The 72,089-nt window shown below is 38.5% G+C and overlaps 5 protein-coding genes across 5 annotated transcripts; 1 reads left to right on the top strand and 4 right to left on the bottom strand.

The window, feature by feature from the left end:
• Positions 1–2,614: 2,614 nt before the first annotated feature.
• Positions 2,615–6,537, bottom strand: LOC150090055 (peptidoglycan-recognition protein SC2-like). Its single transcript, XM_090390162.1, has 4 exons — positions 6,459–6,537; positions 6,132–6,317; positions 3,511–3,716; positions 2,615–2,752 (listed from the first exon to the last, which is right to left on the bottom strand). The coding sequence occupies exons 1-4, from the start codon at positions 6,535–6,537 to the stop codon at positions 2,615–2,617; spliced, it is 609 nt and encodes a 202-aa protein (XP_090246288.1).
• Positions 6,538–18,394: 11,857 nt separating this feature from the next.
• Positions 18,395–21,043, bottom strand: LOC150090054 (peptidoglycan-recognition protein SC2-like). Its single transcript, XM_090389731.1, has 4 exons — positions 20,819–21,043; positions 20,461–20,647; positions 18,888–19,093; positions 18,395–18,694 (listed from the first exon to the last, which is right to left on the bottom strand). Exons 1-4 carry the CDS (start codon positions 20,819–20,821, stop codon positions 18,551–18,553), a joined length of 540 nt encoding a protein of 179 aa, XP_090245857.1. The 5' UTR covers positions 20,822–21,043; the 3' UTR covers positions 18,395–18,550.
• A 13,391-nt stretch (positions 21,044–34,434) lies between these two features.
• On the top strand, positions 34,435–41,397 carry LOC150090053 (uncharacterized). Its single transcript, XM_090389730.1, has 2 exons — positions 34,435–35,341; positions 40,964–41,397. Exon 1 carries the CDS (start codon positions 34,658–34,660, stop codon positions 35,333–35,335), a length of 678 nt encoding a protein of 225 aa, XP_090245856.1. The 5' UTR covers positions 34,435–34,657; the 3' UTR covers positions 35,336–35,341; positions 40,964–41,397.
• A 14,743-nt stretch (positions 41,398–56,140) lies between these two features.
• LOC150090052 (peptidoglycan-recognition protein SC1a-like) lies at positions 56,141–57,501 on the bottom strand. Its single transcript, XM_090390161.1, has 4 exons — positions 57,447–57,501; positions 57,177–57,359; positions 56,787–56,992; positions 56,141–56,383 (listed from the first exon to the last, which is right to left on the bottom strand). The coding sequence occupies exons 1-4, from the start codon at positions 57,499–57,501 to the stop codon at positions 56,246–56,248; spliced, it is 582 nt and encodes a 193-aa protein (XP_090246287.1). The 3' UTR covers positions 56,141–56,245.
• A 9,753-nt stretch (positions 57,502–67,254) lies between these two features.
• On the bottom strand, positions 67,255–70,316 carry LOC150090051 (peptidoglycan-recognition protein LB-like). The gene is made up of 4 exons (XM_090390160.1): positions 70,262–70,316; positions 69,985–70,167; positions 67,659–67,864; positions 67,255–67,392 (listed from the first exon to the last, which is right to left on the bottom strand). The coding sequence occupies exons 1-4, from the start codon at positions 70,314–70,316 to the stop codon at positions 67,255–67,257; spliced, it is 582 nt and encodes a 193-aa protein (XP_090246286.1).
• Positions 70,317–72,089: the final 1,773 nt, after the last annotated feature.

The raw sequence follows: 72,089 nt of genomic DNA, 5'->3' as shown, positions 1-72,089 counted from the left end.
TATACCACCGTTTACTCATCTTTCTCTGTGGGGAACAAGTTTCAGACATTGTGGGCAATTTGTGGGTATGGCTAGTTAGCAGTTATCTTATTTAAAAATGTTCTATAAAATAAAAAATAAAGCACTAATCCATTAACATAAAATAGAAATAGTCACTACAATTTAAATTTATTATATCATTGTATGTAGTACACGCATAAATTTAAAAATCACACCAAATAATGCAATAATACCACGAACGATCATGAAAGACCATCTTCCACCTGCCCAATAGGCTGCGCATACATGTTAGTAACACAAACGAAAACCATAGTGTAGAACCCTGTGAAAATTTGAAATCCTTTTAAATTTGTAGTATTTTGTACAAGCACTTGAGATATTACAAATTATGATCAGTATTGTTAGAATATACAATTAAGAAAATTGTAAACTGTTATTAAATGTATTAAATTTTATTGTGTTTACAAGAAATAAAAATAAATTTTGACTTAAAATTAAAAATTACCGAAAAAACCCAGATAATGAGATATTTTTGTGAAAAAAACCTATCAACCCAGATGACAATCAAAAAACCCAGATCTGGGTGGAAAAACCCAGGCGTGGGAGCCCTGCCAGCAGCCATGTTGTTTAAGCTTTGCATTACGAGTATCATTTCGCTTTTGTTTTTACAACTAACCATATTTCATCAACAAAACATACTAATAAAAGAGCAGAAAAAATTGAGTTCAACTATGAAATAAGTGATTAAATATTTCGGCTGAGAATGTATTTGTACATCTTTTCTTAGTATCGTTCATAAACTGAGCCTAGTAAAGTTCCATAGTTAACAAATTAACTGTGGACATGGTGGTTCCTGTTTGTTCATTCGTATAGCTAATCCTCTTATGGTAGGAGAGAAGACGCACTGTACAAAATCGAAATCCCTTCAATGATTTTTTGGAGCCAGAAGGCAAAATTTCACTGGAAGAGCTCTTCTTATCCTCTTATTGCTATTACTCATTTCCGTTATAGTTGAAAGCCGACGTTGAACTGCTTAGCACATTCCCTTGACGGCTTGTTCATCGTTTACAATTACTGGCCTCTAGCTGCCTAAAAGCTTGGAAAGAGAGAGAGAGAATCTACACATCATTATCACAAGGGGAGGAGGTTCCCCTCGGTCTATGATTACATCGGGGTCAATGTTCTTTAGTTACGCCACTGTCCTACACTACCACATTTCCGGCAGCAGTGTCTTGAATGAGTTTGTTAGGTCTACTTCAGTTGCTTTATAAATACCCGAAGAACGATATATCGACTGGAGGCAGTCAATATATGGTATTCAGATGATGAAACTCGCCATCAGGCAACTGTCTGCACATAAAAACTACAAGTTCAATAGCTCTCTTTAGAGTGTAAATTTACCCTCTTATACTTTAAAAATTTACCAATAATGAACTGAAGGCAGAAAATTAAAAATATCAGTCCACCAGGTGAGGAAATCTTTAATTTTCTTAAACAAAATGCTATTCAAGGTCACAGAAATATGAATCATTTGAAGCACTGACCCATATTTCTGTGACATTGAATAAATTCAACAATAATCAATCCAAAATAATCTAAGATGGCCTATCCATTTTGAAATTATTCAATGTCACAGAAATATGGGTCAGTGCTTCAAATGATTCAACACAAATAAGATAAAACTTACCATGCATAAATATCTTTTATTCAATTGTAATCAGAATTTTCATCCCATTCAGTTCCCTCCACATTTATTTTTTGAAGTTCTTTCATTTTTTTCAAACATTCTTCTTATCTTTTATATCAAGTTCCTTGTATGACTTCTTTTACCAATTCTGATTTAGGTTTCCATATATCTATTAAGGATCAATATTCTCAACATTCTTACTCAAAAATATGACATAAAAATTCAGGGTTTTGGACGTAGTAAATTATATGTTGTTAGATCCATCTCTTGAGTAAGAATGTTGAGAAAAAAATGAAAATAACGTCCTCTGGTGGATGCAATATTATTTTAATTTTTGATGATACCGTTATTAATGATATTGAAAACAATCTTCGGTTTTCCTAAGATAAACAAAAATAACTTTGTTTATCTTTGTTTAAGAGTATGTTTAGATCCATGTTTGTGCATAGACAGCATGGTTACAATTTAGGGGGAAATAATAATAATAATAACCATGACATCCTACGTCAACACCAGGGATATCCAGTTATATTTTAATTAAATATGGTTGATTGAATAATCTTATGATATTTATTCGAGGGAATGCTTATTTCAGAACATTTGCAGTCCCATACATTGAATGAGTTAATGAAATTTGTTATCAAACCCCTTATACGATATCTTTATAAATGGAACCAATAAAAAGCAATAAATACATTTTATACACAACAGATTTCGTAGCCCATATTTCTAAACGTGATACAGTTCAAATGAGACTATTATGGCATCGTTGCCACCAATGTTATAATAGTTTCATTACAAAGCTGAAAATGTGTTTGGCCTTGTAATCAAAGTATATGTAAATCTCCTGAAGTCCTTTGTCTGCAGTGAAAGGAAAAATTGTATGTCATCTATACTCTTATTTAGTATACAACACAGTAAAAGTTTCTAACACTTGTATTTTGACAGTCTTCCTCCTTTGAATCGGGGCCATTTCTTGATGATATTGTAGAGCCTGGTACCTGGACAGGAAGTACAGTTTGCATCTCGATGTCCGTGTAGTTGATAGTTCTTAGATATGGCGCCCTATAGGAGAAAAATACGCTTTCATTTTAATATAAATGAATAAGCAACCAAACAAATTTCATTTTCTGAAAAATTAGGGATCTTCTTATAATAAATCCTGTCACTATAAGACTAGGGACTTAAAAGAAAGGGTGAGAATTGGATATGATAAATTAGTTAACAATTGACCATAATTAACTTTGGGTTTGAATTGATGTGAATTTAGAATTTCGGTGCAGAATGCTCTGGTTCCTTAGGATTCACGTAAGAAGAACCATGAATAACAAGAATAAAACCAGAGTATGTTTTCCATGCTTTGGAAAAAAAAGAAAGCTTTGGAGAAGAATTTCTCCAAAACTTTCATCATATTGTGGATTGACTTGCAGGACTCTGCAATGCATATAGGGGAAAATCTTCCCATCATGGCCGGTCCTACTTAAAAGAAGGAATTTGTTTTCTAAATCAAGAATTTATTCAAACAGAGGAGGTGAGGATTTTGCTAATATTGTTGGGGATGCTTAAGGGATTTAGGAACTGATAATTGGGCAGGTTATGGAAGCTATCTGTTAGGAATAATACAGGTTACTGGCATTGGATACATCTACACTGATATCCTCCTTCAGAATATATATATGCGACATCTGATTGCCTCATTCACAGAAATACTCTGAAAGGCCGTTGCCACTATTGCAATGTTGCGTTGCACTGTGCTTCACGTTTGATTTCAGAAGATATTGAAAGGTTTTTAAAACTATGGAAAAGAAACTGAATTTGCTTACCCTTTGAACACCACACTGGATTAATTTCTTTGCAGCATTCATCATAACCTGACTCGGAGCTTTTCTCTCGAAGTTTCCCATGAATGAGATAGCAAGACCATCTGTGTTATAGTTACGGGTATGAGCTCCCACTTTCTTCCAGCCCCTTCCCTCATATACCCTTCCGTCTCCTCCAATGAGAAAGCTGTAGCCAATATCTGACCAACCTAAAAGTATTGAAATAAAATCCGTTATTACTCTGTTGACGTATTTCTAAATAAAATAACTAGACGTTTTGGTTTTTGAATAAAAAATAACTGATATTGATTGATTCTGATATCAATTTTTATCAATATTTCTGTCCTATTATTGAAGAGGTGGAAATAAAGATCTGAAATTTCCTTCACCATCGTGAAATTGGTCTTCAGTTTTGCAGAGATTACTTAAAAATATTTAAAAACATTATTAACTTACAAGCACGTGTTTTCGTTAAATTAATTGGTTAGGTCGGTGCAAATATACGTGATGGCAACTAATGCCACGAGACATCAATATATCGTAAATGTAAATATTGTGCATCATTTGATCACTTCGATTCGTTTAATTGAAAAGTGCAAAAGAAAATATCGCGCAACTTTCTTTCGGGTCGACTACTCTGCCATGGTTTTCCAAAAGTTCTTCAGTCCTTGCTATCCACAGCGCTACAGCGACAGAACTGAACTGAACCAACAACAACAACTAGTATCAGTTCCTCCAGGTAATTTCGTGTAGGGATGTTGTTGTTTTCAAATACGTACTGTAATTCGCACATATAGAATACGACATATTCAGTTTGAAAGAGTTCACCTGGCATCCTCCCTAAATACGTCCATCAGACTGGAACAGTGTGTAGCGCGACTCTTCAGTCGACAGAGCAGATTTCCATTGATCTACAATCCGGGTTCAGTCTGTCCTACACCACTGAATCAAGAATATTTTTGCTTTTAAAGTCTTGTGACAGCCCTTCAATGAAAATTCGTGGTATGTGGCTCTGTACGTGTCGTGAAAGAACTTACAGGTTTTCCTGTGGCTGCTCGCAACTATCAACACAGATTCTCTACGGTCTGCCAGCGAGATGATCTTGTTGTTGTTGTAGGGTTTTAGGTGAATCGGAAACTTAGGCCATATTGCGCTACATATATTAGGTGTGTAAATTGCGCGTGTTCTGAGTTGATTTGCTGTTTTCTGGACGAAACCCGAATTTCCGGAAGAAAAATCAATGCCATCCTCGCCTGGGACCGACTAACTTTCATGACGGCACAGACATCCATCCTTCAGGCCTTCGAAATTAAATCCGAATTAGCTATTATGTACGCTGATATTGAAGCTGCCTTTGACAGCCTAGACGTCACAGCACTTCTCAGTTTTCTGCAAACCTTCTTCAGGATTATTGGCGATATACAAGCTTTCTTCACCACGGTACTGAGGACTAGAAGTGTTCACCTCACAATGAAGACGTTTCACTTTAACTGGAAGATCACTGCAGGAGTCCCACAAAGTGCGGGACTTTTGTAGACCTTTTTTGTGGACCTTTGTGGCCTCCTTTTCTCAGCTATTCTTATTCCTTTTATGTGTCTCCGTGATGATGCTTTACTTCATTATATGCTGTTGATATAAAGTTTCTTACCTTAATCTCACCGTCTGCAAACCCAAAGGCAATTGCATCTCTAATCATAGAGATCTTGACCGCTTTTTCAACTTAATCGCAGATTTTTGGGTTAAACCTTAACCCTTCAAAATCTGCAATAATGATTTTTTCACTCAAACAGCGACCAGCAGTAATTCAACCATCAGTTTATGGCACTCTAATCCCAGTGGTTACCAGCAATAAAGACCTCGGTATCTATTTTGATCAGAAGCTTAGATTTGATGGGCACACAGAATACCTCCAGATGCGATTTATCACCTTACTCTGGAAAGCGAAACAACACTTACTTCATGCCAATGATGCCGTAACCATTAACACATACTCACAAACCACTGCTTATCCAATTATTTTATATGCTGCTGAAATTTGGACATCTGCTTTGGCCTAACTTCAAAAACCGGTGTTCGCATGTAAATACAGAACCTTGAAATGGGCATGGAATAAGCATCACCGATCCCGTCAGTTGAGAACCATTTAAATGGCTTAGCAGCTAAATATATCCAGGCTTCCAAAGCTAATTGACCTCAGACGTCTAATGGACGGTAAAAATGTTCACAGGAGTGATAAATGCCGCGAACGTCTGGAATTTCTGTCAGTGGTAAAACCTACCTCCATCCTTGAGAACTCAACCCAAACTAATCCTGAAATACAACCGTCTGAAACTTTGTAATCTTTTCCTATCTGCCTAGTCCTAAAATACAGGCACTCCCGTGTCTTGGAATTAACCTGAAGAAAATCGCTATCCATTACAAATATTGTAGCATTCTTCTAGAGTGGATCGCATCTGTTCAACTGGAAAAGCTCCTACCAAAACTCCTACCTCTTTTCCATCTGGTTGTACGAACTGTGATACTAACGAGGGCAGACCATGAAGTGTGTATTTTATGGTTAGTTTGCCTTTTTTTTTTTGGATGAAAAACCTGATTGTCAGGAAGAAAAGATAGAAATGTCTTACCTCGAGTGTTTTGGTGAAATGCTTGAGTGTTCTTCATTACTCTTATGCAGCTAGCTTTAGTGGAACAAGCTGTGCCTTCTGTGTGGTGGATAAATACGTGCTTGGCAGCTCCGGTATTCTTAAGTGATCCTTTTGTAGGCCTTGCGCCCCACCCTCCACGGCTGACAATTTCAATGTCACGGCATCCTAGAAGTATACATCAATAAATTCAATTGATTGTACCAAAATCTACAAAATAAGTTAAATTAAACGATATGATGTAAATCTCTCTCTCTCTCTCTCTGTCTGTTTATCCACCTATATAAACTGTCTAAATAGTTATCTTACCATTGGATTCAGGTACTAAAGAGACAAGTAGAACTGCAGTACATAAAATAGGAATACTAAAAATGATATTATAAAACATTATTTATAGGTAAAATCGCGGTTTAACTTTAAAAAGCAAATAAGTTAAGAAAATAAATCATAAAATTTCACTTAAGTAGTCAGAAGAGCTTCTTATGTGTTCTTCCTCTTCTTCCAGTATTCCATGACGGTGAAAGATATGAATGATCACTTTATATAGAGACAATGAACAAGAATAAAATCAAATAAAAAGAAGGAAAAAAAAACGCGACTCGTGGGTGACTCTTCTATTCATAACAAATTTATGCTTCTTGCCACAAGAGAATCAATATTGCCTTCATTAGGTGAAATTGTTTCGCAACACTGGGAATTCCAATGCTGAGGAGGAAGTCAGACATACTTGTTCGAAACCAAAATACCAAAGGAATACGTGATCAGAAAAACCTAACTCCCCCCTGTAAAAATCACATAACGACAGATAAGTGCCACGACTCATTTCTAAGAAGTGTGGTGAGGAAGTTAATGTTTTTTTTGTCGTGGTTCAATTGTTCTGCGTACTTCTGCTGTTGGGGTTATCTACTTGAAGGACTGCATTAAGCACGTTAGGTGCGAAGGGCGAGCTGTAAAATAAAATATGCAACAACAGTTGGGCTATAGCAAATTATTTTTATGATTTATAATATACACTGTGCTGCCACTTTATTAGGTACACCTACCTAGTAGCGTGTTGAGCCTTCAAAACAGCCTGAATTCGTCTAGGCATGGATTGAACAAGATGCTGAAAACGATTGTGCAGGAATGGAGTACCATGGAGTACTTCCTTAAGATTCGACGAGGTGTAGTCCTACAGCGAACAGCCCTTTCCAGCTCATCCCAAAAACGTTCAATAGGATTGAGCTCCGTGGACTGAGCGGGCCACTGCAGCAAAGAAAAGTCATTGTCATGTTCCTGGAACCATTCCATAGTGATTCGGGCTTTGTGCACCGGCGCATTATCCTGATGGAAGTAACCATCTGACTGAGGATAAACTATCAATATGAACGGATGCACTTGGTCAGCAACGATGTTTAGGTACGATGTGGCATTCAGACGGGAATCTATAGGTATCAATGGACCCAACGTGTGCCGAGAAAAAATTCCCCACACCATAACATAACACTGCCCCACCACCTTGAACAGTAATCGTCAGACATGACGGGTCCATGGATTCATGTTTTTTCGCCAAATTCTGAGCATTCCATCAACATGATGCACCCGGAACTTCGACTCGTCAGACCAAACAACTGTTTTCTAATCCTCGATAGTCCAGTGCTGGTGTTGCTGTGCCCACAGGAGGCGCACTCTCTTGTTCTTCATTGATAACAGAGGTACGCGATGTGGCCGTCGGCTGTTGTAGCCCATTCGCGACAAAGTGCGACTAGTTGTCCGTTGTGATATTTTGTTCTGCGCACCAAGGTTGTATTCTGATGTGATGTGATGTGCGACATTGTGCTCCGTCTGTTTGCTTGCACAATTCTAGCCATCCTCCTCTGACCTCTCTCATCAACAAGCGATTTTCTTCCACAGGAATGCCGTTGGGAGGATGTTTTCTGTTCGTTGCACCATTCTCGATACACCCTTGAAACTTTGGTGCGTGAAAAGTTCAGGAGAACTGTCGTTTCAGAGATGCTTTGTCCAGCACCTACTTCCATGCCACATTCGAAGTTCGTTAGATCACTCCTTTTCCCCATTCGTGCTACGGTTTGTACGCTTAACTGATACTAGAAAGGTTATTCTGCTGCATTTATATACACAACTGTGGTCATGTGACTTGCAACGTTGTGGGAGAAACCATTTGTGTGCACAGCAGGGGTGTACCTAATAAAGTGGCAGCACAGTGTATGTATATATATAGCATAACCTTGTAAATATACAAAGTAGTTGGAAATAGTAATTTAAACCTCTATTATCTTTACGAAAGTTGTGCATATGAGAGAGAGAGATGAATTTTATGTACACGTACACTCATGGTTCATCATAAGCTGAGAGAAAGAGACAGACAAACAGTGGGTAGTATTGTAATTTGTATAAATTTATGTGCATTACAATTTTTCTATTGATCCTTAATAAAAACTTGAATTTCTATAAATGTTCTATTTCTGAAGCTATAAAATATATCCAGTGCTAAGCATATACAACGCAATACTGTCTAACAGACTTCCCTGAACAATGGAACAAATACCTGGTAAGGCCAATATTAAAGAAGAAACACCATCTCCGATAAAGAATTTCAGACCGGTTGCAATCTCGTTCTTCGTTCACTCTCCTTAAAATTCTGGAAAAGATGGCTACTACCAATCCTAACTAAGATTCTTATCCACAAAACCTCGGAGTAGTTTCATTCTGCAATGCCCATAGGTTCACGGTATCCAACCTTCTAGCAGCACGAGACGCCCTACTTGGCGCCTTTGAAACCAAATCCTAAATGGCAATAATAAATGCAGAATCGAAGCCACCATTGATAGCCTAAACACCTCAGCTCTATTACTGAAGATCTACTGACTTTCCTTAGGGCACTACTGTTGAATAGGAGTATGTACTTAACCATTCAAAACAGAACCTTCACCCGGAAGATTACTACTGGTGTCTCACAAGGAGGGGTCCTTTCCGGCCTCCAATTCACTGCGATTCTCATCCCCTTCATATGCTCTCGAATTGATTATTTAGTGTATGCAGATGATACTTAATAAAATACCAACGCCTGAGGACATATCTCTTATTACTTCTGGCATAAACGGGAGCCTTAGCACTTGCCAGTTTTCTGAAAAACTTCGGCCTACACCTCAACCCAGACAAATCAACAGTTATGGTATTTTCTATGAAAATCCAACCTACTGTCACTCAACCGAAAACTGGAGGGTCGCCAATACCCACTACCACCAGTCATAAACACCTCGGGCTATATTTTGTTCCGAAGCTCAGATTTGCAGTCCACATGGAGCATCTACTGAAACGTTCCGACTACTTTCGATGAAGAGCGAAGCGGCAACTACTCTTCATACACAATATAGCTAGCAGATATACATACAGACTTCATTATATCCCACAATTCTGTATACCACAGAAATCTGGGAAGGAGATGCAGAAGCCAGTATTCAGTTCTGAATACAGGACCTTTAAGTCTGCACTGCTCAAAGAACTTCATATCGTACTGCACAATTACCCCCAGATCTTTTTCGTTTTCCAGTACCCTGAATGCGACACTACATAGTCGATACGTTAATCTGGGATTACTACTCCTCATATGCAGTACCTTGCATTTGTGAATGTTAAACTTCAATTGTTACTTCTCTGCCCATTTGCCTAATTTGTCTAGATTTTGTTATTATTGCTGTTATTACCAGTAATATTATCCAGGTTTGAATATTATTATTCTAGTTTGACTAGAATATTATTCTAGTTTGACTAGAATATTATTCTAGTTTGACTAGAATATTATTCTAGTTTGACTAGAATATTATCCAGGACTGGAGCATCCACTCTGCCTGTGAGCATTTGTGCAAGAGTGTGTATGTTCCTGTTAATTGTCCGCTGCATCCAGGGTGTGATGTTAAGGTTTGAGTAGAGAATGGCCCTTGAGATAGTAAAAGGGTGGCCAGCAACTCTTTTAAGCCATCGCAAGAACCAGTACTCGATCCCAAGGACGGACTTATAATGTGAATCTGGAGCTGAAGACCAGATTTGCGAGGCATACATTGCAATTGGCAGGACACACATTAAAATGTACTTGGTCGCTAGCTGAGGATCCCTAATTCCTACCAGTTCCTGTCTAGTAGTCCATAAAGCAGCGAATATTTTTGTCTTCATATGGGCGAAGTGTTGAGCAAAGGTGAGTCTCTCATCCCACTTAAGACCCAGGTCCAGGTGAGAGTGCACTTTTTCCACATTAGACCCGTTCACAGAGATCGAGATGTCATTTTTATTCTGCTTGTAAGTTATGGTCATTTGGGCAGACTTCTGTGCATTAATACGGAGCCCGATGTAATCCAGGTAGCTCTCAAATTCTCGGATTGTGCTATTTGCCATCTGGCAAAAACCTTCTGCTGATTCGTGGTCTTTGGAAGTGATGAAGAATTTTACATCGTCAGCATATGTTATAAAATTGTAGTACCGTGCAAGAAACGGCTCCAGGGCGGCCGCGAAGAGGGTAGCCGAAAGAACTCTCCCCTGTGACACTCCTCGCGAGATAGTAAAGGAAAATTGTAGCTTTTGGTGCTTAACAGTAAGTTTTCTTTGTTCTAGCAGGCTGCTTATTATAGTTAACAAATTTCCTCTTACATTAAAATCGCAATGAGCGCTGGAATTGAGACGTTGTCATAGGCTGCGGAGATATCCAAAAAAATAATATCAATTTGTTTCTTCTCATTTAGTGCTCTCTGCACGCGAAAAAGGGTTTCCAGTAAGTTTGTTATTGTTGATCTCCCCGAAATGACTGAGTGTAAATGTGGTGGTCTATGGCTGAAGCAGTGTTGATTGATGGTGGGAAGCAGTACTTTTTCGAATACCTTCTGTAGGGTGCAACTAACAGAAATTGGTCTGTAATCCTTAGCCAATTTTGGGTTTTTAATTTTTGATATTGGGGTTACAATGTAATTTTTCCAAGCTTGCGGGAAAGCTCCTGACCTGATAATTTCCTGATAGATGTGCAGTAAGGAAAAGAATCTTCACCAACAAGAACCAACAGTCCCCCATGACCACTGACATCTTCCACGCATGGGCTAACTCGCTCGCAACTAAGCCCCTATCTGCTCCAAACCCCTTTATTCGAGTTAATCCACCAGCTAACCAGACATCACTGGATAAAATTGCCATCGCAAAGGAACGCCTTACTGAGGTCATCAACAGTCTTCCCAACAAGTCTACCACTGGCCCGGATGGATTCCCTATTTTCATGATTAAAATATGTAGTGTATATATCATTGACCTCTTGCTTGATGCATTCAATTCCGTCCTCGTAACAGGAGTGTACCTTGCTATCTGGAACACATATTATGTTTCTCCCGTTCCAAAAAAGTCTAACCCAAAATCGCCTAATGACTACAGACCAATTTCCGTAGGATGCACTTTCCTCAAAATCTTGGAAAAAGCCATACTTCCTGCTCTCACCCATCACATGTTCAGCCACAAACCTCCATACCTCCATAGTGTTCTACCTGGACGTTCCACGATCACCAACCTCTTGGACACACTGTTCAGAATTGAAAGTACCTTAAGCAACAAAGAGCAACTGGATATTGTGTTCCTCGACATTAAGGCGGCCTTTGACAATCTGTCCACCCATGAATTATGTACCATACTGTGCAACTACTTCAAAATCTCTGGTAACATCCTAGTTCTCCTTAGGAAACTCCTTCAGTCCAGGACCCTATGGATCAGAAATCAAAACCATTATCACCATATTCTCTGCTCCAGAGGGCTCCCACAAGGGGGCGTTCTCTCTGCCGCCCTCTTCGCCGCATCTTTAGAACCCTTCCTATCAAACCGTACTAATTTTACCACCTACGCAGATGATATTAAGTTCTTCATCATCATCACAAAATGCCCCAAGTCTCTCCAGTCTATTACCGTGAGCTCCAACCGACAGCTTCATGAACTGGAAAACTACCTTCATGCGATTGGACTATCCATTAATAAAGAGAAAACTGCAGAACTCTCTATCACCAAGAAGAAAAATACCAACGATGTGAACATCATTATAGCGAACTCTCCAGTTAAAAAAGTCACCCGACATAAAGATTTGGGTATCATCTGGGACAAAGACCTCACCTTCTTGCCTCACTTTAATGCCACTCGAACGAAAACATATTCGGCTTTATGGGCAGTAAAACAAGAGATCTCCAACTTCCATAACCCGGACCTTATCATCAAATACATTCTTCGTTGCATTTTCCCAATTCCATTATATGCCTCGACTATATGGTCCTCAGCACCCTCATCATACCAAGCCAGGTTCCTCTCCTTGGAATTCTGGATCTTGAAATGGCTAAATAGGGTTGCCGGGCTAACACCTACAATCTCAAAATCTGTTCTGGTCACCAATCTTAATACGCTTCCTTGGAGGTATCTCATCATCTCTAGGAACCTTCTTACCCTCTCTCAGCTTCTATCCGGAAAACTGAAGTCACCCGATATTTGGGATATCATCGCCAGACCGTCCGACAGGAGAAGATGCCAGTCCAACAGCTCCCCATACAGATCAAAGCTGCGTAGCATGTCCTCCCTGGACAACATGTTTCCACACAACTCCTTCCAGATATTTAATAGATTAGCCATAGACGTTGAGAAACTTTTCAAGGACAGAACATACAGAGCTTCCATTCTTGCAGACATGTATTCCTTAGTCATGTTCTAGGTGGACTCTCTGTGATGCCGCACTATCCACGCTCCGATGTATCCGTATGCACTTTTATCTGTTATAACTTTATGTTTTTGTATTTGTTGTAACTTTATGTTTTTGTATCTTCACCAGTGGCTGTTTAAGGCCGTGTATTTTATCTGGCTCTGTATACAATGTATTTGTCTGTATTTTGTTTTATCTCTGTATGTAACTCATGTCCTCTAGCTGCATAGCTGTAAAGGGACATTTCTTCGGAAAATAAATTGATATTAATAATAATAATAATAATTATTATTAAATGGGCTACTTATTTTAAGGATGAACATTGGAAATTTTTCTGATCCAACAGTAGCCTTATTGGGCAGATCGTTGATTGCTTTCATTACGCTCTCTTTGGTGATTTGTATTTCACTCAATGGAGGTCTTCTTGGTTCCTCTCTTGTCGAATAGATTCGCTTGTTTAAATCTTTCAGGAGGTCCAAAATTTTGTTCCTATTATCAGTAGTGTCAGTTTGATTCAGTCCAGGAGGGTTACCAAAACTGTTATTAGCCCATTCCTTGAAAATGCATTCAGTAATGTGCGCTGTGCTATTTCTGTTGCTCGTAATTTTTTTGTTTGTTTTAATTTGTTATGAACAACATCAGTGTACCTGTCGTTTTCCTTTGATGAAATGTGCTCTTTCCTTCTTATAACGAATGTGATCAGCGGGATGACCCGTTCTTTGCCATTTTCTATACAGTTTTTGCTTCTTGAGGAAACTTGCTTTCAGTTGTGGGTTGAACCATTCTTTTGTTCTCTCAGATATTTTGATTTCTTTTGCTGCTTCTTCCAATGCTGTTTGGTATAGCTTTTTAGAGATTATTTCTAAAGCTTCGTCTACTGGCTTTTCTTGCAGGTCATTCCAGTTGTAACTAGTTAGATGACTGAGCATTAATATACTTCACGGAGAAAAGATACTTACTTTGCTTTTCCCAGATCTAGCCGGAGTACAGACCTTAGCCTACGCGGATGACCTTTCCCTATCTTTGCTGCTGACTCCCGAGCAGAGCTGGAGCGATTAGGCAACAGGCACTACCCTGCAGAGCTGGGTACAGAAACATCATCTCAAAATCTCAGGCACAAAGACACAGTCCATCCAGATCAGGGGACACCTGGATCCCCGGAGGCCACCACAAATCAAAATTAATGGCACAACAATCAAACTGGTATCTGAACTGAAGCTCCCTAGGGTTGCCATAGACCCAAAGCTCTCCTTCATCCCACTTCTAAATTATCTCCAGAAAAAGATAAAAAACTACACGGCTATGGTTGCTACGGTAACTCGTCGAGAGTGGGGATTAAAGAAGCATACCCTGGCTTTATACTATAAAGCAGTGTTTGTACCTGCGATCAAGTATGGCTCCAGTCTCTGGTTTCACAGAGCTGCCACAGTGGTGGGAAGCAGGAAACTGAACATCATTCAGCGGCAGTTCCTTCTAATGGTCTCCAGGGCGTGCTGCACCACCAGTACCGATGCCCTGCAGGTACCTACTGGCTTCCTGCCCCTGTACCTCGAGGTCGCTCGAGCTGGAATTCTATATCTGCTTGGAAAAGGACGTTCCACCACCTTCCGTGCTTTCACCTCAAACCCAGCCAACGCACGATCCCTGGAAAAAGACAGGCTCAATAACTATCACCAACAAATATGGCAGACAAGGTGGTCTGAATCCACAAAGGGAGCCATCACCCGGAAATTTCTCCCAAACATTGCTAAGACATACCCCACATCGCCCCCTTGGTTCTCCCCAGGGCTTCTAATAACCTACCTCCTCACGGGCCATGGCCCTTTCCGCAGCAAGCTGAATCTGCTTGGCATCTCCGACAACCCACTATGTGCCTGTGGTGCCCAGGAGACCTGGGACCACCTGATACATGACTGCCTGATATACGAGGATCTAAGATCTAGACTTATAACTCTGCTGCATTTCACCCCAAAGGGGCAATACCTACTTGAGGACAGTAACACCTACACCCTGCTCTCAAGCTTCGCCCAAAATTTATTCACAAGGATGAAAACCCTGCCGCCGCCACCACCAGCACCTCCACAGGTTCAAGATGGACCCGACAATGATAACCCTGAAACCCAACCAGGCAACAACTGAACGAAGCAGCTGGGAACGTGGGCTGGAACTGACAAGACCTTGGGACCCTCATCTACACTTGAATCGTTGAAGAAAACCCAAACTGCTAAGGCTAAGCCACTGTATTCCATCTGTCCCAGTGATGGTATTACCACAACTGCAAGACACTGGCCTGGACTCTGTCCGAATTCCTGAAGGCCCTCTTCCTAGACGTGACTTAATCTGGAGCGACCATCAAGATATTTATGAATGGGGCAGTCACATGGCCCCTTTCTCCATGCTTCCTTGCATAGAGCTTTACATCCAAATCCCGGGGGGGAGGGGGGGCTTTGCCTGCCTCCTCTCCTCTCCCCTCTTTTCTTTCTAGTGAGGCATGGGCATGTCCCACTGATTACAAAGGGCCATCTCTCTATTGACCCCTTATTTCTATTTCTTCCCCCCAGTCTTCAGTCTCCCCTCCCCCTTATTTTATCTTTCACAGTGCACAGTCCCACACGTCAAAATTTATCAACATCAAAATTTAGCCCGACTTTTCAGACACTAATATTATCCTTTCAGCGTACAAACCCAACTTAGGCAAAACTGAACCGCGATATACCGTATACATTTTTTTTTTTTTTAGGTCCTTGCCACCGAAATCTCTGGAAAGTAGTTGGAAGGATCTGCCAGAGAAACAAATGAATAAATGGATACATCTGGCTGGCCTCCCGTGGCAGAGTATGGCAACGTCGGTCCCATTAGAGGCCTGGCGGCCAACAAGCCAGAAGAACAATGGGCAATGGGCAATGAACAACGTATTACACAACACATGATCCACACACTTTAAATCTCTGACTTTGACAGAGTACTGTCCTCGATACAAAGAAAATACGCGGAGATGGGGTAAATCCCTGGTGCCGTTAGACCCGAAAATACTCTATACTCTATTGCCCTGGCCTCCAAATTCCCCAGACGTCAATCCCATCGAGCATCTGTGGTTTGTGTTGGAACAGCAACTCCGATCTGCGGTGTCTCAACCACGGACCTTACAGGAGTTAAAGGATCTGCTGGTTACGTGTTGGTACCAGATACCACAAGACATATTTCGAAATCTTGTAGCGTCCATGCCTCGCCGGGTACAAGCTGTTTTGAGTGCACGTGGAGGATCAACGTCATATTAGATAGGTGGTTATAATGTTTTGGCTCATCGGTGTATTATCTGTAAACGTATATATTAAACCTGATAGGCCTTCGTCAGCATCATTAAAACAAAAAATCGCAGAAAACACAAACAGGCCCTGCACCGAAGCCTAAAAGACTCCACTATTAATATTAATCCAAAAAGAAGAGAAGTACCCATTGCTGATCATTCTCCTTCTTCTCCCACTCAGCCGTAACTTTATCCACACCAGTAACTTTACTAATGTGTACTGTTGCCACATTGCTCCAATTTGTACAGCAGTCTTTCATATGCAACAGTATCAAAAGCTCGTTCGAAGGAATTTTGGACAGGTATAAGGGACATTATAGGGGTTGTATAAGAATTACCGAAAGGTCACATTACACAAGTCGATACACAATGGCGTTGTCGTGCATGAAAAGAAAATCTCGGCAACCGCACCCCTAAAAAGTAGCAAACAGAGTTCGAGGACCTGTTCTCGGTACCTTTTGAGCAGTTACGGCACCCCTCTCAAAAATATGAAGAGAGGTGCGGCTATTGATCACTATTCCGCCCCATACGAGAACACCGCCCCCACCGTAAATGTCCCTTTGTCCTATTTTAGAGGAATTCTACCGCATTTCTCGTTGTCCCCAGACGAAATAACGTCTGGGATCTGTTTGTAGGCTAAAATGGGACTAATCAGAAAGCAGAAGTGTACTCCATTTGTTAGGGCTCCAAGTCACACGTTCATGGCACCAATATCGATGAGCTCTGCGGTGGTTTGTGTATCGTATACGAACACCGGGCTTCCTTGCGTACACTTGAATTGAGTCTTCTCAATTAGCGCAGTACAGTTGGAAATGTTTTCACCTGTGGCCGCAGCAACCTCAAGAGACAGTTGATGATAGGACATCGCAGGGTTCCGTTTTGCTGTTCGGCCAGACAAGGGTCTGTTCTGATTGACGTAGCCCTTGTGCAATCATGGCCAGCTCTTCTTTTAATGGTTCCTGTCTTCTGAATCGGCTTCCATGGTGCCGCGAAGACACCGCTCGACACGTTAGGCCAACTTGCGACCTTCGCCTGCAACTGCCCGGTTTCAAGTCGTCCAATGGCCCTTCATCTCAAAGAATCATTTAAACTACGATGACTTGCCATCATGAGTACTGGAGATGTGGCTATCCCACTGAGCAAGCCAAAAAACGAGAATGAAGTGTTGTTGTCGCAACCCATGCTTTTATAAGCATGAATAATTTGCGTGATGTGCTTTTCTATAAGATGATAGATCGATTTCTATTGGATACTCGAAATTTGCATGCCAGGATACCTTAAATATCAAATATTCGCCTTCGGCGATAGTGTTTACAATAAAATATTAATGAAAAAGATTTTGTTCTGATAATTTTGTCGAACAGTATATTTGTTAATGACCGTCTTCGTGAGATTTATTGATTTGGGTTAGTGGTTTTCAACGATGGGACGCGATCGTCGACTATGAGGGAAGATTTTCTGGTTACTCTGGAGATCGTGGTATACTTAAGAGATTAACAAACGATGGAGTTTCAAACAAAAAAAGGGAAGTTGTTTTTTTAAAGTTTTTTCAGTTTTTACTAATGATTATTGAGTTTGGTTAGAGATCAAAATCTCAGCATATCTTCCAGTGGGTTTTCAACCAATCCTCCCTATAACGGGGAAATAGATTGAAATTTATAATAATAATAATAAAATATAGATTTTATATATTTTGGGACATAAAGATGAGAGTTTTCAGTGGAAGGTTAATAAATGAAGGTTTCCCTTCGTCCAAATCTCTCTCTTGTACACGCAAAGAAATGATGCTCTAGCTACACTTATTGCACATTGGAGAAAGGGCGTGTCTCTGTACACCGCAAAACAGACTGATATTAAAGTGAAGGAAGGGAAAAAATAGAAGACTCACAACACTTTGAAATAAAACCTCGATTACTGTTATCATAGGTTGATAAACATATTGAATTTACAATATAAATTAAATTTGTAATTTCGTTGCTGCTTAGCCTCCAAATTCGAGTGACAGAAAGAATGCAGCAAAGTCCCATCAACAATGCTACATCCTCCATCTCAGCTATCTATTCGAGTCTATCATTCTGTATATGGTAACGTTTTAAATAATTTTGGCTCCCTGATTACTTTTAAGATGTTTATTCGATGGAATATTTATTACAAAGTTTTTCAGATCAATTGTAATCATGTAAATCGCATAAATTAATACTTTAAAAAAACGTTCACATAAAAATCCTCGCGAAATACATCCATAAATGATCCCGGACTCCCATATATTTTACATCAAAGCAGGTGTCATTGCCTATATTTCTAAACCTGATACGTTTGGAAATACAATAGCTAATTTTCTGCTCCCATATATGGTGTCATTGTGGGTACCAAGGATTGAATTTATCTTCATCCAGAACATCTGTATTTTGACAGTCTTCCACCTTTAAATCTGGGCCATGTCTTGATGATGTTGTAGAGTCTGATTCCTGGACAAGCCGTGCACGCTGCATCGCGATGACCATGCAGTTCGTAGTTTTTAACGATTGCCCCCTATTGGACAAAACAAATATAGTTCAGTTCGATACAAATAAATGATTAAGTGTTTTATTTTGTAAAGAAATGAGGGGAAACGTTCACATAACAAAACCTGTCATATTTTTAATATCACAATGTTTCTTTAGTTCGGCTTCAAATAGCATTGAAAGGCATTAATAAACATGGAAAAGAAACTTAAAATAATTACCTTTTGGATACCGCACTGGAGTAATTTCTTTGCAGCGTTCAACATAGCTGCATTCGGAGTCTTTCCCTCGAAATTTCCCATAAATGAGAAAGCAACGCCATCCGTGTTGTAGTTAACGGTGTGGGCTCCTACCTTCTTCCATCCCCTCCCTTCATATGCCCTTCCATCTCCACCGATGAGAAAACTGTAACCAATATCTGGCCAACCTGAAAACGTTGCAATAAAAATGAATTATTTCTCTGTTTGTGTACATCATCCATCAAACATCATTGAAGATTTGTATTTATGGAAAAAATGTATTTATTCAAAGAAATTAAAAGTATTTTCGTCCGTATTTAGCTGTACTCTAGGGTGTCATGGAAAATCTTCTGTAGTTTCTGGTAGAAGGCGGGTAATATTGGACTCCACTCCTTCTTTAAAGTATTCGTGAACTCCACTAAGGGATGTATTGACTTTGCTCTAATTTTGCGTTACAGTTCATCGTAAAGATATTCCATTGGGTTAAGGTCGAGCTCTCTGTTGTTCCATTTCAATGTTACAGTAATTTATTCTGATTCTATCCGCTTTAAACCACAGGTTCCCTTTTCCTGCTTTTATGAGACTGAGCATTGTCTTGTTGGAAGATATATGGGACACTTCGATAAAATAGTCTCAATGATGTGGTATAAGCTTGCTTTATTGCATAATATTTTGTGTGTGGGTGGGTGCAGGACATTAAATTGTACCTGTATTTTGAAATGATGCTAATAAAATGTATCATTTAAGCCACAGGTGTGTAGCGAAATTTGGTTTCGCTGAACAGACACTGGATCCTTTAGAGCTCATTTTGGAGGCAGTGAAAGAGAGAAATATTTACAGTTTACGTGAATGGCCAAGACAGTTAATGTCATGAAGTGTTAATATACTTTGTCTGTAGTCGTTTTGCCTGTTTATTGGACAAAAAATCCGAGATTTAGAAAGACGAATTACTTAATACGTAGACGCGTTAGCAAATAGTGATTTATAAAAAAAAGAGCCCAAAAAAAAAACACCAATTGTTTATGCACAAACAAAAGAAATTTTGTTTCTGCGCATCCACCCCACTGTCCACTCATTCCTCCAAGCAGTGTATTTCAATAAACATAATGTCCAGTGCTTCAGCTACAATAAACAACAACAACAACACCAACTTGTAAACAATAACAACAACAACTATGGTATATGCGATATGTATGAAAAAATAAATAATATTTTTTTCTATTAGTACGATTTTAATGAAATCTTGGAAGGTCCGATTAATCATTTAAACAGAGGTAAGTATAAAATTTCGTTTTAATTATAAAATTATGATTTTAATGAAAAATTGGCAGGCTCAAAAAATAATTAATAATTGCCGGATTCTCATTAGACCAATTTTAATGAAATTTGGAATGGTTCCACAGATACCTCTTAAAGGCTCAAATGTAAAATATCATGAAAATTCGTCCACTGGGATTCGAGTTGTTACATGCGGACCGATGGATGGACATGGTGAAGACAATAAGCGCATTATGCATAGATGCTAACGCACCTAACAAAAACAGAAAATTCTTACCTCGAGTGTTTTGATGAAATGCCTGGGTACTCTTCATCACTTTTATACAGCTGTCTTTACTGGAACAACTTGCACCAGCGGTGTGGTGGATAAATACGTGTCGAGCAGCTCCTGTATTCTTAAGGGACCCCTTTGTACGCCTTGCACCCCCATCCACTACGACTGACAACTTCCACACCAGGACACCCTAGAAGTATACATAATAGAGATTGTAGAGATTGAACTGATTGTACTGCAGATGGAATATAAGTTAAATTAAACAATAAAATTCGTAAATGAAGTTGTTCTTCTCTCTCTCTCTCTCTCTCTCTCTCTCTCTACATGTGCACGACGAAAGCTGTATAAACAATTATCTCACCATGGGATTCAGGTACGAATAAAGCAAGTAGAACTGCGGTAGATAAAATAGGAACGTAGAACACGTTATAAAACATTGTTTTTTTTAAGTAAACGTTCAAAAATTGCAGAAATAAATTATAAAAGTTTCAGTAAGTAGCGAGATGCGTCCATTAATCGAATGAGCGAATCTGTTATGACAGGGGAAGATATCGATGGACTTTATATAGGGACAATGAACGAGGGGAAAAAATGCAGCAGGTGAGTCTGCAGTTTGCCTTCGTTAGGTGAAACTATAATGCAACGTTGGGAAGTCCACAACTGAGGCGGAAGTCAGCAGCGCATTTGTTCACAATAAAAAAACAAAAGTTCACAAAGATTACGTCAGAAAAACCCTTCTCCTCTGAAAATCACGAAGCCACAGTTCGGTGGTGCGACTGATTTCTAAGAAATTTGGGGAGGAAGTTCGCATTTCTTTCCTCGTGGATAAATTGTCTGTTTCCTTTTGTGATTAGGGTTCTCTATTTTAGATATTGCACTAAGCACATTAGGTATGAAGGATGAAACGTCACATTATATGTGCAGTGTGCAACAGTCTGATTATAATATATTTTTCTTATATTTGATAGATACATAACCTGACCTTGTACGCTTCGAAATAAGAAACTGAGCCACTATTATCTATAAAAAAAAAAACAAAACCCTGGACAGATTCAATTTTCTGTTAAATTCCTAATTATTTCAGTACGCCATAATCGCCTGGAATGCTTATTGAAGAAATCAGACCTTGCTTATATTGTGTTAAAATAATATAACAGATTTCCTTGACAAATTAAAAAATAACTTTCTAGCTATGTTTTAAATCTATGAATATAGTTGTACGAGGGGGTATCAAAAAGTTCGTACCCTTACCTAGAAATAATAGCCCTAGAAAGGTGAAACTTCACGGGAACTTTAATCCTTTTCTATGTACTCTCCATGTATAGTAATACATTTCTCCCTTCCATGGATCGGTTGTTTAATGCCTTAAGTCCGCACTTTTTGCCTGAAACCACGATTCCACTTCATTGATGACTTCCTGAGACGAATAAAAGCGGCATCCACGCAATGCTTTCTTTATTTCTCGAAACAAGAAGAAATCTGGCGGTGTTAGGTCAGGAGAATAGGGTGGGTGCGGCAGTAGTTCGACACTCTGTTGCCCAGTGCGGCAACAGAGTTGGTGGTGGCAACGGCCGTGTGAGCCGATGCACTGTCTGACAGAAGATGGACACCTTTAGTTAACATTCCACGCCTTTTCACCTTCAAATCTTTGCGTAACTTTTTCAAAAGATTTCTATAGCATTCTCCGGTAAGTGAGGAACCACGACATAGGTAGTCTGTGAGGATAACCCCTTTTCTGTCCCAAAACACGAACAACATCACCTTCTTCGCAGATGGAGTGGTCTCTGTCTTTTTAGGAGGTATACTTCCACTGCTTTGATATGTCTGTAGTTTCCAGATCACACTGGTACACCCAGCATTCGTCATTTGTCACCAACGGATTAAAAAAATTCTCAACATCCGCATTACACAAATCCAACAGTTTACGAGAACTTTGCATTCGACATTGCTTCTGCAAAGGCGTTAGCAATCTTGGAACCCATCGTGCGGAGACCTTGGACATGTGCAGATGGTCATTTAAAATGCTGTGGGAAGACCCATAATTAATTCCCACTGCATTTGGGTCGAAATTAATTGTCACACGTCTGTCACTCAGCGCCAGCTGCTCAACCTTTGCAACTGTCTCACTGTCTGTGGATGTTCATGGCCTTCCTTCTCTTGGCTCGTCAAAAACACCTGTACGACCGCATTGGAACTCCCGTTTCCACTTTTTTACAGTGTCATAGGATAGACAATTCTGCTCATACATAGCTTTCATTTCTTCTTCAGTTTCCTGAGCTTTCTTACCCTGCAAATGCAGGAACTTGATCACTGCTCGATACTCCACTTTGTCAACCATAGCGTCCTTCCTCAGATTCCGGTCTCCACCTCTGGTGTATGATCACCTACGGGAATGAATATGTAGACAACTTATATTAAAAACGGGATCTTCCTACTGATGTTTTATCTAGGTCAGGGTACGAACTTTTTGATACCCCCCTCGTATAGCTGTTTGTGAAAATGAGAACTGTATTTTAAAACTTGTACAAGAACGAAAAGCCACAATAGGCGTGTTGAGGATGTTCGCCTCACCCTCCGCCACATATTTTCAACTCAGTGGTATATAGCGTCAGAAACACGATTTATAATATCCTTCAGTAAGATTGAAAATGCTCTTCTTTCTCAAGTTTCTCAAGTGAATTCGGATTGGATTGTTTTGGATGACAGAGTGTTAGGAAACCTATTTGTATTGAAACAGTTCCCCTTTAGGTAGCCTCCATTGTAACTTGGAAATCAGCAAACCAACGATTATATCATTGAATTGTATCTCCCGCTAAGACAGTCCACTTGTTCTTTCAACAAGTGGACTGTTTTAGTGGAGTGGTAAAAGTCTTTGTTTCAATGGCAAGGTCATTGCCATTTTCGGTTAAAGTTCCTTGTTGATATTTAATCAGCAAAACACTCTGCGTCGTTTGCTACGTAGGTTTTAAATTCGGTTTTATATTTCGGTAGGTTTCGTACTATATATGATGCATTATAGTTCTTGTCACTACCAAATTCTTATCTCCATAGACTAAGCAGACCAATATTAAAATAAAGTGTAAATGTTTAATAAACATTGAAAAATAAAACAGAAGGCCTGAAATTCGAATAAAATGCTAAAAATTAAAATCGTTTTAAGAACTGATAAAATATACAGGTTAAAAGCGTTAAAAATGTATTACAGCGAGAAAATTTCAAAGCAACTTATTTCTTCGTCAGCTTCTCCAAACACTTATTGCATAGGTCCACCATCTTCCTGATGCCATCAGTGGCATCAGGAAGATGGTGGAATCTAGAAATTTATGCCCAATATCATTCCCGACTCTCCGACAGAAGCTTAATAAAAACGCCATCTGCACACAGGAATATTTTCAACTTCCAGGAAGGTTCCACCATAGAATTTAATGGTTATGATGTGATCATGTAAAGTTGAAGAATGGCGATCAACAGCAATTTTTTTAATGAAATGAGTGCAGTGATGTGGGTTTTCAATCCCTGGTTAATCTGCTCGGTTTTTCAGGTGTGTGTGTGTGTGGGTGGGTGGATTTTTTAGTCAGTTTGTCTGCTTACTGGATGAAAAAGCCGAGTTTCTGGGAGATAAAAAACACAACCCTATCTGAGACTAACTAACTCGGTTACTGTGTGAACAAAATCCACAGAAATTCTTCTCTTCTCGAAGGAATCCGAACTCAGGCCGTTTCCCCCAGGGTGTAGAACGGTAATCGTAACCAGTTTATTAGCGAAGAGGGTTGAAAACACTATACACTGTTTAGTAAACACCAAAACATTATTTTCCGTTAGCACGTTAATTTTCTATTACACGCTGCAGGATGCCAAAGACTTCGTAGGACAGTGAAGAAGAACAAACAACGCGATACATTACCCAGTGTCTCCAACAAATTTTTGTTTCATACCACAAGGAAACCAGATTAATTTCACTACATGGAACTGTTTCGAAAGACACGGAACTCCACAGGTGTACAGGAAGTCAGTTGTATTTGTTCAAAAGCAAACCACGAAATCAAATCAGAAAAACCCTTCACCTTCTATGAATAGCACAAAACTAAACTCTAGAAAGTGGGGGATCTGAATTTCTGTCGAATTATTTCTCCATCACATTGACATCATGAGGTGCAAAAGGTGACTTTTCATATTAAGCGCGAAGAAATTGCCAACAACTGAGTAACGTTTTAGGAACCTGGAGAATCTAAGTATCTCTAATCTCCCCTACATTGAACTAGTTGATTATACTGAGGAGATACTGCCCTCGCATGTAGCACTGTGGTTATAATCAAAGTCTTCCCACACCTCGTGTAAAAAGCTGAGTTCGAATCCCATAAAGATGCGCAGAATCTTTATGGTATGTAACAGCAGCGCATGTGTACTTATTGGTAAAGCGTGTCATTACTGAAATATGTAAATTATGACATGCTAATTTGCATATTCAAATGGTGGGGGGGAGGACGATTATAACCACTGTGCTACTCGCCAGGGCAGAATTTTTCGTATCTAGATGCGTCTTGATATTGGTAATTCACGCTTTCAGCACCGCTTATAAGTTAAAATTATTTCAAATAGTCTCCGGTATGTTAATCTTTTTATGTATACTGCATCCTCTCAAAAGAACTGGGACATCCTTCCCAAGATAGTGAACTACGAACTGGGCATCGACAGATAAGGAACAGACATAAAAGTATGCAGGAAAAAAACGTCACAGATATCAACAGCCGTCAGTGTCAGTTGCCATAAGGGAATATCCCAATAGGGTTATGATTGTTTTACCTGCCAGTTGTCGATGCACGCTGTAACGGACAATTTAAGCCTGTCTGATCAATTGAGGGCGGACAGTGTTGTGATTAGAGAGAACAAGTCAACAGTGAAGAATGTTGTGAAGTCCTAGAACAACACCCTGGTAAAGTTACTTTAACAATGAGTATACCTAGAAAATTAAAGGATGGATATCATCCTTGAAGGCATCGACACAAAACCTGACGCTTGTTTTGCTGGACGAAAACCCCTAGTTATCGAGGAGGTGGGGAAGCGCCTCCGTTTTTGCCTTAAACCGACAAACTCAACCACGTTATCGAAAAAGTCTATAAAAATTCCTCGCCTCATTGAGATTAAAGGTCGCAACTTTTTCCAGTGTGAGAAGACGGTGATGATAACTATTGTATTAACCATGAAACTGTTTCATACAAAGATTTAAACGGAGGTTTATCCTTGTGGAGGCTGCGCCAGTAGCACTGTAGCATCGTCACCACGCTTTTCTACCCGGTGTGGAAAGGACGAATCCCATCAATGACACCAGGAAGTTTTATGGACTTTTTCACTCCGTGATTGAGTTATTCGGTCTCAGGCACAGATAGCAAGGCTTTTCCCCCAGAAACTTGGGTTTTTCGTCTAATAAATCGACCAGAGGACACATTTGATTCACGAACATAATATACTTGGGCAGATGAATGCAAATTCCGGATGGCCCTAGTGTGACATTTATTTATTTTATCCTTGTGGAAGAGTATTTTATCCTTGTGGAAGAGTAACACCCAAAAAGTACCACATACCAACCCCATTTGGAACTGTACGTTGCTCATCGTTAGCGGACTCTACAACGATGGGAAGAAGTGCTTCAAAGCAGCGAGATGCACTAAATATCAAAATCTTGCAGTAGAGTTTTAGTTTGGAAAATGCCGCCTACCACAATTTCATTACATTAATGAAGTCCGGAGAAGGATGCGTTATGTTATAGAGATTATTCCCATGGATTCGACAGAGGACGTTGGCTGTGGTGCCAAAAACCCTCAACGCTGAGTCGTATATTGAGTTCTATGAAGCCGGGCCTTTCATGTGTCAGCTCGAGCTATTTCATGTGTTAGCTTGAGGAAAACAGGACTCTAGTGACTGTCTCAGAGTCCTGGTATGATTTCCACAGAATACTTATGTGATCGACTAGAACGCTGGATTAATCCTACTATATCAAGAAAAGTTATTTTGACGTTTACAATAAGTGTTTAGCAGTGTATAGTGATATCTTTCCGAATATCTGTTATGATTCATTTGTAGTCTAGAGACTGGTTGACAACAAGAAGGAATTCAGACAGATTTTCCTCGTAAAAGTGACGTTGCAATAAATGAATGACGTTTGAATGACTTCCATTTCTTTGAAGTAGCCAAAATTAACCGTAATTAGCGGTAACTTTTATTTAGTTGCTTTTATAAGAACAAGGTATCGACAAAAAAAAATCTCGGTTAGTGAATCAAATTTCAATATTTATTTTAAAAAAATAAATATTGAAATTTGCCGATGTATCAAAGAAAGTCATCAGTAACAGAGAGGTCAGCCTCATTATACGGTACCGAGTGCAGAAAACATTGGTAAGTGCCATAATTTTCGGACTTCTAAAGAGGCATGAAAGAGTTAACTATTAACAGACTAAGGAGAAAACATGCGGCAATCACAGAAGAGACACAAAAGGGGGAATTTCTTTAACCAAATATGATATTCGATCGAGTATGTAAGGGAAATAAATTGTTTTGTGGTGGAAAATGATTGAGTTGTGTGAAGCTGGGAGTGGAGTCAACAAGTCAAATTGCTGCTCATTGCAGACCATGATGTATGAACAAGGAATGTACTCATAACCATCATACAGATATGAAGAAACTAGGTGATTGTCAGATCCGTCGAACTGTATCAAATCAACAGATTGCATATATCTACATATTTTATTTGTTATATAAAAAGGTTTAACCATTTTAAATGTTCAGTCGTCACTTAAAATTTGTTTTACTTCACTGATTGGAGTATGATTCAGTATCAGAACAACACGTACCCTGGGATTGGGTCCCAGGGTACTTGTTGTTCTCTATTGGCAAAATCCTCAGGTTAAATAGACGCACAACCATTTTCCCTGAAGGGAGATAAGTTTCATCAAGTCAGCTTCAATTTGGTCCTGATAATTTTAATGGGACCATTCACAAATTACAAAACGCGATTTTATAACTTGTGTTGCGAAAAAGACTTGGCGTGATACTTTACGAAATTATTAAAAAATAACAAAAATCAGTTTATTGATTTCTTACAGTGAATTTCAATTCACAGTAATCTCTGAGCTAAAAACACAGAGGTTAGCTCTCCAACTTATTGTTACTAAAATCAGGTTACTAAACTTAGAAGATGGCTATATTTCAGGATTCACTTTGGAATCCTGTCACAAACGTTTGGAATCGTTCGTTTCTAAACCCTTTTCCTTTCACTGACACCTTTTACTTTTTTCTCATATAGCAACTATAATTAATTCGTGAGAATCATATGCACGAATCAGAAAACTTGTAAAATTATCTATGATTATTGAATGCCCAAACACAATTCGGTGCTATCCACAAATTAAGAGAGAAAAAATAATGTTATCAATAATAACCAAGTTAAACTAGAATTATAGTTTGTTGCCATGGTATGGGAATCTTATCATCACTAGACGATTGTTGTCAGTCATACAATCTGCAAGCAAAATGTATGTCTGAATACAATGAAATTAGATTAAGAAGCTGGAAATATTTTTTTAATGATGTAATTGAGTAAACCTTATACAGATGGCAGTAGTAGTAGTGTTAGAAAATAATGCTGTCAAAATTTATCTTTTTCAGAGAAGCTGGACATTTGACTTCCCAACTAGGAACTAAAGTACATACCAGATGGATAATATGACCGCCGTTAGCTTGAATCACTAAATAAATCTTGCATACTACAATAGAAAATGGCCGAGCCATTATCTAGATAAATGCAAGTTCTGTAACGTTTATTACAAGCACCAGGGATTATTTTTTTTTCTTCTTAAATGCTAGACAGAATGAATCCTGAACAACACACAACCATTAGGAATGGTATCTGCTGAAGGGATTCAGATCACTCCCCAACAGTGAACAGCTGAATCCAAGCACTAGTATGAAGAAATTTGGTATTGAGAGCATAGATAAAAGTTTCGTATCTCTCATCTTGGCCCCAGGAAGTGATTTTACTTTTTATTGTCTGCAAACAAATGAGGTTAGGCAGGCAGAGGCCGATTGCGAGAAACCTTTGGAAAATGATGCAAAGAAAAACAGCGAAGTGTTCTTTACTTATGTAAACTCTAGAACGAAGGGGATGAATCAGATTGGTCCACCTGATATCGATGGTTCAACTGTTGATGATCCTGCTCAGGTAGCTAAATGAGTATTTTGCATCTACATTCACACATAATCTTGCAATAACTGAGAGGAAAGTGGAGCAGAAATTGTTGAAGATAAACATAAGAAAGGCACCTGAGGTGGATGGAATATATCCAGTTGTATTAAAGGAGGCAGCAAAGGAAGTAAGCAAACCCTTAGCCATAATTATGAGAGCTTCCTTGGACTCAGGGGAGGTACCCATGCACTGGAGATGCGAAAATGTGACCCCAATCCACAAAGGAGTATCAAAGGGCGACAAATGTAATTACAGACCTGTTAGTTTTACTTCTGTTCCAGGGAAATTAATGGAGGCACTAGTTAAAGAAGCACTGTAGGATCACCTGGACAAGAGTTCAGTTATAGCTCGAATACAACACAGCATGGGTTTGTTAAGGGGAGTCTTGTCTGATAAATTTGATTGGATACTATGATGTGGTCACAAAGGAACTGGATGCAAAAAATAATTTTGATATCATATATTTGGATCTTAGAAATGCTTTTGATACTGTTCAACATGGAAGACTGCTGCGCAAATTGGAGCAGTGTGGCATTGGAGGCAAATTGCTGCTAAGGATAAAGGGATGGTTGAGTGGGAGAAGACAGAGAGTGGTAATCAATGGGCACTGCTCTTCGTGAACTAATGTTATTAGTGGAGTTCCTCAAGGTTCAGTGTTGGGTCCATTGTTGTTTTCGGTGTTTATGAATGATATTGATGATGGTATATCAGGGTTAAGGGCCAAGTTTGCAGACGATATGAAGGTCGGCAGGGTTGTTAATGACACTGATGACAGTCCGCAATTGAAACAGGATCTAGAAAAGTTGAGCAGGTGGGCTGAGAAGTGGCAACTGAAGTTTAATATTGACAAATGTAAAGTGCTGCATATGGGAAGCAGTAACCCCAAAGTAACGTATTAACTCTGTGGTACTACACTGACAATGGTACAGAATGAAAAGGACCTGGGGGTAATTGTTCCGGAAGATATGAAGTTTACTGAGCAGTGTAGACGGTCTGCAAGAGTATCTCATGGTGTCTTTTCAATCATATACAGGAATTTTTCTAGCAGGGATAAGGAGATGATTATCCCCTTGTATAAGGCAATGGTCAGGCCACACCTTGAGTACTGTATACAGGTCTGGAGGCCTCATTTCAAGAAGGATGTAGAGCTGCTGGAACGAGTACAGAGAAGGGCAACAAGATTCGTTAATGGAACAAAGGGTTGCTCTTACGAAGAAAGGTTTAAGTTCTACAAATTGCAGCATCTGGAGACTAGGCACCGGCAAGGTGATCTGATTGAGGTGTATAAAGCCTTGAATGGTTTGAGCATGCTCAATGCTGATGGGATTCTTCCTCTTGCTCAGAATAATCACCCGAGAGGGCATAAATTCAAATTGAGGAAAGTCAATTGCAGGATAGATGTGTTTGCCTTTAGCCAGGGGGTGGTTTTTTGCTGGAACAAACTTCCATCTGTCCTTGTAGAAGTTGATAGGTTAAATAGATTCAAGGCAGAACTAGACAAACATTTGAGCCAGAGTATGGATGAAATGTGAAGGTTTTTTTTTTCCTTTTTGGCTGATGCTATATAACCTTTCCATAATTGATGCTGCCAACTCTGATCAATTATAACTTTATAGTGAAATAAAATACAAATAAAATAAAATAAATAAGTAAAATCGACTGTAAAGTATAGATTAAAATCGTTAAACCGTACAACTATAAAACTGAAGCTTTCGGCAGCATCTGCTGCCTTCCTCAACATAAGTAGTGCTGCATCGACAATTCATTATAAAGCACTAAGCCTTCCCAGCAGATCCAGGATGTACTATGGTACCTGCGTATACTTCGTTTCCCATATGTTAGCACCGGAAGTGGCACAGGGCTGTACGACCTTGAAACGTTCATCCCTATCCAGGATAACGGTCTCGAACATTACATTAATCTTACAACTCTTATCCCTATTCAAACTAAGATCACCCAAGGACAAATCCTTAGGCTCTCCAGCCACTTCCGGTTCCAGAAACCCTCTACTTTATCTGTAATTACAGCTCCTTCGGCTATTATATCATGCCCGGTTTCCCAGGCATGTTCCGCCACGGCCGACCCCAAGACATTAGAGAACCTAAGTGCCCTACTATGCTTCCCCAGTCTATCGCGTAATCTGCGCTTAGTCTCGCTACGTAACATCCCCCCCAGTAGTACGGTTTAACGATTTTAATCTATACTTTACAGTCGATTTTACTTATTTATTTTATTTTATTTGTATTTTATTTCACTAATTGGTCAGAGTTGGAGGCATCAATTACGGATAGTTTGCCTGACCACAAAGGCCTTTTTAGTGAGCTATATAACCTTGCTTTCTTGCATCATGTGCTTTTACTAATGCTTTTCTTGTATTTGATAAAAGTTCCATGAACAATGAAGTTTGGATGGCCAAGGTGAGAAACGTGTCGAATCCATATTGATTGAATTCAGACGATTTGGAACTTCCTCAACTTTGCGTGATTTCTTATACGAAATCCTTATATACATAGATATTTCTGATAAATTACTGTATTATTCTCATATTTAGAACTGTGCTGGTAATTTTGATAGGGAAGTGTACGAAGCAATTTTTCTTTCACACCGACTAACTCAGTCATATGAAAAAGATCCATTAAAATTCCTCAAGTCATTGACTGGACTAGAACTCTGGTCTTATCCACGAGGCATGTGGAGGATGGAGATTATACCAACTGTACTCCCCACAAGAGTAACTAGTGAATGATGTTAAAACGTACTTGTACATGTGTATGGGATGAGACATTGAGAGTTGCTTATCAATGACTGCCTTATAAGGATTGAATGAAACTCGCACAGAAGGTCAACTTGCCTTTATTTCCAAATAAGTGGCCACTAAAATAACACTCACTGTCTTCTTTCTCTGACCTTTTCCTTTAACACAGGAAAAAAAGGGAAAGTTGCTAATTTCCTTCAAATTGTTTCTACCCGAAGAAATTTTCTAGGAATCCAGTCAGGTCATTAATTGATAGTACACACAGATAAAGGTCAATCTGAGAGCTGTGAAATGTCATTTGGCCATCGTAGACCGTCGAAAGGCAAGAAACCATAGTTAAATATGGAATATATTCGATATTGGTTATATTGAATTAGCTATTTTATGCAATTACTTATAGTAAACATAACGGAAGCGTTTTTAATAAATTAATTTTAATGCAAGTTGCATGTTTCCATGTGGAGAGTGTTGGCGATTGACATGAGCCTTTAATATATCAATTTCGGTCCCCTAAATATTCTACGGGCCCTAAGTAACTGTCTACCCGGCTGATAATTGAATCCTCCAATTTATTTTATTCATTAAAACATTAATAATAACCGAGAAATATTTATATTTCTAATTTAAATAATATTTATAAATTTAAAGAAGAACGAATGCAAGATAACCATAATCAAAATAGAAAGAATTTCAACTCTGCGACGTGACGTCGAAGATTTTTGGCATTTTAATCCGTCGTGTTTTGAACAGAAATAGACGAAAGATGGTCCAATGCCATCGTAAGAACAAGGAAGAAGGAAATTTAAAATTAGTAAGAGAAACGCCAGACAGCGCTTGAGTTTTCCTCATGGTTGACAGAATCGTCTCTGTTTAAAGACAGAAATTTGTGTCTGCTAAAGATAGAAATTTATATGGTTCTTAATGGGATGAAAAATAAAAAGACGAATAGGCACTCTTTTAGAGTGACTCAAAAGCGAAAGTTTAATGAACTGGTACCATTCTTAGTACTGTGGGTGCAAAGATGGCTCGAAATTAAAACTTGAATATTTTTAGAAATATCTATGAAAATGATATGAAGGAGAAACGGAATATTTGTGTAATGGGGAGCGGAAGAAATCTGTGGAAGAATGGGGTTCAGTGATAAATCTAATCTCGCTCTCTTGCTGAAAGTATACCTTATTCATATTCACTCCAGCAGAATTCTAAAACGCAGTCGCCACTGTCTTACAAAACAGCATTTATGAGCTTATCAGTCTCAAAATGGTCCAGTGAAAATTCAATTTCAATTTGTTAGAATCGAAAAGGCAGCGAATATCATCGTGATGGATATCTCTTTCCTTACCATAATTCTGTGCTTTAAGCTTGTCAGCAGTTTGAGATGGTTAAAGTGGGAAGGTCCCAAATTTGCTCTATTTGAAAAAGAGAAAATTCTCAGATGTGCTCTGTATTGTGGCAGTTGGTTGGATAATTTTGCAGTCAGGAAGACGCATCAGCGTCACGAAGATGCTGCAAGAATATTTGTGTGCTAATGGACAGGAATTCTCCTGCTAGGATACAATGTCCGAGACGGAACGTATGAATACCAAAAGCAGTTAAACACCTACAACAAGTGCATAACAGTTATAGGTAATAGCTTCCATACCATGATATGGTACTTCTTAATGCGAAATGTTTTCTTTTCCTCCCTACAAACAGACAAAAAGCCTTGAACACACGCAACTACAGGCCCGTTACACCCAGGCTCCAAAGGCAATGGGAAGACACCACATTAGTCTGCACAAATCTCCAGGGTTACAGACCTACATTCAGCAGAATTCTTATCATTGCCGTCACTAATCTAATTATAAAAGCTTTGTTTAAAGGATAATCGGGGTCAGAGACATCATACTGATCCGTGATACGCCTCCATGTCATCTAGCTCATCTCAAATCTAGTTCATATGTTGTGTAATTTGTCATTTCTATGGAAACCGTTATGATTTCATTTTATGTAATTCGAAAAATATTTCTTTCTTTGGAAAGCATTGCGAATAAATCATTTGATGGTCAAAAAATTACCTTCAAAGATTTATATCAAAGTCTATCTTTCAAGTACCATATAAAATTAAAAAAAAACTAAAAAAACGCCTAAAATTCCAGATAAATGGAGAAAACACCTATAGTAGGTGTTTTCTCCATTCCTTATTCCATATAAATTCTCTAATAACCCCTATGTGACGTTCACGCCTAAAAACAGAAGATCAGCAAAACAAGTAGTGTTCCTAAATTTTTGTTCGTACAATACACGCAGTAACTATCTTTTCCTTGTATATAATGACTTCTGTACCATTCATTGCTTTCTCTAGCATTGAAATGTTTATGGTCGACAAGTATTATCAGCAAAGGACACGCCCATATGCTCGCTGTGAAACAAAATCCACCTATATTACGCAGCTAGTCAGACGATTAAATCCTTCATTGCAATACCAATATTGCTGCCCGGTAGTAACAATATATGTTATTAGAGCAGACGTGATCTTTATCACTTTTCTACGAAAGACTATAAGCTGCAGTAGATCAAAAAAGAAGAAAAACAAAACTGGGTAATAATTTGCAAAAACATCTTTTTGCAATTAAAAGAATTCTTCTACGCACGAAGAAAAAGAGGAAACAAGTTTGTCAGTAAGTGGGAAGATGAAAGTACTCATCGGGTTGACCTATTTATCACCCAACAGCTGAATATTTGAGGAACTAGACAGAACAGGTCTCCCTCCCCTCTTCAAAGCCACCACCAACAACAACAATAAAAATAAACTCACCATTATAAAATAGGCCGGAAGTGGTTAGAAACCAGTTTTCCACATGGCTCCTAGCACACCCAAACATGTTATTAAACTGTCCTGCACGAGCCAAGAATTAGCAATCAAGGCAAGAATAATGATGCGCAGTCGCAGACGGGCTACTTAATAAACAGTAACGAGTTATCGGTCAGTTTCGTCATCTGAGGCATGCGTGACAGCAAGCAAAGAAATTGAAGAAGTCGAGAAAGTCAAATTATTACTGAGAAAGTGAGCACCGGATTCTGAAAGATGCTGCCTCAACAGCCATCTTCTGTGACGCAACATCCGAGGAATTCATATTGCCTTTCCTGACAATTATTAGTGTTCTTAGTATCAAAGAGCTTATTGGAGTTTAAGACCGTACTTTCGACATTATTTATCAACAACTATGGATGTGAGGTATCTATATACTGTCTTCATCTTTGTTTATTTGAAGTCTTGCTTTTGCAGTGCCCAGTATGCTTTTACATCCTCCCGGACCTCCTGTGATAATCGAATAACCATGTGTGAACTTGTTAACACCGTAGAGCGTTTGGATAGCGTGATCAAACACGGCTTATGGAAACTACTTGAGTTAGTGCAGACCAAATATTCTGTGGTAAGCATGGAAAGAGAGCTAAGACTACAAAAGGAACGTATACGAAGTTTGGAAGACCAAGTTGAATCATTGCAGAAGTTTATACCTTCCTTCGTAGGATATTTGTTACAGATCCTTCGGGAGCTAGCTGGAGGTAAGGAAGAAAACAAGCGATTGGCCCTGTTTTATGAAAAATTAGGAGAAATGAAGTTCTCGGAACTGGTGACCGCTAATAAAACTGAAAGTCCTAACGAGGTTAGAAATCCCCAGAGTAGGAGAATCAGTACTGAAAGACAGGTGGCGGAACTGCGCAGTTTTGTAGAGGGATTTGTTGATCAGATGAACCTTATCAATGAGACATTGACTCAAGTAATGCACGTGATGTTGTCTTCTCAGAATGAGCTGAGAAGACTGAAGAAAATGCAAGAGGAAACGGAAGATCTTGTACGTTCACGAACCACCACTCGTAGACCGAGGGGTCGTCCATAATTCTTGGTAAATATGATTCTTTACTGTATTAGCTGATTCATATTCCTGTTTATTATTTAAATTGAATATTAAGTGCTCCAGAACATTGATATAATCATTAATTAGTCATAGTTAAAGAAAACTCGTTATTCAAATAGCTTCATATTTTATAATTTTTGCAAGAGATAGAAAAGAAATGTCGTTTAAAATTGATCTGGCCATTCTACCTATGTTTTACATTTTTGTTGTTCTAAATTCATCTTTAAAGAATGTGTTTTATTTTTTGTTAATTTTTCGCTCGCTAATAACTATCAAAATTGTCCCCTTACTCTTGTGTTCAGCCCTGTTCTCAAAACCTGAGGTCACTTTAATTATTAACTAGGTCGGCGCATATCTCTTTCAAGGTGTTATGGTCTTTGAAAGGTTATACAAGCCTAGAGCTTGTAATACCTGTCAATATAAGCAATTGGCAGGTGTTACGAACTATGTTGCATCTCAATGTCATCTAGTTTTTTCGTTGATTTTCATTTGGATGTTTATATAGGTCGTTTATTCAACACGTTACGGCAGCCGTGATTCTCTATAGAGTACAAATATTGTTTACTTTTGTCCCTTTTCCAGATATGAGTTAATAAATAACTCCGATATTGAGCTTATTTTTGATAATATTTCATTAAAAGCAGAATTAGTAAGTAGTATGGGACTGGATAGGATAAATATTACACTACCCGGTCCCAGCCAGCTTTCTGGCAACCCCCGCCCCACAGAAAGCTGGCTGAGTTTCTAGCCAGGTTTAAACTACTGTACATATACAACCACTAAACAAGTTGATGTACAATCTTAGATTTCCACAATGTGGGTAAATTCGTTCTCAACGTAATATCCATGTCACAATGCAATACCATTAAGGTATCTGAAACCATAGTCCCAACATAAGGTGTGAAGACCTCTAAGGATCCAACTGACACTTGTAGGTCCACCACGAAGACTCAAAATCATTAGTAGAGGTCCAGTCTAGGAAGTGCAAGTCTTAGTGACGAATTGTGGTCACAAAGAAGCAGTCAACTTTGTTCTCAAACTTAAGCAGTCCCAGCAGTGCAGCAGTTAACGGTAAAGAGTAATACCTCAATCAGTCTACACATACAGTCCCTGGAACCACAATAACACCACAGCAGCGTAGGTCATTCATAGACGAGGCAACCACAATGCCATTCAGCAGGTTCGTCGTGGTGGTGGTCTGTCTCTCCACCGGAGCCCCAGTTTCTCCAATACGAGCCCGAAAAGCGGCAGCGGTCTCCTCAACAACTGGTCTGAATTACCTGATACGACATGCCATTATTGATGTTGATATAATTGTGTCACAGGTCTCCACAACTGAAGAACTATGCTCCATGTAGGAGCCATCAGTCTGATGTTTATAGTATAGCATTATCACAATTCTTCACAGCTGAAGCGTTATGCTACAGGAACTCTGACAAACAGACACAAAAAAAAAAAACAACCAAACCATTTTTTTAAGGCCAACCGAATAATTAAATTCATCTGCCGTGCATTGTGTATTATGTCTGTAAATTGCGTGTGTTCAATGGTCGATTTGCCTGTTTTGCTGGACGAAAAACCCGAGTTTCCGGGGGAAAAAACCTTGCTATCTACGCCTGAGACCGACTAACTCAGCCACGGAGTGAAAAAATCACATTAAAATTCCTCGCGTCATCGACCGGATTCGAATCCTGGTCTTTTCCACCCGGTGTGGAGAGGACGGTGACGATAGTACTGTGCTACATGCACAGACTGACAAACAGACACCATGAGCCTGTAACTCCTGCTGTAGAAATGACACAATGAGCCATTTAGGCCGAAGAATTATGCTCCACGGATACTGACAGACAGGTACCACGCGCCTGTAGCTCCTACAGCATAAATGGCATAATTGGCCATTTTGGCCGATAGGGACAGAGGAACTCCTGCTGTAGAAATGGCACAATCAGCCAATTAGATCAATCAGAACAGTATAATTCAGCAATAAGCCATTGAAGTTGTACCTGTAGGAGTTCATCTTGATGAAAGTTACAGGTAGTTGGATCGCTCGAGGGGTTGAAGTCATAATCTGTCCTCCACCACATCCAGAATTTCGCTCTCCTTCGCCGTGTGGACGTGGCTTCGGTTCGAATCATATGAAGACAGGAGGCATCTTTATCCTCTTTTTCATACCGTGGCTCGTCGGCCTCGGGTAAGGGGCGCACAGTTTCCTATCACGAAATAAAATTTTTTTACCCAAGAAAACAATTAAACTGCATTGAAAAAACGCACTTTAGAGGCACAGTACACTAATACTTCACAGCTTAGTTGCTTTGGCGCAAAAATTAACCGTAATCGCCGGTTCTTGTCATAAACAATCAAGCCATCCTTGGCGCACATAGCGTGTAGTCCAAAAATACGAATACGGGGGGAGATTGGTAAGGTACTGAAACATCGAAATTAATCATTGAAAAGGACTGCCTTAGGTTGCACTGTCTGGTAGAAGAAAATACCTTAGTAAGCCTACTGCACTGCACTGCATTTCACAGAGACTATAAATTAAGTCATTCCGTATTCAGCTGGTATTAGAAGAAAGATAAAATTTAAGCGGAAAATATATTATCTGTAATCTGTATACAGACAGGAGTGTTGACTGGAATGCAAATTTCAAATGCCCATGACCCGATATCGAGTTCAAAATAAAGTTCCAGCAGTCTGGTCAACTGCAAACAGTATTAAACATAATTTCGTGTGTCGTGAGAAGACGTACATTGAGTTAAGTTATTAACATTGAGACACGAACTAAAAGCAAAAGAATGATGTCAAGGATGAATAATGCAGACAAAAGTCCGTGGTGTGTCCATCTTTAAGCATGATGAGGTCATCAGGTCGTCTGTGTCGTGATTCCTAATATCCACGCTTCTAAGAATTCCAATTTGTGAAAAATGTTTTTTAGGGATTCGTTGCTCGACGAATTTATTCCTAATTTATTAATTAGGACCATTAGTTAGGATGACAACTTCTAAGAGGAGAAGATTATTCGAATTAAGAGAACTTCCTTCTTCTCAATTCGAATATTTTTTCCTTATTGTTCACCGAGGTTATCCATATGCGATATACAGATTCTTCAGAGATAAGTTGTTGGACAAGGTTATTAATAACTTGGGAGTTATTCCAACTTCGAATTGCCTTAGTTGCTATGGCCCAAGAAGAAAATAAGATTTCGGTATGTTACAAACGAAATTTCCGGTTTTCACATTCATCAAAAAAGTGTGGTGCATAAACCGGATAAGTGTTGCATCCAAAGCAACTATCCAATTTATTAGGTATTTGTTGTTGCAGTGTATATAAAGGGATGGTTAACTGGTAGAAGGCAGAGTAATTATAAATGGACTATGCTCCAAATGACTATTGTAATGAGTTGGGTTCCCTCAGGGTTCTGAATTGGCCCCTTGTTGTTTATAATTTTCATTAATTAAATCGATAATAGTATTATAAACTTCACATCTATATTTTCTGATAATGCAAAGATGGAAAGGGCTGTTAATAATTATAATCAGAATAAGTTGTTATGACAAGACTATATAACATTAAATTCATATTGAACTTTATTATATTATTAAATTACATAACAACACTTAAATTACATAATTTTAAGTGGTTTAAAATGCAATTAAGTTTCAGTATTAACATGCAAAGTTCTGCATCTGAGCAGTAATAATCATCCTAGGGTAATGCAGATGCACAGTGTAAGATAAAATCGTTAAGATGTGTGCATAGTGTAAAGTGAAAAGAATCTAAGGGTAGTAATCCATAGTGCACTCACGAGAGGTGGAATGATGAAGCAAAAGATGGAGCACAAGGACATTTTGTTTGATTTTGTAATGTCATGTGTTTCACGCTTGTAAAAGCTACCAATGTGCAACGTAGAAGGTCTCCCCCACAAATAAAATTTCTGAAAAACTCATGACAGTGCAGAGAAGCTGCTTGGACAGCGCAAGAGACTCTATCAATCATATGTACAGGAAGTTTGCCAGTAGAGATAAATCGGCAATAATCCCACTGTAAAATTCTCGTCAGAATAATAAAATCTCGTCGTATACAAAAAATATCCCTGAATGTGGAGAAAAATTAACAACAGCCGCCATCCATGTGTCAGGAATAGATATTATATTCACACTACAAGTAAGCAGATCAAAGAAGAGTAAAGGCTTAAAGTTTAAGACTTAAAAGCTTAGGACTTCCAACGGGGAGTCATCATAGGATGCCACGTTATCAAATCTATTTGTTCGTGGCAGTACAGCAAAAAACTGTGACACCCTACATCAACGGTGTCTAAGATAATCACAAATGAATACATTATGGTGCTACTACAGCCCGGAAACTTTCGGGTATTGAAAAATACCCGAAAAGTTCCCCGGCTGTAATAGCACCATATTGAAAAATACCCTCATAAATGAATGGGAAAAGATTGGAAGGCCCTTAGAAGAGAGGTACACAGATTTCATCAGTCATCATGATTGAATATTGTCAATCAGGAGCTCAGAAGACAAACTACAGAACTTGATAGCAATATAAGGGCAATAAGTAGGAAGCTGTAGGTCATTGGATTTTCGAAAATTGCATCACGCAAACCAAATCAAGCACAAAATGTACAGTGTCGACTTTCCTGGTGCACAACCCGTCATAATTGGTCCTTGGAACGTTGAAAAGCTGTATTGTGGACTGAAGAGTCACGATACAAGTTATCGCGATCTAATGGTCGTGTTTGGGTATGGAGGTGGAGGGTGCCTCGAGAACGTCATTTACCAGAATGTGCCATTCTAACTCTCACCTGCTAGGGTTTTTTTTTTTTTTTTTTTTTTTTTCGTGGTTGGGACTTGGACCATTGGTCGTCGTTCCTGAAACAGTACATGTAACGCGGTATTTGACATTCCGGACTGTTCCGCTCTCTTCATGGAGAGGATTTTTTCTTTTTCAGTATGAAAATGGACCATGTCATGGTGCACAGTCAGTTGTGACTTTGTTTGAAGATGTTGGCCTGCTCAGAGGTCTGAGATTAATTCCACTGAACACCCTTCGGCTTCCGGCCAGGTCAACACGCCTGCGATCAGTTTCCGAATTGTTCCCTGTACTGAAGGAAGAATGAATGAGGTGGATTAACCGTAAAGCTTAGAACTCCTTTACAATATCCAGATATATTATTTAAACTATTTTACAAGTAAAACCTTGGAACCTCGTCATTATATCAACGAACGTCTTGTGCCAACTTCTTTCATTTAGAATCGATGCTCCTTTGATCTCCACAATTATTTCTTTCGATCTAAATGGAAGACTGGCTTCGAAAGGACCCAAATATCAGATGCAAATTGGCAAATTACAAATATATTAACACGATTGCTGTCCTGGCGAGCATATATTTGTTTTAAGAATTCATCGACAAAGAACAACGCCTTTTTTACAAAATACACTTATAATATTAAATAATAAGTAAAAATTATTGGCAAAAGAGAAAATACTTGAAACAAAAACAGCCCAAAAATGTGTGTGTTTATGTGTGGTTACAGTATTCTATTTAAATTCGTTTTCTTTACAATCAAACTAAACTTTTTTATTTTGATTTTTCTGTAGTTTTCGGACAAATAAATAGTCGATGACGAAGTAGTTTTGCTGGCTGTGGATGATTGCAAGAGTCGAAAACTTTCAAGGTGAAGATGGATTACAGAAGGCTAACATCGGTTTTACAGGGTAATTTCGATCCCCCGTCGTGGAAGACTCTTCTTTGTGATATGAACTATGAAAGACTGATGAAGGCTTAATACGGTGTTGGATTCCAGGTGACGTCATTTCGATGTGATGCCAAATTGGGAATTTCTGGCTGAAAATTTGGCTTAAGCGACATCCGTCTCTGTACTGTCTGCAACAAAAAAACCGCTCCCATTTTTGTACTCTGAGAACAGCCTTATGATAAACTCAATGGGGGAGTGATTGCGCTATTTGCCATAATTTTAATAATTCCACTGTGCATGCAGTTGTTTAATGAATTAAAATATTCAATGCTTTCAGTGTTGTACTTTATTCCAATTGGGAGGTAGTAGTCCTATTTTAAGTTCATTGCACTTAAATGGTACAAGGTTGGGTGTGTCCAAACAGGAGGAGAATAAAAAAACAACTATGCTCTCTCTCTCTCTCACGTCTGATAGAATATTTTATGGAGCTTCCTGCATATTTTAATAATTACGAGCATTAGTAATAGCAGAACCTTCATCCTTTTGTTATGATGAGCATAAAAAGCAAGGTCTACATTAGAAGAAAAAATTTCTACTAGAATTTCTTTTTCGTAATCAATATATTCTCCACGAGTTGCCTTAAAGTTGAGCAAATAAACGGCACTTCACTGTTGGGAGACTTTGTTGCTATTCAACAACGATTCTCAATAGTGAATGTATGCTTAGAATAAGGGCCGAATAATTATTTACAAACATGGTAGATTGATACATGCCGAGTCAGTCCACCATGTTTGTACAGAGTTTGTGTATACTCTATGATTGATTTGTTTGTTTCGCATGCAGTCATAAGTGCTAACCCCCAGAGACTCACCAACTGGTAGTTTTTGTTAGAAAATCTTGGCTTACATTCGGATAGTTCAGAATTTAATAGTGACAAGACACGTTACACGCTTGGAGAAACCAGGCAGCTTGCTTGCAGCTAACAAACGTACTTGGCAAGTCGTCCGCCTTTGAAATGAGGCCAGGTCCTTATAAATGTTGTACAAATAACGCCCAGGACAGAGGATACATCTGGCATCTCGGTGCCCGTGAGGTTCATACGACTTCGAGATCTATCCCTATTACCAGAATTAAAAAAGTTACTGAGAACCCGCTAAACTATATTAATACATTATCTGTATTTTTCTGCTCTTGTTCATAACTACTATTAATTTATAATTCAAATATTATATCTGATCCTACTAATTAAATGTTGAATGAAGTTTCGAAATTCGGCATTTGAAATCAAGAGAACTCTTCATAAGTCCATCTTAACTTACCAACTGTGGCAAAGTATAGAAAGACAGAAAGAAAACAATACTCTTGTCTCAGCCTTCATGGACAGTTAATAATCAATTTACAGAACTACAAAGAATTTTTTTAAAAAACTAAGACCATCGATAAGATTTCAACCTTCTATAAAACCTTGAAAAAAAAAAGGTAACGATTATAGAAAGAATTTAAAAAAAATAGAGCACAATAAAAATAAAATGGTGTTTGATGCTAAACAAGGGACATTGCATCTTTCATAAATATACTATCGCATTCCTTATTTATTCATGTTGCAAGATAAATTACACGAACGCAATATACGCTAGGCTAATTTCAAAAAATAACTGTTATTAACTTTTCATAAGAGTAAGCTGTCCATTCTTGAATATCACTATAATAACATGAAATTATTTATAGATTACAATAAGCTCACTTGCCTTATGGTTCTGAGGAAACTACGTGGTGGATACAACAGAAAGGGTTATTAAGTAAACTGAATTTTATTTTTCATCGCACAAAATACGTAGCCAAACGAGCTATTTTTGATTGCTGTTATTGGTTTTTAGAAGCATCAGGGACTTAAACCATATTGCTCCGTTGTGTATTATGTAAGTGTGTTCACGGCAAGATTAGTATATAGTGAGGGCTGAAAAACTAGGAATAACTCAAAGGGGACCCTACTCCCTCCTCCTGAAATCGGCTAACTACAGCCCGATTGAAGAGCCCTTTCGAAATTCCTCCAATCATCGACTAGATTCGAAACTAGACCTTGTCACCCATTTGGAAAAGTTTAAATTGTATGTGTTAGCATTTCACCACTACGTGGAAGACATTGATCCAGTCACTAATAATGAGTGCTTTGGAAGAAATGGAAGTATTGTCCGATTTCAAAGAACCATCTTCAGAATCAAGGCCACTGTATGTAGGATTGATTCACTTTCTTTTTATAGAACATGAATATAAGGACTGATTCCAGTGCAGACAGTCACAGGAATCTGTCTAACAAACTGAATCCTGTCACAGAGATTCCTGTCATTTGACTCCTGTTCTCACTTCTATAAGGATAAGTGCTCCAACAGTCTCTATGACTACGTTGAACAGCAATATAATCAAACTAAATTTAAGAAACACTTGAAATAAATACAACAAAATAATTAATGCTGTCGATAGAGTTATAGGGAAGGCAAGGTACTATTATGCTCCTTCGAACCTAACCACCCATATAAAACATCCAAAAATGACAGACATAAAAGCAGAAAACATCACCAAGCCCACAGGCACTACCTTTACAAGGGACACCAGCAATTGTGAACTGCGAAAAAGTGTTTTTTTAGATACAGACACTTTCTATTTACAATCATCGCATTCTACGTAAGAAACAATTTTAATTATACAGCTTCACTTGCAAGCAATAAAAGCAATAAAAGATATACTATGTATGTATGTATGTATGTATGCGTACGTACTTGTTTTGGATGGCACCTAGAGGTGTAGTCGAACTCCACCTTGGAAAATCTGTGTTGAGAGAGAATAACTGTGTCTACACTCTACAGCGCTCAACACCCGGTCAATCACTGCCCATTTCTAAGCATGAGGATCTGTGCCTGGTTCTATTATCTAGTACTGCTGCACCAATTTGTCGTCCAGTGGAAGAAGTGCAATACCTAAGGACAGGAGCTCTCAGGCTGCCCAACCCGAGGGAAAAATAAAATAAAATAATAATAATAAAAAATAATAAATAAAAAATTTTATGTATAGTTAGTACCATTATATACATTCTATATTATTACTAATTTAAGAACACAACATTTAGTTTCTAAGTTGACAGCTGTTTGACCTAGTAAGGTAGAAATATAAGTTCATGAATACATCAGTCTACTGTCCACTTCTAGAATTAGTAAACAAGGTGCGTCTTCTTTTAAACACCTTGTCAGAAAAAGATTGGAATGCTGCAAAGTTCTTGGCATCTTGAATCAAAATATCGAGATTATTAGTCCTAATAGGTTGAGTGCTGTTAAATAGTTCTTGTCTGAAGTCGTCATAAGCCGGGCAATAGAGCAGAACGTGCCTCCAATCTTCTACTGCTACACAAAAACACAAAGGGTCAGGTTCAAGTCCAAATTTACACAATTTATCCGCAGTGAGCCATGTCCAGAAATTAAATATGACGTTGTCATTGAAGGATAAAACCATCCCATAACTTTCTTATTTACGGCAAATGTTGAATCTTCAATTAACTCCCTGGTAGTGAGTCCTGTTTCACTGCATTGCCATCGGTATTTCCACTTCTCAGTGAATTTTTTCCAAAGATTAATTTTCTCCTGCCGGATTACTTGCAATGTCAAGGATCTGAGTTGCCAAACCTTTCTTTAAGTTAGAAACCATGCCTTGGTAAGCCACATAAAGGTCAATCGGAATACAACCTGAGATCACTTGTAATGCATTCGTTGATGTTGTTCTGCAGCATCTGTGTGTTGCCAATATCATCTTTCTCTGCAATGATAAGAGTTTGGCCTTCACTGTGATGTGAATAACCCTAAGAAACCATATGGCAGCCGCATATACTACAATTGCAAAAATATAGCCTTATAATATAATGTCAAAGTTTTGTGCTTTATATCCCATTCAGCTCTGGAGAGCCTAATCACATTGGCAGCAAACTTGTTAATCTTTTCAGCTAAGTTCTTTAGGTGGGAATAAAAGAAAATTTATCATCAATTAAGAGACCAAGATATTTATTTTGAGAAACATAAGCAATTTGGGTATTGTTGATATGACGTTTAGGAGGTCTGTTATAATCCAGTTTATTATTGAAGATCATTGTTTTAGTTTTCGTCTCAGAAATTTTTAATTTGTTTATTCCAGACCATTCCAGCAAATCATCCAGGATTTCTTTCCCATGTGTTTCTAGCAAAAGTCTTGACCTGTCTGTTATGCATAGCACTAAATCGTCAGCATATGCTATTTTATTGCAAATTTGACTTTCTTTTAGTAACCATTGGTCTAAAACAGAATTCTAGAGGAGAGGCCCAAGGAGACCCGAGCCTTCTGGGCATCCTCTGGAAACGAATTTTGAAAATACCAAATGTTGTGAGATGACTTTTATCTGCCTCTTTGAAAAATAAGATCTAATAACCTGATATAGTAAATCATCACATTCTGCCCCTCGAAGTGACCTGAGGGCGCTCTCCCACCAGTGCGTATCGAAAGCACCCTCAAAGTCGATAAAAACAACCATCATGTATTTCTTGTCTGTAGTTTTACATAGATTCGCCAAATTTCTGATGGCATCTTCAGTGGAGGAGCCTTTCTTAAAGCCGAATTGTGAATTAGAAATCATATTACTTGTTTGTTTGTTATTTGGTTTTTAGGAGCATTGGCAACTAAGGCCATATTGCTCCGGGGATATGCGGTGGTCATTTCCTGACCTTTCCGCATCCTCCGTATTTGGTGGGCACGGGTTCGAACCCCGGTCTAATCAAGAAGCGTGTGCTACACACTGCTGCTCCTGCCCACCTGGTCATATTACTTGTAGCCAAAACCTTCCGCATCCTATCCTTCGCGCTAATAATCTCTCATAAAGCTTTCCAAGATTTCCCAGAAGGGTTATAGGGCGATATGCCTTGGGATCCATTGCCAATTTTCCAGGCTTTCTCAGCATCTTTATTAACGCAATTTTCCAAAAATTTGGAAAATTGCGTTAATAAAGTTCATCAAGTTCATCTGGACTAAATAGTTCCGTGTCATTTGGTCCCTTATAAGATCCATTAACGAACCTTATCTGAGCTTGTTCGGTTGTATCTTGCTCTGGGTGATCATCAGGGAAGTCTCTCTATAATAGCTTCAACCGTGGAGAGCCAATCAGTAGTCAGACTTCCGTTAGAGTAAACAGAACTATATATCTCAGGAGTTACAAGTTTGTCACGACAAATTTTGTATATTAATCCCCATGGATCAGAATTACTTGTATGGGACACTAGTTTCTGCCATGAGGATCTTTTGGCTTCCGCAATAGCTTTGAAATATTCCTTACGAAATTGATAGTAGACTTCTTTTAGTCGCCTAACGTCTGTTTCTGTTAAGTATCTGTGCCTCTGGAAATTCTTTCTTGCATCTATAACCCGCCTTCTCAAAACAGATAACTGGGGATTCCACCATGGGGTGGAGCCAGGTCTCCTAACTTTTCTTTTAGTGGAGTCAGTCAAAGCTCTGTAAAGAGTGTTTTGCACAAAGTAAGCATATTCTATTGCAGATAAACTGTTCAATTGTGCAATTTTATCATCCGAAAATTCTTGTTGCAAGACTTGCTTAAATTTGGTCCATTTCGTGGTTCTGATAGAGAAGCGGTTTAAATCCTGAAGGTGACCCGAAGAACCTGCGAAAACGTGTTGTATTAAAATCACTGATCGCTATCACAGATCAGTGGATGTCGCGATACACTCCCAGATATTAAGAGACAACTAGATAGTATGAATCAGAGCTGTAATACTCAATATGTTCTACGTTGATAATAATATTAGTAAATTAATAAGAGGAGTTTACCTCAATATAGTACGTGGAACACTTCCGTATGATACCCTCCAGAAATTAAAACGGAAAAAACGAAAAAATCGACAACTTACCGGTACATTAAAGTAAAATATAAATAATTAAATAATCAATTTAACACAATTCAAAATCAATTCAAAACAATTAAAATTCAAATTAACGCAATTAAAAGAATCTAACGAAAATATTCAAAACGATTTTCCTTCCTGAAGCTGACAATGCTTTTCGACCGACTGTCGTGATCACAGGAATGAAAATTATCGAATCAGGCTAAACCTGCAACTTAAATAGTGATTATGTGTCTTCGCGCATGCGCGTAAAGGTCCACGCATCGGAGATCAAATATGGCCGCCGAACATTAACAGAATTCTCGTGTAATTTAATTTCAACGGTTTCTGCAATTAATAGTCGCGTATAATTACGTTGAACGTTAAGTATTTTGGCCTCGTTAAATAAAAAAGTATGTTTTTCGTTAATGGCATGAAAGGCTAATTCTGACGCTGCTGAACGAGAAGCACGAACAGAGGCTTCGTGTTGATTTACACGGATATTAAGAGAAAACCGCGTGGAACCCTGATAAGACGGGTCGCAATCACCGCAAGAAATGTTGTATACTAGATCATTAATTTGTGTTGCGAACGCCGAAAGAACCGAGCGATTGTTCAGTATAGTGTGTAACTTCCGTATAGGCCTAGCTATAATTTTAAATTCGGTATCTTTAAAGAATCTGTTAAGCTGTTTGTGCCACTGTTCAACATATGGGACAGAAATAAAGTATTTTTTGATATTACTATTGTTGATTGGTGCAGTATTTTGTATCCTATCCTTAGCTTGTACCCTAATTCGATTTATTGTGTCAATGGGATAACCCCTGTTCAAGAATCTGCTAGTTAATATTTGTATTTCTGAGTCTAAAGCAGAATCCGTCGTTGAATATTTATAGGCATTAAGAAATTGATTAAAGATAATCGATCTTTTGTAGGTGAACGGGTGGTAGCTATTATAATGTAGAAGCATACCGGTGTTTGTGGGTTTTCGATAGATGCTAAATTGTATTTTGTTCGAGTCCCGGGTAAGCGTGAAATTTAGAAAGTTTAATGACTTAGTATCCGTATCTTCCCTTTCCAATGTAAATTTGAGTCTAGAATGAATATTGTTAAACGAATGTAAAATATCTTGGATAGTACTACTATCGGTAATAACTAGAACATCGTCTAAATACCTCCCATAGTATGTGATACGGGGACGAAAAGGTGTCAAATGTATCTGCTCAATCGTTGAGAGATAGATCTCTGACATTAAGCCACTCAGGCTCAAACCCATTGGTAATCCAAAAATTTGTTCGTACACCTTGTCTCGAAAGGTGATGTAGTTAGCCTCAACTAACAGTTTAATTAAGTGAAAAATTTCCTTAATAGGCAGCTTCGTATAATTAATCGGTGGCGAGTTTTTATTTAACATATCCCAAATAATATCTAATGTGTATTCAACGTTTACATTCGTATATAATGATGTAACATCTAATGAGAATAAATTGTCATTGTCGCCGAGTCTACAGTCTTTAAGATTATTAAATAATGTATCGTAATTCTTAATCCCAAATTGTATAACCTGTCTAAAAGGTTTTATAATGTTATATACATGTGTGGCTAAGGCTGAAAATGCCGAGTTCCTGTAGGAAACAATAGGTCGAATCGGAAATCCAGGCTTGTGTAATTTTACCTGACCAAAAAGTGCAGGAATATTGTATGTTCTGGACTTCAATTCCTTCAACTGAACCATAGTAATGTAGTCGTTTTTACGATATGTGGTTAACGTTTTATTGTATTGATTTACCAAATTGGTAAACAGTGTCGGGTCCACTTCACAATAAGTGGAGCTATCAGATACAACTGAATCTAACTTATTAATATAATCATGTTTATCTAGTATTACCACTGTATCTCCTTTATCTGCCCTCTGTATAATAATGTCCTTATTTTCTCTAAGTTCTCGTAAAGCTGAACTGTCATGTGTATTCAATTTAGGAAGTCGTGTTTCTTTTATGTTATTCACTACTTGGTTAACTTGTTGAATAAATACATCTTTTTGTGGAACACTACGAAGTCCAAATTCAAAATCAATTACGCATTGTTTTTTTGGCAGCTTTCGAGGTGGTAAATTATAATTTAATCCTTTGGATAAAAGTGAAATCTGGTCCTGCGATAGTGTACACGAGGAAAGATTTGTAACCTGTTGATATGTCGGTTCGTTGGATACTGGGTGAGGGGGTGTTCGTGAACTAGCCGACATATTCTGTGGTAGTGCGTTATGTGTCTGTGGGGGGGATGTCACCCAACTCGTGTGAACTTGGTCGCAAGCTCGCGACAATGTGTTAGAATTCGTATGAACGTGTCTTGAACTATTCGATAATGTTTGCAACTTATTAACGTGTCTGATTTTTATTTCTGAGGCTTGTGCTTCCCGTCGCAAATCTATGGAGGTCTTCAATACAGACCAATCGTTCGGATGTAGATAATTTTTTAATTTATCGCGAAGCTTCCTAACCTGGGAAAGGTATTTTTGTTTATCCGAATATCGAGTATTTCCTAATACTTCCTAACCTGGGAAAATACCTTTTTCCCAGGTTAGGAAGACATTAAGACCAGATTAAGTTGTCATTAAGACCAGATTAAGCTTTCCAAATGTTTGCCATCCCAATTTGATGCGCCGTTAAATTTCCATCTGTTGAAATTTCTTGTCCAAGGTAAATATACCTTTTCACTTCTAGTTCATCTGGTTCCATCGTCCATGATTTTCAATAAATTGTTACTATAATCAAGTAATTATGACATGTAAGTTTTATTACGGCCGAGCAATAAATTTGACAAATAAATAAATTTTCGTTACTTTCATTTAACGTTCATTGAAAAGCTGTTTTTCAAACGATTAAGGAACCAGAACTACATACGATTTTAATACCGTGAGGTAAAAAAGTCGTTGGATAAAACTTGGCCGTCTAAAATGGACGTAAGAGTAACGCACAATTACCAATGCAAACAGTCCTCCTTGATATATGGATGTTTCGGCACTCTGCACTCGTTTGGAGAGCTCTGAGTTCGAGTCCCAGCAATGACGGGAAGAATTTCTAAGGGCTTCTTCAATTCGGGTTGTAATTATTTAGGATTATTATGCTGTTATCGTTGTAGGGTTTTTTTGGAGCATCAGCGATTAAGGCCATATTGCTCCGTATGTATTGTCTGTAAATTGCGTGTGTTTTGAGGTCCATTTTCTGTTTGCTGGACGAAACACCCGAGTTTCGGGGAGGAAAAACCATGCTACCTTCGCCTGAGAGCGATTAACACAGCCATGTTGTGAAAAAGGCGGTAAAAATTTAGATGAACTGAATAAATATGAAGTTAAATAATGACATTTAATGATCACAGAGCACGAAGTCTATACTTACAGCCCAACTAGCTGTAGAAGTGTTTTTATGACTTCTCCTTAGGCGCCAGAGAGTAATTAGCACCCATTGAGACAGTCATTTAAACATTACAAAGCTTTAGAAATCTTGTTAATGCCTTTTAAACTCCTTTAATTTAGATTTTCATAGATAATTTAACGGCATGTGGTATATACATTTTTTCACTCTTTAATTTTTAAACCTCCTTCATTAACCTACTTTCCTAAAGTGGAAATGAAGATTAAGAGATCAAAATTTGCATTAATTGGCCTTGTGTATGTGTCGGAACATTATCCAATATAAAATCTGTCGCTCTCTCTCTGACCTTGTAATATAAGTTAAATAAAATTACACGGTAAAATGAAATACAGTTTAATTGGTATACAATCAAATAAAATGCTGTTTAATATTAAAATAATTATTTAAGTTGAAAAATACTCGGTCGCAACATTTCCCGCCGATCTTACAGTGTCCATGGAAATATTTATACGAGACAAGGTATGCACTACAATAGAATCATCTATGGGACAGAAAATGGGCCAAGAATATAACAAAAGGGTCACCGATGAACTTGATTGCCCTGTTTTGGATAGCATTGGAGACTGAGGGAGGTTTTAGCAGGACCATCCGAGATATTGAAACAATATTCCATGGTGGGGCAAATTTGAGATTTGCACAGGGACAGTAAATGTTCAAGAAAAGGAAAACATGGTGCGGATAAGTTAGTTTATCTTTAGCTGAGGATGAAACAGAACCTCAGGTTGTATCAGAACTGAAAACACAGATGGATAGACAGATGGTCAATAGCTTTTGCCAGAGACCAAAATGCTCGACTACAATTTTGGATAAGAAGTAAGTTTTCTACTCTTGGTTAACTTGTTCAAAATCTAGCTTGGATTGATCAGTAATTGTTTTACACCTGTTGGGAGCTTTAGTGTAAGCAGAAAATGAAGTTATACTGTAGATTTGTTATGATATATTACATTCTTATTGTGAACAGATTAGCACATTACTTGAAAAACGAAAATTGCGATAAAGAGATTTTAGGGTGAAATAGGTTAAAAGGATTTCATCCTTACAAGAATAATTTCTCTGTCACGATCTGAGAAAATTGGGATATAAAGATTTAAAACGGTAATCTAACCCAGAGGTCCTCAACGTGGGCGAAAATTGATTTTTGAGGGGCGAAAATTCATGGGTATTACAATGGTTTGTGGCCCTGCAAAGTTCAATCCTAACCGATGATATCTTATTCCTTAATATTTAATTTCTCTCATCAGGTTTTCTTTTCCCCTGAGACAACTGATTTTTAACTAATAGGTATGTTATATTAGGAGTGAGAGAGAGATTTTGATAAAAGGAAGATAGTGGGCGTGATTTAATTCACCCACCTTTGTTTCATAGGCATTAAATGCCTATGAAGCAAAGGTGGGTGAATTTATGTGCTTTCAGAGGTACTGCCTCCACAATCCTTGGCGTTTGCGCCTTTCTGAGAGCCGCGACCTTGGCGGTGGCGTGGTGGGCATGGTTTATTTATTTATTCTTTTGTTTCATTGGTCAATATATGAGGCATGGATGGGATGAGAAAATATTTCAGTCTGTTGTTTCTACTTTTTAAGCGACAATTAGTATTGATTTATAGTTTCCTTGTGGAAGTTGTTTATTTTTTATCCACGGTGCTTTTGTGAGTGATATGGGCTATGAGAGTTAAATAAAAATAGTTTATATTTTATTATTTAATTCTTTGTAGTTATTCAACCCATCATCAATCATGGCAAGTTCCGAAAAGAACTTGTATCTGGTTGAATATGTAGCTTATGATTTTATTGAAAGCCCATTCGACTCAAGACAGCCCATGTGTCTTTATGTGTAATGATTGCGTCTTATAAAATTGCAAAAATCATTGCAAAATCTGGTAGTGCTCATACAGTTGCTGAGATATTTATACGACTCGCATTAGAAACTGTAATTTCAACAGTGATACATCAATATCCTTCTAGTATTTTAAAAGCATTACCATTGAGCAACGATTCAATTCGAAGACAAATCGATGAGATGTCAGTTAACATTGAAGCATCTAATTGACTAACTGAAAAAGAGAATTTTCTGTTCAGATTGATGAATCCACAGTTACTGACAATAACGCCCTTCTAATGGCAAGCCGTTATTTCGATGACGATTGTAAATTGCAAGAAGAGATGTTGTTTGTAAAATGTATAGAAACTGACTGTACTGGAGTATCCAGTTTTGCTGCTGTAAAAACATAGTTTGATGAAAAGCAAGTACCATTGGAAATTTTGGTATCCTGCGTCACTGATGATGCTACCTCCATGGTTGGAAGACAAAGGTTTTATAGCCCACCCAAACAAAGTATGTCCCGAAGTTCTTGCAATGCAGTGCATTCTGCACAGACATCATCTGGTTGCAATAAATATTAGTCCAGTTCTTTATCAATCTCTCAGCATAGTTATTAAATACATTAATAAAATAAAGTCACATAGCAAATATGATCGCCTTTTCAGAACATTTTGTGTTCATAATGGAGAACAGCATGTGAGGTTTCTTTTACATACAGAAATCAGATGGCTTTCTAAAGGAAACTGTCTAACAAGATTTGTAAAACCTTTTTTGATATGATAATTAGTTTTTTTAGAAAGCGAAGGAGACACAGATTTAGCAAAGGGAGATCAGCAAACACAAAAACAACGTATACTACATGGCTTGGATTTTTCGAAAAGTTATTGAGGTATCACTTCAAATTCAAGGGGAATTAATTATGGTGATAGATTGCAAATGCGTATTAAAAGCCTTCACTGAAATACTGGAAATATTTGAAAACAATTTCATGGTATGCAAGGGTTAGCTGAAATCAATGAACCTCTCACCGATAATGGTCTTAAGGATTATTCAGATCATTTTTGTTCTGCAAAACGTGAAATTAAAAATAGATTTTCAGATTTATTTTCTTTTGAAGTGAAGCCATGGATGTTAGATCCAACTGGATGCGATGCCGAATCTGCTAGTGAAGAAATTCAAGAAGAACTCATTGAATTAAAATGTAACGAAGACTGAAAACATAAGTTCGAAAAAGGTGGAATGGCTGAGTTGTGGGAATCAGAAACAACTGAACTTCTTTATCCAACAATGTGGTCTTCCAACGTCTTATAGGGTTGAAAGCGGTTTTAGTTTAGTAAATAAAATATTAAAAGGTAAGGAACAGAATTGACATAAGTTCAAGAGGAGACAGAATTAAACTTACTAATATCATATCGAACATCGAACTTTTATCTAAGAAGCATCAGGCTCAGAGAACCCACTGAATAAAAAAGAGTAACTATAAAGTATTTTCTTGTTTAAAATTTCATAGGGGGCGATTAGGGAAAAAATTATCTAAAAAAGCCCTTTAGGGGGCGATAATTAAAAAACGGTTTAGAAACACTGATCTAACCAAAAGAAAGAGGAATGGAACAGAAATGAAATAGATCATCCCATTTCACATTCTTATAATGCCAACCAAACAACCGGCTGTGAATGGCCATGAGAAAAAGAGACTCCAGTGTAGACGAGATCATCACCACGTTGTGATCTGAGGTACCTACAGGACTACTAACAATAAATATGTGCGTTGAAGGATTGTTGGTGAGGAAAGATCAAGGGTTTTGGGTGTACGGTTAGGATTGTTACATAATCTGGGAGATAAATGAGCAATCCGTGTAAGGTGATTGCAAAAACCTCAGCCTTTCTGCCAGGTAGAACAGAAAGCAGGAACCTGAAGCCATGTAAAGTTGAGAACATTAAAATTAACAAAGAAAATTACTTCACAATCGGGAAAATCAGACTGAAGAAAATCGCAAATCATGTTCACAGGAACGTTTTTCCTGGTAATCGCAGCAAATCCCCCGGAAATTTTTGATCGGAGCAAATCAAAACGTTCTGGATGATTTGAAGAGTTGAGAGAAAGATAAAGGTAACACATGAATTTAGTAAATTGGGCAGACAAAGAATATAAGAATATCAGAGCGAACATACGCGTGCATAGGTACTCCCTTTAAAGCAGAAGAATCGTAGATAATAATGGGACGAAAACATAATGGGAGGGATGAAGCTTTTGAATATGACACACACACACACACACACACACACACACACACACACACACACACACACACACACACACGACTTATCTTATACTTGAATTCAGCAGCGATTCATCATTGCATGGTCCCCAACAAATTCACGTAATCTCCTGTTCGAAGTCTGCGAGTGAAGCACAGTGGTTATAATTTTGACGAAAACAGACAAATCGACCATAGAACTCAAGCAATTTATGACATAATATACATAGGCAGATAATATAGCTCTTGGATGGCTCTAATATGATATTTTTTTCTTTTAATCTTCTGTTTGTATATTAGTCTATATATGCTAGACAACGTCTTGAATCTTATACCGGGATGGTCCATCGATGTCATTTTACACATTTTCTTTTTGTATCTTTTATTTTCTATTTCCTTGGACCCCCCCCCCCCCAAGAACGAATTTAAATGTTCTTTGGTGTCCAAGGAAATAGAAGGTTCAGTAAAACATATCTACTGATGACCATATCATGCGCTGCCAGCTTGTAATTTCTGAGTTCTTGTAAGGGGCCCATGACTATATGCTGTTTCATCTGAAAGCGGGGTTGGAATTTTCTGAACACTAATTAACTTTCCAAGAGTTTTTCAATTTTATAACGTCCAGTTTTGATGCTCCACGTCCCATCCTAGATTATTTCCATAAACTCCAAAGCGGTTGGACGTGCAACGACATCAGTTATATTGTTCTCCTTGCACAACGGTTGAAATGTGATATCAAGATAGATATCCAGGGAGGATAGAAGACTGCATGACTAACCAACAGATTCTTCACCATCCCTCCCGAGAGATTTTCCAGGCGGCAACTCGTTGCTTTTTAACAACCATACCAAATCATACCTTCGCACCTCTGACCCTTCAGGACCACTCTGTCGTGAGAGACCCGACGTGTGGCTTCGCCACTGTGTCCGTGTATTAATACTTCAAGCAGTAAAATGTCTGAGCAACCGTAGTAACGAATCTCACCGCACATCATTGCTGTCTGCACAGATGTGAGGAATACGCAAATGTTAATATGGTAGCTACTACATTATTATTAAAATGATTAGTTCAGGAGGATTAGGGAGGAGATCATTCTGTTCCTGGAACCAGTTCTGTACAATTCTGACCTTGTAACATAGAGTATTTTTCAATAGGATATGGCGAATTGCGTATGTATAGCACGGGCAATTCAGTGCGAGAATGGCCATGATAGATATGCACATATGACATCCTTATATATCCTTCTATCTACTTTTTATTGCAAGGTGTATATGCGATGCTGTTATAGGTGCGTATGCTTGAGCGCAGTTAACTCAAATGGATGTGATGTTGCTTTCCCACGCTACCCACTCGAATGCACTCTCAACACAATGAGTACTTAAGTCCTCGAAAACTTAAAATTAACTATATTTGTTACATCACCTTTTAAATTTCACACAGATAAAATGTTTCGTGCTTAATTTAGCAATTGTTTAAGTTCTAGATGGCCTCTTAAATAAATTTTGAGGTGGAGTAAAAACGTCTTATTCTTTTTACTTTTCATTTTCAGGTGGCTTAGAACATTCATAAAAATAGACTGCTTATTTCTATTTATAAATGCGGAAGAAAGCGAATGCGGTGGGTTATTCGTGCAGCGAATTTAATTTACGTCATCGATTGTCAGTTTGTATTAAAAAAATAAGGCTCACGCTCTGGTAGTTTATTAAGCAATTAATAAGAGTGGTAAGTGACATAACATGTTCGGAGAAACCAGGCAGTTTGCGTGTGGTCAACAAACGTACTTAGGAAGTCGTCCGCCTTTGAAACGAGGCCAGGTCTTTATTATGGCGTATAAATATTCTCCAGGACAGAGGGTACATTTGGAATCTCTGTGCCCATGTAGCTCATACGACTTCGAAATGTATCCCTGTTGAAAGAAAGATAAATATTTCTGAGAGCTAGCCACATTTGAGTTCTTATCTATGTTTTATTGATAAATCTATCTGCTACCAACTTATAACTGAGGTTATAATTTTATTTTAGATAAAATGTAGCTTTTAAATTTCTCAATAGATGGTGAATAGTATATTGAATACTACCCACTTTCATATATGAAAGTGGGTAGTATTCAAATGAATCAAAAGTTAATGATTTTAGAAAAAGAACTATAATTTTTATTCAATTTTTAATCAAAATCAATTTTAAAAAATAAAGATTTTTTTTTAAATTTGTTTTTTATGATTAAAAACATTAACTCCAAGACAGCTGAGCATTGGCTCAGCTGTCGTGGATTTAATTTCTTCTATTCTACAACTGGATATCATACTCACCTTGTCAACACCGTATTGAATCAATTGCTTTGTGGTCTCCAGCATGTTTTGTGGTGGATTTCCTGTCTGGAAATTTCCTATGAGTGATATTCCAATGGATTCGCTGTTGTAGTTTGGCGCATGTGCTCCTACTCGATTCCAGCCTCTTCCTTCATACGCTTTTCCATCCCCACCAATTAGGAACTGGTAGCCAATGTCAGCCCAACCTGGAAATAAAATATGGAAACATTTACGAAAAGTTTGGTTAAAAATGATGACCTCAATTCTTATATTTAAATTATCAATTCCTCTTACTCCAAAATTATAGCTGATGTTTTTCTATTAACAGAAAATTGTTCACTTTGCTGAAATCAGTTACTCAATTTCATGATGTAAAATTATTATTCTTACTGTTACTGTCCATATGCGTGTTTTGAATACTTTTCATTATCTTCGTGCAAGAGGCCTGATCTTTGCAAGTAGCCGTGACAGTATGATGAATAAACACATGGGCAACTGGAGTATTCATAGTTTGACTAGACTTAGGACCCCTTGCTCCCCAATTGGCCCTACTTACAATTTCAAGAGCGCAACCTGAAAGGAGTAACGTATAAGTCATCTATAATTCAAAATTCGTTTGGAATCAAGAATTTGATTCAAAAGTCAATAATCTCAACTTACCAACTGTAACAAAAAGTAGGAAGAAAGAAAACAAAACTCTTATCACATCCTTCATGATTAGTTAATGCTCAATTTCCAAAACTGCAAAGAAACGAAAATTTATAAACACCGATAAGGTTTCTACTGTCTTGGAAAGCAGGAAAAACATGTCGCCTATTTCCAAAAAAAGGTTATAGGAAGTTAACAAAATACAACAGAAAGAAAAGTATTTAATTACAAACAATCGGTTTTAGGTGTCCGGTACATATTTGATATAGTTATTAATTTATTCGTGATTAAAGATACTGCCAACTGGGGATAATGGTTAACTTTGATACGGTTGTTAAAGAACGGAGGGTGGGGGTTATTTGAAACTATTGCTGAGGACAAAATTTGAAATTGCGCCTCGGATCAAAGAGCGTAATTATTATAATCACACAAAATTATAATACTACATTAGATTACAATATTTTACTTCTGTACAAAACAGAGTATTAATCTTGGGTAAAGTAAATAACAAGATAAAACAGAAACTGAAAAGTAGGAACCTTCTTTGGGTTAATTAAAACAAATTTCCTTAAAATTTACTGTGGGTCTTTATTGTGTGGCATCAGAGCAATAGACGATGTTTTAGGATACTCTACAGCTTTTCATTCGCCAGACTTCTTAAACTTACAGACATAAGCCATGCAAAAATAGTCATCATTATGGTTTGTTGGATCTTTCTATATTCGAGCTATAGTAGAAGGCATACACTTGCGACTACCACGAAGCCATCTAATATTGACCCGAATCTACCAAAGCTGAAATGAGGTGTCCCCAATTTGTCTCGATCACTCATAGACATTACAAAACAAGCTTCATATGTGCTGCAAAACTTGGTGCCACCGGTGATGTTATGTTAACGTGCTTCGAACCTTTATAAAATTCGTAAACAAAAAATCAATGGCCATCGATTGATTTAAATATAAAGATAACTTTTTTTGTTATGTGGCTGTATTTATAGGTTAAATTGTTCCTCTAACTCTATGGCTATGAAGAGATAAACACGTATATACGAGGTAGGATCACTAAACATCCAGAATTTTGTTTCTCTCATTAAAGAAAAGACCGTAACCAAACACTGAATTTCTTTTGAAGTTGTGCTTGGCCATTTGGTCGTTAGGTGGCGGCACTTGTCAAATTGAAGCGCGTTTTGGATAATTTGAAAATAGCGGAGCACCAAACAAAATACACATACGCGGGAAGAAATGAGAAATTCGAGTTCAGTGGACCGGAAATGTCCACTGAACATTTATTATTTTTCCCTCAGGACAGCCCACCCTGACGTTGGTGAACTTACAAAAGCCTATTGCACGATTTCAAGTGGGAAATCCTGTCTTTCCCAGCATGCATCATCGACTTGGCTTGGTCAGCTGCCAAAGACTGGTTTGCATCACCGGACGTAAACCCCTATCACAAAGACATTAAAAAACCTGAAAAATTGCGGTTACTATGTTGTAAAATAATGAAATCATTTTATTACATAACTTTGAATTAATTCTACTACGACCAAGAAATAATTTAGGAAAATAAGATTAAATTCTGGTTACTAAATGATTCGTTCTCATACTTGGGAAATATATCTATCGCAATAAAGATCTCAACAGCGAATCACGCTTTCGGCAATCCTTCAACTGGCTTACCTTTCAACGGTCCTTCTGAACGCACACTAAAAGCGATAGACTTAATGAAAGATTTTTCTCTTTTTGAAGAAAGATAACTTAAGATTTCTGTCAGAAATTTATGATAAAAGATAAGGATATGATGAGACCATCGGTATTCTGTGATAAAACCTAAAAAAATGTTAGCTGTTCCATACATCTGTTCTTTTTGACTTTCCCATCATACATTCCAGATAATGTCTAGTTTTGACATTGCTTAGGTCCCGCTCTAAGCAAAACAAAGATTTTCGATAAACACCTGCTTAAGCTTCAGGACTGTGTGATAAGAACGTTGTCTTAATCACCTATTTTCGTGAAAGAACTTTCAGTAACAGGGACTGCTCTGTTCTTATGAGGCATGGACAATTAATATTTCGTAAGAAGGCAGAAAACAAACGATAAGTTAGAAAAATGTTCTCAATCAGTGGCTCTCTTATTTTGTACCATTTGAAGGACAAAGAGTATTGACAATTGCACCCTTTGTTCTTCCTTTTATGAGCACATTGGGTAAACTTGATGGATGAAAAGGGACTCAGCGACCATTAATGGCTGAGATCAATTCTCATATTGAATTCCTTTTTCATGCCAATCAGTAGTCTCGATTTGCTGTTTGCACCTTCAACTTTGTTCAGCGAAGGTGTATTAAAATTATTAATACCATTTCTGAAATACCCCTCTTAGCGAAATACCCGTCATCTAGTGATACCATGTCTAGACCTCTTGAAATTGGCAAAATGAACCAACAAAGTTGAAAAATTCTTCATATTCTGAAGGATGTCTTCTCCAGTGTCCTAATGGCCAAGGAAGAGAACTTAGTAAAGTTCAAAGTGAGATTTCCACAGTGTTCCACTTGACAATCCACGAAGTCGTTAATATCTCCACAAATAATTGTACTTATACAGAAAACAAAACACACGTAGCCCAGTGGTCAGGAGCGAGAGTGCATAGCACGCGTTCCTTGAGTGGACCGGGGTTCAAGCCCGTGACTACTAAATACGATAAATATTTGTATTGATGATTTATTGTAAACTCTACTGACTTGGTTGTTGTGCCGGAGTATAAACAGAAAATTTATTTATTTACCTCAGACTGTGTAAAATAGATCCATCTCATAAGAGATACTGAAACTGTCAGGAGCCGATATCCAGACATACCTGGACATGATGCTCCAATTCTGAATTACCTGCAGAGTGACCTCTAAACCATTATAAAATAAAAATGAAGCACTGTTTTCTGAAAGAGGATGCAGGATATCTGTCTTCTCCAGTGTGTTTGCTCTCGTGGACAACCCAGTTGGTATAATCATCGTCCACCCAATCCCTGGTATTTGCGGAGTAGCGTAATTTGAATGATCACCGTCCTACCCACACGGGGTGAAAAGGACTGCATTCGAATCCCGTAAATGACGAGATGATTTTTTTTTTTTTTTTTTTTTTTTGCGTGACCGAGTTAGGCGGTCTCGGGTGAGGATTGATTCGAAATTTCCCCCAAAAGTACAATCATGCACCAGTGGAATGACATATATGATTTTCTTGAGAGAAAATAAATCATTTTGACCGATTTCATTAAACAAGCACAACCGAACCCTCCAAATTATATTGAAATATTATTTAGTTTGTTGGTATTGTGGCTTATGTAGTTTTCAAAGATGAATTTTGAATTTTGAAAAGATGAAGTGGATGAATTTTATGTCAACCACAGTAAATCAGATTGCGTTCCCAATATACCAGAGAAATTAATAGAACAGTGAATGACAGTCCTGACACTACTCCCTCCTTGCGGGACACATGTGTGCTGGTGTGGTGAATCAGAATATGATTTTTCCAGTTTAGGAAAACGTTTTAGAGAGTAAAAACCACAAGGATTCATAGCATGTTTCTGAAAATGTGATGGGGGGGATATTCTCACGCACTAACAGGAATACTGTTATATTGACGATGTCAAAAATACTTTCGAAGCCAAGAGAGAAGATAATGGCTTCTGTATTCTTAGAGAATCCATTGAGAATAACTGTCATTATTCAGAACTAGCCTGTATCATCAGAACGGCTTGTATGGATTAGTAGAAAATGTATGGTAGAGGTTATCTTATTTTATGATTGGTCTCAACAGACCAGTGATGAAAGCCAAAGTACTATTATATCTATTTTTCAAAATATCTCGTGCGAACCTAACACAAGAGATCAGCATCAGTCTAAAGGCCTTTTGAACCAATATGGATAATTAATAGTTCTATTAGCACCTATTAAGGTGCTAAACGATGTATAATATTAATTAATAAAACAAGAATTAGTGCTAATAGAAATCAATGATGCAAATAAGAGTACTGTGTACATAGCAATTAATAAAAATAGCGCATTATATAACAGCATGCATTGCCCGCGTGGGTAACCCAGTCGACGATGGGAGGAATTTTTATGGCCTTTTAACAACGTGGTTGAGTTAGTCGATCTCAGGCGAGGGTAGCATGGTTTTTTTTTTCTCCCAGAAACTAAGGATTTTCGTCCACCAAAACAGAAAATCGACTACAGAACACACGCAGTTTACAGACGATACACATTTACACTGCCCTACCATTAATATCCGAACAGCCCTCCGTGGATGGGTCCTATGCATGCAACACATCACAGAACCTGCTATAAATATGCACACTGGGCTTCGAACAGACAATTGCAAAAGTGGGCATACATTCAACAGAATTAACAGACTTCCAACATGGAATGATAGTAGGATGCCACATCTGTACGAGACATCTCAGTCACTCTGGGGATCCCTAGTCAACGGTTAGTGACGTCATATGCATATGGAAGAGGAACGGGACTGAATCTGCCAAAGACGGCCTGGTAAACTCCGAAAACTAACAAGATAATTCTTGTTATATAACAAGAATTATCTTGTTAGACCGAACAAGATAATTCTGCGAAGAACTGTGCACCAAATCGTAATTTGCCATTGTCTCAAGTCGCACAAACTTCCTCTATGAGAATATTGGGACTAATGTTAGCACTAGTGCAATACGAGGGACACTCCATGATATGAGTTACAATCAGGACCGGTGCTATTATTACGCCAACTAGGCAGCCGTCTAGCGCGCAGACCTCAGAGGGGAGCAGAACTCCTCAGCCTATACTTTTTGGCGCGCCTCCGTAGCCAGGTGGGAAGGAGCAGCAGTGCGTAGCACACGCTTCTTGATTAGACCGGGGTTCGAGCCCGTCACCACCAAATACGGAGGATGCGGAAAGGTCAGGGAATGACCACCGCATATTCCCGGAGCAATATGGCCTTAGTTGCTAATGCTCCTAAAAAAAAAACCAAACCAGCCTATACTTCCCTTGGAGTCTGGGGGCGCTTTCATGATTTGCCTTGGGCGCCAGTCGCTGGCGGATAATCTAGCGCCGGCCCTTGTTTCAATGGTCGTGCAACTGTTTACAAGCCATTGATGACCTCAACAAATGCTAGACACCATTTAACATGGTGTAAGAAGCGCGAATCCTGGACTGTAGAGCAGCGCAAAACAGTCCTAGGGACAGACGAGTCGAGAGCCCCACTCTACCAGTCTGATAGCCGTTCCTGTGTGTGGCGAATGCCAGGGGAACAGTTCCTTCCTGATTGTATCCTCTCAACAATGAAGATTGGTGGAGGCAGTGTCATGGTATGGGGCTTCTTTTGATGGTTTGGTTTGAGTCCATTAGTCGTTATCGACAAAACCATGAATGCTGTGCAATACCAGTTCATCCTGGATGGTTATGCATTTCCAACGTTATGGCAATACCTCGGGGAAGGTATCAGCAAGACAACGCGCCATGCCATACTGCTAGGTTCGTAACAGAGTGGTTTGAGGACATGCGTGTGGTAAAGTTGGATTGGATTGGCCAGCCCAGAGTACCGACGTGAACCGTATCGAGCATCTTTGGGATGTATCGGATTGTCGGGTCCGTGCACGTTGAGATGGCCCAAAGAACAAAGTCGAACTGGTGGCTGCAGTTAAAGGCCTAGTGGAGGAACATATCACCTGACATTTATAAAAAGCTGGTTATGAGTGTGATGCGAAGATTGAATGCCGTCATAAAAGCAAAAGGTTTCAGCACAAAATATTAAATGACACAATAAAAGCTCTTTTTTGTCTAAAGGCCGGGGTCCGGATATTAATGGTAGGGCAGTGTATTTATTTTTAGAACAACGTGGAGACAATGTTTTGCCTCCAATATTGATAAAAAAAAACATTATTATATACTTCTGTCCCTCTTTACCACCTGTTCTTATTCACCACCCTTTCCCCATCTCAGTTCTGCTGCTGTCAAGGAAATTTGTCTTTGACCAATGTACAGTCTTTGAGAGATATGTGGGAAATTCTGAGAATTGAATTTTTATTTCGATCGCAACAGCTGAATTAAGATTAAAGTGCCTTCCATAACTCGTACACAAAGGCGTGGAAAGTAGGCGCCATTAGTGCTACTTAGAACTTGTTTTGTATTTAAGACTGCTTAATGATTGATTTTTAATGGCAGTTGTCACGAGTTTTTTTTTTTTTTTATATATCTCTTAGAAAATCATGGTTTAAAAAACTGTCAGATCACTCACTTTTCTTCAATACAGTTACTCAAAGACATTTAGAACAGTGCCTGCAGTGTTTTAAACCCTATCTCGAGTGAGTAGAGATATTAAACCTTTTTTTCTAATGCCCAGCTCATGGCATTGCAAATATACATTAGTCCGCTAATTAAAAGATAATTTTACTTATCTGTGAACGGTTCTACTACCAAGGCAGCAAGGACGTACATTTAATGTTGCTGTTGTGTCTTATAATCCCGGAAACTTGGGTTTTTCGTCCAGGAAAACAGAAAATCGACTTCAAAACACACGTAATTTATAGACAATATGCACGGAGCAATATGGCCTTAGTCGGCGATGCTCCTAAAACCCAATGACAACAAGAACAAGGTCTCAGAGAAGGTGCTATCTCTGCATACATCCTCAGGATGCCATCTGCATACGTCCACCCAATACGTCCACATAGTATAGCCATTTCAAATATATTATCTAGGAAATATCACTGGCTCCTTCCAAATGAATATACATCAACGGTCACATTGCAAAAAATATGAGGATTCGTCGATAAACAATACACACAGCCCATTGAATTTGAGTTAGAATAACAGGCTGTCCCCACAAATTTAGGGATTCTTTTAGGTGACGGATGGGTGAGCAGTTCACAATCGCTTGCATAGAGGCCACCCTGCCCCAATTTCCCTCCATGGCAGGAGCAAACGCAGCCACTCCTCTTGCGACCACGAGGTCAGAAGCACAATTGATAAGGTGTTGACAACACCATATCAACTCTGCTCCGACGTAGGCTGTTGTCAGCCTGTGTATGGTCTGAGGATGAATTCCAGCAGGGTTCCAGAAAAGTTACCTGAACTAAATCACTTAAAGTGATTTAGTTAATAGCTAAATATTCACGTGGTATAAGAATGGTCATTACTGAAATGTAGATTCCATGCAATTTTTCTTTTTTCCGAGTCTCTGGTAATCGTGGACATTATCGATTCCTTATTCATTTAACTCAATTGCTGCCATTCTCATTATTAATCCGTGGTCACTGGCTAGTACATTGCTCACTTTTTCTACCAGTTTTGGGTTGCAGGTCGTTTTCGGTCGTTCAATTCAAGGATTGTCTTCTACATTCCCTCTGAAGTTTGCGCGCATAGCACAGTGGCATCGTCACCGTCCTCACCACACTGGGCGGAAAAGGCCCGTGCTCAAATCCCGTCGATTTGAGCACTCGGCCTCAGGCGTAGATAGCAAGGTTTTCCCCAGAACCATGAGTTTCTCGTCCAGCAAAACAGGCAAATCGACTAACACAATACACATGAGTAGTTGAAATAACTTTCCGGGTGACCTTAATAAATTTTTTTTACATTCCCTCTGCGATATTTAAAACGTTAAGCCAAAGAAATGTTTGTGCGCGGGACAGAGCCTCATTCTCATAAGCTGTTTGTAATATTTCGTACTACAAACGTTTTACACCCCGTTTTATACAAAACTTGGTGTTGATCCGTTGTTCATTCTTTGGTGTTTGACATTAGACTCGATGCACAAAGAACGTCCGTACAAATCTATATAAAATTATTTGTTTCCACCTATATCTTCTTTGTATATTGTGACGTACATAACTGAATAATTATATTTTGAGTTTTGAGCTGTACTTTCTTTTATGCGTCCACATATGTATTTCCTTATGTTTGATTTATCAATGTTCTCCATTTATTATTATATTGTATTATCACTGTTAACCCCTGGCCTGGTGGCCGTGAAGGGCAACATTTCAATGTATCATTTTTATATTATTATTATTATTACAATAAAGATTTCTAAAAAATGCAACTGAAAGCCAACCGGTTTTAGTTGGTGGGACTGTCAAGGTCACACCTCTGTGCTTCTCTAGCGCCCCCTCAAGGAACAACAGTCGCTTCAGATATATATATATATATATTAATTCAGTCTCTTTGCTTTTTTTTTGCTGATTTGTACATTTAAATGAGTGCTTATATGGGTACTTAAAAATAAATTCACCTTTACTTATTGGCTCGTCCACTTAAACCTCGTACTAGTTTAAGTTTATGCTTAGTTTAACTACTAGCATTTAGCATTAGCATTAGTAGAAGCATATGATGCAAGAAAGCAAGCTTATGCAGCATCAGCCAAAAAAAAAAAAAAAAAAACCCACTCCCATTTCACCCCTTCGTTCGTTCGAAATACCTATCCAGCTGAGCCTTAAATTTATTTAGGCTATCAACTTCCACGGCAAGGGATGGAAGTCTGTTCCACCAACCAACTACCCGCTGGCTAAAGGCAAATTTCTGCACGTCATTCCAACATCTGTCTTTCCTCAATTTGAATTTATGCCCTCACAGGTGATTATTCTGAGCAAAAGGAAGAATCCCATCGGCATTGAGCATGCTCAAACCATTCATTCGAGGTGTATAAACACCTCTATCAGATCACCTCGCCGGTGCCTAGTCTCCAGACACTGTAATTTGCAAAACTTAAGCCTTTCTTCGTAAGAGCACCCCTTTGTTCCATTCACTAATCTTGTTGCCCTTCTCTGTACTTGTTCCAGCAGCTCTACATCCTTCTTGAAATGAGGCCTCCAGACCTGTATACAGTACTCTAGGTGTGGCCTGACCATTGCCTTATACAAGGGAATAATCACTTCCTTATATAAGGCAATGGTCAGGCCACATATGTAGTACTGCTTCCCATATGTAGTACTTTACATATGTCAATGTTAAACTTCATTTGCCACCTCTCAGCCCATCTGCTCAACCTTTCCAGATCCTGTTGCAGCAGCATAGCGTCAGTAGTGTCCTTAATAACCCTGCCAACCTTCGTATCGTCTGCAAACTTAGACATTAAGCTTGATATACCATCATCAATATTATTTATAAATACAGAAAACAATAATGGACCCAACACTGAACCCAGAGGAACTCCACTAATAACATTAGTCCACGATGAGCAGTGTCCATTGATTACCACTCTCTGTCTTCTCCCCCTCAACCACCCCTTTATCCATAACAGCAATTTGCCTCCAATGCCACACTGCTCCACGTTTTGCAGCAGTCTTCCATGTGCAACAGTATCAAAAGCCTTTCTAAGATCCAAATTTAAAATATCAAAGTTATTCCCTGCATCCAGTTCTTTTGTGACTGCATCATAGTATCCAATCAAATTGGTCAGGCAAGACTTCCCCTTAACAAAACCATGCTGTGTCCGAGCTATAACTGAAGTCGTGTCTAGATGATCCTGCATTGCTTCTTTAACCAGTTAACTACTGGTTAATATCAGATGCTTCTGAGATAAATCCACTGTAAAAAAATCATTTGGACCATGAATCACCTTAGATAGCGCTGCATTGATGTTTTTGAATTTCCAATCTCCCTCTGTGTAATAATGTTGATCTATATTAATGAATAAAGAAAGAAAAACCGTTTCCTCTTGCGAGCACCTTAATTTAATTTACATCATAGACTGCCAGCCTGTATTACAAAAACATGATTCAAGCTCTGATAGTTTATTAAACAAGTATTGTAACATGTTTGGAGAAACAAGGTAGTTTTTGTGCGGTCAGCAGACATACTTAGGCAGTCGGCCACCTTTGAAACGAGGCCAAGTCTTGATTATGGCGTACAAATACTCCCCAGGACAGAGAGTACACCTGGAGTCTCGATGCCCGTGCAGCTCATAAGAATTCGAAATGTAGCCCTGTAAAAGTAAAGTAAATATTAAGGAAAATCTATTACATAGTATTTTACTGACAAATCATCTAGTTTCTATTCAATTTTAACTCTTAAACAGGAAATACTATCAAATATGTAAGCATGCTACATATATTGCTAGTTCGATTTCAATAAATAGATATTTTTATTTTTAAATTCCTTCACAAAAATTACAATCATTAAAACAAATTTAAAAACTACGTAAAAACTTAACCAAGTGTTCCTATGTTTATTTTTGGATATCGGACTCACCAATTCAATACCGTATTGAATCAACTGTTTTGTGGTCTCCAGCATATTTTCAGGTGGCATTCCCTCCTCAAAATTTCCCATGAGAGATATTCCGATGGATTCGCTGTTGTAATTTGGTGCATGCGCTCCTACTCGATCCCAGCCTCTTCCTACGTAGACCCGTCCATCTCCACCAATCAGAAACTGGTAGCCAATGTCAGCCCAGCCTGAAAATAAAGTTTAGAAGTACTTAGTAATTGCGGTGTTGGATTTATTGGACTGTTTAAAGTTCGTATTGAGGCTAGTCGTTGCAGGGTTTTAGCACATCAGAAACTTTGACCATATTGAGCAGTATACAATATAGCTATAAATTGTGTCATGGCTTCAGTTGCCTCAAGGTGCTACCCACGAGGGCTTGGGTTGAAGCAACTGAAGTCATAAAATATCAGTATATTCTGTCTGTAATTCTGTGTATTATGCAAATGTACAGAGTGAGCTGCTCAATATCCTACGAAATAATGTCCTTCTGAAGCGATGCACTTAGCCCATTAATTTTCACACTTCTAGACAGCTCATTTCGACATCCTGAATGCCGAGCCATCGTGTTACTCTTGATCGTTTGCAAGTTATAAAATCGACGTATTTCTAGGGTTTTTCAGAGTAGTAAACATAATGCCACGTGGAGGAGCCATATCTATTAAGTATGAAGGTTGTTGGATTTGAGCAATTTCGTGTTTGGACAAAAAAGTATGAAGAAGCAGCAACAAATTGACACTGCATTATCGTGGTGAAAAGACAGGTATTGGAGTTCCACTTCTCTGGTCTTTTTTTTGAAACGAATCGCGAAGGGGTAAGTATTAAAACACCTCATTTCGCGAAAATATATCTACTCAGGTCATATTACAGTAGAATGCAGTGCCAGCTAAAAGTAGGTACTGCCTTCTACACATGCACACTCAATGATAAGTAGATGGAACAGAATGGGACAAGCGAAAGACCTAAATCCCTTTTCAAGAAGTCTGATAGTAGGTTGTTACAAAGAATCATGTCCATTCGACAAGTCGAATCGGATAGTAAGAGATATTATTAGCCATATGGTGCAAGGAAGACTGAGGCTTATGCTGCACCAGCCAAAAAAAATTCCTGAGTTACCTCAGGACTCTGGGTGTACCAAGCCCATACTCAGCAGATGTGAGCCCCTGGGGAAACTCAAAGACACACTCAATAATAGGCTGACCCAAAAGACAGTGGACAGAACGGAGCCAAGTAGAAGACCACCAATCATCAGAAAAATATTTTTAAAAATTGAATTATCCTGCTCTCGAAGCTGCACGTAAGCCTTTTCTCTCCATCATCTTACGTCACCGTCCATCCTGGTTCAGAGAACCGGAGAAATTGACGTTCAAGCAGTAACAGAACGTGATCAATGACGCTACATAACCCAGGCATCGGATGGACGTGTCTGAGCTTCGAGTATGCACAAAGACGGTTTCATCTAGATTGCATTGTACCAGCAGCGAAGGAAGATCACTATAATGTAATGTAAAACTAAAAGCTTGTTTTACCTGGTTTGGATTTGGTCCACTCTCTTGTAGTATTCTGAACAATTCTGCTCTATTTGCATTTTGGTAATTCTTTTGAAATTTGGGGAAGAGTCGTATTTGTATCTGCATGACAACGCTGATGTCACAAAACACTGTAACAGCAGCTGAGGGCCAGAACAACATGTTCTAATTCAACCTGAGAAGTGTACACAAGGGAGGAGATTCCAGTCTTCGTCCACCAAAAATTTTCAGAAAATTGCTCCTCCCATATTGGAGGAGTAATTTCTGCGAATTACAGATGATAGTGAGATGAATTTGTGGGGTCACATTGAATAACCTGATTCAAAAGACATACGATCATGGTCTATAATAATTTTTTTTTAGAAGGTTGTTTTTTCATTAATGTCTAGTACGCTCTAAAGTACTCTGCAAGTGTATTTTGTATTTGATCACACACTCCGTTTCTAATATTCGCCATACACATCGGCTATTATTTATCTGTTTTACGTGGATTACAAGTAAGATAAATAAACAAAAAGATAATTCACCAGTTCTATTTAAAAGAATTGATGAAGCCTATTTTCCAACTTTCTTTCAGACCAAACAATGAAGTCTGTTTCAATCAAGTTTTTGTACGATAAATTTAAATACAAATATCTCCATCAGGCTACCCTCCGATATCCTGCGAGGAAATATAAATTTTGTTTCGATTGGACAGTAAATACAAATTTCAGTAAGCGAGGGATCGACACAATCTTCCAACAAACTACACCACAAACTTCGCCAGTGAAGTTAATCCTTACCGTTTTTGTCGATGTGCATATCTTGAATAGTCTTCATCATCTTCGTGCAAGAGGCCTGATCGCTGCAAGCAGACATAGCCGTGTGATGAATAAACACATGATTCACGGGAGTCTTCATGGGTTGAATAGACTTAGGATTCCTTGCTCCCCATGTGGTCCTGCTGATTATATCCGGAATACAGCCTGGAAAAATATATAACTGAGATATTTCTATAATTCAAAATTGCATCGATGGTAAGAAAACTTGTACTTGTCAAAACAATCATCTTTAACTTACCAACTGTGGCAAAGAGTAGGTGGGAAGAAAACAACACAATTATCAGAACCTTCATGGTCAGTTAACTGTTACTTTCCAGATCTGGAAGGAGACCAACAAAAGTAAAAGATCGGTTAGATGTCTACCATACAGAAAACCACATAAGAACACTTGATCGTTTAAAAATTGCATTCTTAGTCATTGTGCAATCAACGTTCAATAATTTATAAATACATAAACCATGACTTTAATTTATTCATGACCTGTAGTATGATGAATCCTAGAATCCAAAAATAACAATAATAGTAGCAAAGAGTAAGATAGCATAAAATTACTAAGAGTTACAACGTATCCCTAGCCTGGTAAATGTGAAGAGCTACAAGTTTATGCAGAGCTACATGTTAGTTTATGACCAAGACCCAAATGTTTGTAATTTGTCTCTTACCCTCAACCCTATAGTCTCTGGTTGGTCCCTGCTACTTGTTGTTTTGTTGTTTTCAAAGATGAAATACTCAGATTTCTAGATAACATCGCACATCCTTATTGGGGATTATCTGACTTATAATTTCTCTTGGCACAAACACATCACAAATATTGTTTCTTGTGCATTAAGAAAACTAGACTTCTGTTTTAGCTTCAAAGAAATTTTTTTTCCAAATAGTTATTCACTCTGTACGTATTTCAAATCCACCCTACCATGGCATTTTTCCCACATGTGTAGTGGTGCTCCGAAACTTCTCTCAAGCAAAGATTCTATTCAAAAGACGACAGACAGTTTAATTTATGACCCTCCCATCACAAAGCCCTTTCTACTCTTTGTCACAAAGGCGTTCAGTTTTTTCTACATGCTCATCTGAATTGGCATCTGTAATTCCCTTCCCTACTCCTTTCCAAACCAGTCCCAATATACACTGAGTGATCACTGAATTATGACCACCCCTATGAAAACTGAACGTGACCCGTTGACCCATGAGGTACGAGAGTGAGGAGTTAGTCGACCTACGTAGCATAGATAAGGTGTCAGGGGTTCAGTCAGTAGTAAAATTCCGAGCGTGATGGGTAAAAGGAAGAATTTATCGGACTTTGATAAAGGACAGATTGTGGGTGCTTGACGAGCTGGTGCCTCGATTTCCCAAACGGCTGAACTGGTGGGGTGTTGGAGAGCTGCCGTAGTTAAAGTGTACCAGGACTGGCGTCAAAGTGGTTAAACAACGACCCGACGGCAAAACTGTAAAGGTCAGCGAAAGGTTGATGCTAGAGGTGAGCGCCGGGTCCGACGACTCGTACAGGTGAACAGGCGCAGCATTGTTGAAGAGTTGACTACCCAATATAACATGGGCCAACCCGGAACGATATCTCGCATGACCATGCGTCGCACGCTCGCACTTATGGGCTATACCAGCAGACGACCCCTACGGTATCCTCTCCTAATCAAGGTTCATCGGCATAAAAGACTCGCCTGGTGCAAAGAGCATGCAAGTTGGACGTTAGAAGACTGGAAGAAAGTGTGCTGGTCGGATGAGTCACGTTATTTACTCCACCGTGGATGATCGTGTACGGATTTGAGGTGAACAACATGAGGCTCTTCATTCACCATGCATGGTATCAAAAGTGCTGGCCGGTGGAGGCGGTGGAGGAGTGAAACATGCCCCACACCATTGTATGGTGTGGGGCATGTTTCACTGGCAGGAACTTGGACCCCTGGTGCATGTGGAACAACGTATCAGTGGTCTACGCTATCGTCAATTGCTTGCTGACTGTGTACACCCCGCTATGTTACACTTTTTCCCGAATGGCGATGGTATCTTCCAAGATGACAATGCGCCGAGCCGTCGGGAACTTGTTGTGC

This window comes from Mastigoproctus giganteus, chromosome 2 (assembly GCF_048544385.1).
Source record: "Mastigoproctus giganteus isolate SK-2022 chromosome 2, ASM4854438v1, whole genome shotgun sequence".
Lineage (NCBI taxonomy): Eukaryota > Metazoa > Arthropoda > Arachnida > Uropygi > Thelyphonidae > Mastigoproctus > Mastigoproctus giganteus.
The sequence above is the reverse complement of the archived record's forward strand: the minus strand, read 5'-3'. Positions and strand labels throughout refer to the sequence as shown.

Excerpts from the sequence above, each read along its gene's own strand:
- LOC150090051 (XM_090390160.1), bottom strand. The coding sequence starts at position 70,316 with ATGAAGGTTCTGATAATTGTGTTGTTTTCTTCCCACCTACTCTTTGCC. Across the intron at positions 70,168-70,261 it reads CCTACTCTTTGCCACAGTTG|GCTGTATTCCGGATATAATC; the intron begins GTAAGTTAAAGA and ends ATATTTTTCCAG. Across the intron at positions 67,865-69,984 it reads TATGCACATCGACAAAAACG|GCTGGGCTGACATTGGCTAC; the intron begins GTAAGGATTAAC and ends CTTTATTTTCAG.
- LOC150090053 (XM_090389730.1), top strand. The coding sequence starts at position 34,658 with ATGGATGTGAGGTATCTATATACTGTCTTCATCTTTGTTTATTTGAAG.
- LOC150090054 (XM_090389731.1), bottom strand. Across the intron at positions 19,094-20,460 it reads ATTTCATCAAAACACTCGAG|GTTGGCCAGATATTGGTTAC; the intron begins GTAAGAATTTTC and ends CAACGTTTTCAG. Across the intron at positions 18,695-18,887 it reads TCCAGTGCGGTATCCAAAAG|GGGGCAATCGTTAAAAACTA; the intron begins GTAATTATTTTA and ends TTTGTCCAATAG.
- LOC150090055 (XM_090390162.1), bottom strand. The coding sequence starts at position 6,537 with ATGTTTTATAATATCATTTTTAGTATTCCTATTTTATGTACTGCAGTT. Across the intron at positions 6,318-6,458 it reads TTTAGTACCTGAATCCAATG|GATGCCGTGACATTGAAATT; the intron begins GTAAGATAACTA and ends GTATACTTCTAG. Across the intron at positions 3,717-6,131 it reads ATTTCACCAAAACACTCGAG|GTTGGTCAGATATTGGCTAC; the intron begins GTAAGACATTTC and ends CAATACTTTTAG.
- LOC150090052 (XM_090390161.1), bottom strand. The coding sequence starts at position 57,501 with ATGAAGGATGTGATAAGAGTTTTGTTTTCTTTCTTCCTACTTTTTGTT. Across the intron at positions 57,360-57,446 it reads CCTACTTTTTGTTACAGTTG|GTTGCGCTCTTGAAATTGTA; the intron begins GTAAGTTGAGAT and ends TACTCCTTTCAG. Across the intron at positions 56,384-56,786 it reads TTCAATACGGTGTTGACAAG|GGATACATTTCGAAGTCGTA; the intron begins GTGAGTATGATA and ends TTCTTTCAACAG.